This window comes from Leptonychotes weddellii, chromosome 15, assembly GCF_054177405.1.
Source record: "Leptonychotes weddellii isolate Sample4059 chromosome 15, ASM5417740v2, whole genome shotgun sequence".
Classification (NCBI taxonomy): domain Eukaryota; kingdom Metazoa; phylum Chordata; class Mammalia; order Carnivora; family Phocidae; genus Leptonychotes; species Leptonychotes weddellii.
In genome coordinates, this window is record NC_138383.1 from 44505086 (window position 1) to 44577174 (window position 72089).

Consider the following 72089-nt stretch of genomic DNA (forward strand, 5'->3'; position numbering starts at 1 on the left):
CAGCAGTGCCTGGCTGGTTTAGACTGTGGAGCATGCAACTCTTGATCTTAGGGTCATGAGTTCAAGCCCCACATTTGGTGTAGAGATTACTTTAAAAAATAAAATTAAAATTAAAAAAATATATATTGAAGAGGATCAGACCTGATACTGTCCCTATGTCAGGACACTCAGGAATGTCCTCTAAGTAAGCATTGCTTAATTGAACAATAGTTCGGCAATTCAGATGATCAGCCAGTTACCCATATATCATCCAGCTGTGTTTACCTCTTGGCTTGTCTTCCATCTACTTTAGGTCACCAGTAGACTTCTCCAAAATCAGTTCCTAAAATTCAAAATAACATCCAGTTAGCCCTCTGACAGCACAGTAAAATCTTCCTCACAGTCCAGAAAGCAAATCTTCTCAGTGAGTTTAAATTGTGCCAGCTCCTTGAGAAATAAGAAAATTCAACAATCCCCTAGCCAAGGAAAATATACAGGATCCCTACTCCTAAAATACCACCGCTAATGCATACATACCATAGTAACACTTGTCAAACAAGTACCCAGCATCTTCACCCCCCCCCCATGGCAAGTTGGTGTACTTCGGGGACCTTTTAGGGGAACATTTACCACCTTTAGCCCATGTGCTCTGGGGGAAGTTGCTTCCAACCCTATTCTCCAAGGGTAGAATACATTACTTAAACCAAAGCCAGTTGGCAAACTTTTTTCTATAAAAGGCCAGATAGTAAATATTTTAGGCTTTGCAGGCCATAAAGTCTCTGATGTAACTATTTAAATCTGCCATTATAGCTCAAAACAGACATAGACTACACATAAACAAAGAAGCGCAGCTGTGTCCAAAAACACTTTACTTGCAAAAATGGCATCATTTGCCAACCCCAGACCCAGACTAAGCTAGTCAGCACATTTCATACTATTAGGCCACAGTGATTGGTTCAAGTCAGGCCAATTAGGACCAATGAGCCTCCATTCTAGAACTCTGAGACATGGGAGAAGCAGACTCTCCCTTCCCTTGGATTGGACCTTGTGAACATGCTAGGCTCAAGCTGCTGGGGACACAACAAGGCACCTTGGAATGGAGACTTCACAGAGGAAGTTGAGGGGAAGGATAGATTTTAATTGCATCCTTTAAATTATGGATCTAGAAACACAAAAGTTGTCATGTACCACACAAACACACATCTCCCTTTTTTGTTTTCCTTAATCTACTTTGGTTTGTTTTCTAGTCCTTGCAACTAAAAGGGACTTATCAGACACCCCCAATCCAGATTTCCCACATTCTGCTTACTAATCAGGACCCTAGTAGCTTCAGTGTGGGTCCCTATGTCCATCCTTATCAAATCCCACCAACTTTCTCTAACTTTGTTTGGCCAGGTTAAGCCTTACCCATTCTATACAGCTCAGGCGAATACACTGAGATGAAGGGAATCTCCTTTATCACCTATATTTTGTAAGGGTGTCATGGCAAATGTATTTATAAGGCAGGAGATTTTAATGAAAATTATCAAAATGGTGATTTCTCTAGGGTGCTAACCAACAGTTTTGTGCAAAATGGATTTCAGTGGTAGGGCCTTAGTGAAGGTAAGGTAGACAAAAGGTAGAGAAAAGATCACTCCCCATAACAAATGTGGGTCCCATTGTTTTTGGCCCACCAAACTGCCATCTCTATCCTCTTTCCTTAGGATCACACACCTGGTTTTGTTCAGGTTGTGGGGAGAGGGCCCTGCTCTTAGGGAAGGCACCTCCTCTGCCAGGCCTGGGCACATAATAGTCATGGCAATCCCTCTCTTTCTCCAGCTTCTCCTGCAGTAAGGGGTGGGGAATGAGGGCGTTCATGAAACACATTTCTAAGCAATAGGACCTGGGAAGTTCGGAATATGTGTTTCTGGGCAGGACTTCCCACCCAGACTAAGAAGACAAAGCTTTAGGAGAGGAAAACCTTTGCTTCTATCCCTTCCTTCCTACTTGGGATGCCAGTCTAAGGACAAATGACTGGTGCCACTGCAGCCATCTTGTGACCATGAGAAGGAGAACAAGAGCACCACAGAGAGGCCAGCCCAGCATGCTACCATCACTGCTGTGCTCAGTCAACCTTGCTGGTTCTTCTTACATGAGATGAGTCCACATCTTCACCGATGCAGCCACCATATTTGCAGATGTTCTGTCACTGGCAACTGAAAGTAGTACTGACACATCAGAAATTCGGGACTATGCTTGACCCTTCACTGAATAAGACTCTCCAGATTTGAGGGTGGGTCTTGAATAGATACAGAAAGATATTAGGAAATATGATCATTCACTGGAGGCCTTTGAACCTTTACAAAAGGGTCACACCCTGCTTCGAACCTCCTTCCCTACTCCTACCTACTTCTGTCATACCCCACTCTAGTCATGCCTGCAGTTTGGGGGGCCACCCACAAACTTTCCACATTTGCATCCAGCCAGCCCAAGAGATAAATATGCCAGTCAGACAAGGTAAAGAAAAGAGCAGCACAGCTTACCCCTATGGGCCAAGGGCTGCATATTTCAAAGACTATGAAGGCTGTCAGGTAATATACATGTAGTAGGAAAAAGACATTAGGGAATCGTGAGAACCATGAAAAAAACACAGTGTACATGTACTTCCTAACATTCACATTTGTTTATAACCCTAAGCCGACCAAGGAAATGCATGCAGGGCAGATCTGGCCTGCAGGCCCTCTGTTCTAGGTCATCACTAATTAAGGTGTTCATAGAACTTAGGTCCAAACTAGAACACTTTGGGGACAACAGAGGTAAACTGGGAGTGCCCTGGGCAAACCAATATATATAGTAATAACAATATTCCCATGAGGAAGGCAAGGTCGGATTTATTTTTCATGGCGTTCTATTGGGGGCAGAGCGAAGAACTCAGCCAGTTCAGGTCCCTCTTCATATCCAAGGTGAAGAGAGCCCACGGAACCCAGCCTGACAACCACTCAATATAGCAGCAGGCTCAGAGAGATCATTAAGCTGGCATGGTCGAGGAGGCACACCCAGTGATCGCCAACTCAGTGCTTTTCTCACTCCACCACTAAGTCTCTCTGAGGCCTTTAGAGAGGCATTTCCAGGATAGCGGCTGCTTTTCCCTGAGCTCTGGTTGTTTTGAGGTCCTTAAGTGAACATGGCAGCAACATGCTGTGCAAACAAGCAGACTGTGGTCTTGGAAGGTTTTCAAAGCCAGCCAGATGCACAGCAGCCCCCAGTCCCAACTCCCTCTTAAGCACTGGGGCTTTGTTCCACAGCAGATGTCAAAAGGAGCCCTCAATATTGGAGCCATGCAAGCCTACACATGGTGAGCCCTGGCAGAGTCCAAAACATTCCGAGACTGCCTATCAGAACGTGAGGTGTGCATCCCACCTGGAGCCACAGCTCTTGCCCACACATGGGGTCCTTTGATGATTTTGGAGCTGGAAGGGCCAATCTGTTAGGATTATACCCCGTTCTTTCCATTACCATGTCTCATCCCTTGAACTATTTCAGCTGATGCAAGCCTAGAGAATCCCATCCCGTAAAGGGAAATAAATGTGGGCATTGAACATAGGGAACCAAGAGGCTGAGGCTCTTGATTATCGAAGAGAAAACTGAAACCTCTTTACCCCACGATGTTCACAACTGTCAGAGCTTAAAAGTGATTGCATCTTTTGGAATGAAAAAAAATTAAACTCCTTGAGAGCAGAAACTGCATCATATCGTTCCATCATGAAACTCCTATCACTTATCACAGTGGTGGGTACACTGTAGGCTCTCAATAAATGTTTCTTGGATAGTCTAAAGAAAAACATCAGAAGTAAAAACTTTAAAGGGTGGAGCAACATACATTCCCCTCTTCCTCTCCTTTCTGCCTCCACATAAAGGAAGCATTAAGTTTTATACTTACTTAATTTACATCTTTAGCTGTGATCTTTTAAAGTTGACTCAGCCAAACTGCCCTCAATCTGAAGCCAATGGTCAGCCAGGCAAGGGAACAGAAAGGTGGGGGAGAAGGAAGCAAAAACACATCTTTCCAGTTTTATAACAAAGGGGTTTGTGGCGTGCATATTTGCATTTAATAGAGCAGAAAACATCACTTCTCTGTGTTTTCCCAGACTTTCAGGAGCTCCTTCTCCTTGTAGCTTGATTAATCATTTCAAGCTTCACGTCTTTTACAATACTACCTTTCACTGGACAAAAGTGGTGGGAAGGGGTCAGGGTGTAGGAATGGAGGGAGGAACACAGCAAAATAAGGACACAGCAGTACTTCAGAAGAAAGCCCCAGCACAAACACCTGCTGTCAGGTGTCCTGTAGTCTTACTATGGAGTAGGTGCCTGAGTGGGGTGCTGGGCAGCTGGCTGGACACCAAGCCCATAACCAGCAGGGAACAAAGTCATACTTTCCCTGTCCTTCTTCCCTGAGAAGAACGGATATTGGAAGATTGTTTTTTCATAACTTAACATCACAGATGAATTTTGAAATTTACAACAAATTCTATCTTGGGGGAAAATAAGCCATGGAGATGCCAATATTTAACAAATGTCCAAAACATTGTTAATAGCCATAGCCCCTCTCTCCATGACTTTCATGTGAGATGTTGAGAAGAATCCAATGGACATGGAAATGAGGGCAGGTCCCAAATGTCTCCATTGGTAGGCAAGTCATCTGTCCCTCTAACTTCATGCAGCAACAGGCAAGGCTTTTCCCTTTGCTTTTTGTTTATATTGAGGTGAAATTCACATAACCAAAATTAACCATTTTAAGTGAATGATTCAATGGCATTTAGGGCATTCACAATGTTGTGCAATTATCACCTCTATCTAATCCAAGAACATTTTCATCACCCCAAAAGGAAACCCCATACTCATTAAGTATCAGTCCCCATAATCCCTACCCCCAACCCCCAGCCCCTGGCAACCACCAATGTGTTCTCTGCATCTATGGAGAGACCTATTCTAGATATTTCGTATAAACGGAATCATACAACCTTCGACCTTCGTGTTCAGCTTTTTTCATTTAGCATAATGTTGTCGAGATTTATCCCCAGTGTAGCATGGATCAGCACTTCACTCTTTTTATATGACTACTAATAATATTCCATTGGATGGATACACCACATTCTGTTTATCTATTCATTTGTCAATAGACACTGGGTTGTTTCTACTTTTTGGCCATTGTGAATAATGCTGCTATGAATGATCTGTATACAAGTTTCATTTGAACATCTGTTTTCAATTATTTTGGGTATATACGCAGAAGTGGAATTGCTGGGTCATGTTATAATTCTCTGTTTAACTTCTTGAGCAACCAATAGGCAAGGTTTTCACACGTCGGTAAGGGAAATTGCCATGAACTGTCTTATTGAACACTTACTAGTGAAGGGAACTCATGATTCAAAGAGGCCAGAGGTGCTTCCCTGCCCTCTGAAGCCCCTGATGTCACCAGAGAGGGAGGACAAGAAAACAGAATGGGAAATAATACAAGCCTGGATATTTTGAGTATCCATGAAGGAAGTAAATTTCTCCAAAGATCTTCAGGAAGAGAAAGACCCTAGGGCTACACACCCACAAAAGCGTCTCGACTCCTCTAAAGTGAAGGCAACTGCAGGGGAAACAACCTTGGGAACTTTGACCTTAGAAATGCCAGTTTCGTCAGAAGAAAGGGCCTGAGCAGAGCTGTGGAGGCAGGTGGGTATGTGGACCACAAACAGTCCCCTTTTGCTGGGAGGATGTGGGGGTCTCCTGAGTGGTAAGACTGGAGAGATAGGTTGGAGCGTGATAGTGGAGGGCCTAGGAGCTGAGCAATAGTGTCTGTGAAATGGGAAGCCACCGAAGGCAAGGAAGCAAGAAGGAGATGTTTCTACTCGGTGAGGTTTTTGAAGAAGAAAATTAAACAAAAGAGACAAATGAGAGCATTATTGCAATAACCTAGGCATGATGTGATGAGGGCCTCCTAGAAGATGTACCATGAGAATAGAAAGGAAGGAAGAGTCATAACAAAAAGAGAAAGAAGTCTCACAAATCATCTACAAAACATGGTGATGGATCAGAAGAGGTCAGAGGGAGAGGAAAAGGGACAAGTCCAAGGTATCAAGCCTCAAACACTGGGATATGGCAAGACTGTGAGAGAGTTTGAAATCCCAAGATAATTTTACCATCATAGAGGTAGTGATTTTCAATTACCAAGTGACTCTCCTCTTCCATTCAATTATTAAATTACTGGGGCACCTGGATGGCTCAGCTAGTTAAGTGTCTGACTCTTGGTTTTGGTTCTCAAAATCATGAGATCGGGCTCCATGTCCGGTTCCTCACCCAGTGCCGAGTCTGCTTGGGATTCTCTCTCCCTCTCCCTCTGCCCCTCCCACTCATGCTCTCTCTCTCTCTAAATATGAATAAATAAATTTTTAAAAAATATTATTTAATAATATGAAATCATTGTTATCACATTGTTATTAAATTATTAATTAAATGGTTGACTTATTAAATTAGTGATTACTCTCCCAATGCCACCAATGATGTGAGCTGCATCTCAGAGAGCAAACAATATCAAATTTCACCTTCTGAATGAGGATAGGGCTTTGTTTTCTTGTGTCCTATGAGACTACTGGCATTAAAGTCTAGTGCTTTATCTGGATACCATTTAAAGTATCCCATCTCTTCTGAAGCTAAAAAAAAACTCCAAGAAAAACAACTTTGGGAACTTTCATCTTGTAAATACCTGACACCAGCAATTCTAAGTAAAAACAAACAAAAATGAGTACAAACCTGCTAAGGATCCAGTGCAGATCCTAGAGGGACGTGTGTTGCTTCCATTCAGAGCAATGTTTTGTGGAACCAGAGCAATGTGATCCGGTTAAGATCTTGTTCTAAACTCTGACGTTCAACAGCCATGTAAAACCTTGAAAAATGAGAGCCTGCCCCAATATCTGTGCCTAAAACACCTCAGAAGCAAGCCTACAGAAGACAGAGGGCTGATAGCAGACTGATAGATTAGCCTGCATAAAACTTTAAAATATCTCACATCACAAAACAACATTAATCACATCAGAAAGCAGGCACCAAGCTGAGAAGAAGATTTGCAACATACATAACAGGCAAAAAAGTAACAGCATCCTCATAGATCGTAAGAAAAAAGAAGGTACCAGACTTGAAAAAGAAATCAGCAATAATCTGAACAGACAATTCACAGAAGGAAAAATACAAGTGGCCAATGAGTATTAAAAGTGTTCCACCTAGGGGTGCCTGGGTGGCTCAGTCGGTGAAGCATCTGCCTTTGGCTCAGGTCATGATCCCAGGGTCCTGGGATCGAGCCCCACATCAGGCTCCCTGCTCAGCAGGGAGTCTGCTTCTTCCTCTCCCTATCCCTCTGCCTCTCCCCTGACTTGTGCTCTCTCTCTCAAATGAATAAATAAAATCTTTAAAAAAAAAAAAAAAAGAAATTGTTCCACCTATTTGTAACTAAAGTTCAGATAATATGATGCCATTTTTGTCTGTTAAATTGGCTAGATTTTAAAACATTTAAAAAGAAGAATAGGGGCGCCTGGGTGGCTCAGTTGGTTAAGCGACTGCCTTCGGCTCAGGTCATGATCCTGGAGTCCCGGGATTGAGTCCCACATCGGGCTACCTGCTCAGCAGGGAGTCTGCTTCTCCCTCTCCCGCTCCCCCCTCTTGTGCTCTTTCTCTCTCTCACTCTCTCTCTCAAATAAATAAATAAAATCTTTAAAAAAAAAAAAAAAGAAGAAGGATCCCTACTTGGCCAGTGTACTGATAAACAGACATGTTTATATACTGCTAATGGAAATGTGAATCACTACAGCTTTTCTGGATTCACTTTGGTAAGACGTTTCAAATGCCTTGAATAATGTGCCTACCCTTTATTCCTATTCTGCATTGAGAGATTTATGCCAAGGAAAATTATGCCAAGTAGGGACTCTTATTCTTCTTTTTAAATGTTTTAAAATCTAGCCAGTTTATTTATGCCAAGGAAAAATATCAAACACAGTTTGAAAACTGCAAATGGCCTAAATGTTAAAAAAAAAAAAAATGCTGATTCTAAAAACTATGGTGGATCCATATGACAGAACACTATGTAGCCATTAAAAGTGTGATGGTGTTGATGCTTATAAACTGTCATGCTAAGATGCATGTAATATAGTAATAGTTTTATAATGGAAGTTGGAGAAAGGTAAGTGCATTATGACCCCATTTATACTAAAAATATAAATATTTATGGATATATATACACTTTTATTGGGTTAATGGAAAGAAAAAGTGTCTGGAAGGCTCGATGCTAAAAAGTGGATAGTAACCTGTGGATGGAGGAGTTATGAATCATTTTTTTCTAAAACTTCCTCAAGAAATATAGACTTGTCTAAAGAAAATGATAATAGAAGCACACAGAAAAAGTCTAGATGCGACCTTAATTCTGGTTCTGCAACATGTCTACCACCACAGTTTTGGACCCAGCAGGCCATGTCCGGTCTCAGACCAGCCATGCACTGTGCAAGCAGTCCTCGCTCTGGAATACGTCCATTATCATTTCTTTTGCCGACAAAATTTCTCTGGCCCACCATCTGCCTCTCCCTCCCTGCCTTCTCCTCTAAACAAATATTGACACTAAGGGAGGGCGGAGTTCCCTACTAATGAGTTGTGTTCTTGGGAGGGCAGCTGTGGGGCAGACTGCAGCTTCAACATCTGTGCGTCGGAAACCGCTTCCCCAGGAAGTGGGAAAGACCTCACAGTAGCCCTAGCTCCTCAGGACAGAAGAATTCTGACAGAAACTGCAGCGTTTAGCTTTTTGGGTTGGGAAGGTTTAGCACAACAGTCCAATCCGTTTGCACACCTGGGAATTTGATGGGTGACCACAAGAGTTTTGCAAAGCTCTGGGAATCAAGTCAACCCGTGCACTGGGGAAACCCCCGAAGCTGCCAGGTGCCAGGAGGTATGTGTGTCCTGAAACACAGGAAAAGACATGTAAAATGGTTGTAGAAGTTGGGGAAGGTGTTCCTTGATCTTCAACGTGGACCATTTCCACAGCCCGGCTCAGATGTTCCACAGGCCTGTGGTGCCTCTGAGGGGCATCACTCCACCATGAAGGAACTCGCCCCCTTAGGGTGCCAAAGAGTGAGCCAATAAAGCCTTTCTGATCCTGGCAATAAGGACACTGGGGGAAGTAGATGCTGGGATGTGGGCTTCCCCAGCCCATCTCACTAGCCTCTCAGTCATACCCTGTGGTGGGACAAGCCCCTGCTAGCTGTCAGACCAGCCTAGGGAGCCACTTCTTTTGGATTCAGCTGTTTCTTTTTAGCTATCCTAAATCACTGTTCTGTCCCTCGGCTGAGGGGAGCGTTGCCCAAGGATCTCTGAGGACCCCAAGAATCACATGTCCTGAGATTAATTCATAAAATTGGAACTTGACAATACCAGAGCCAGGAAGAATCTGAGGGAAGGTCTGACACCCCCGCCCCCCACCACCACCCTCCTAAGTTTGTAGACCTGGGGGAGGGGGGACCCTGGAGGTGGACAGAGAAGTGACTGCCTGTAGGGTCACACCTTGTAGGGGCAAACCTGGTCCTAGAACTTATATCTCCTAGTTCCAAGCTGCTTCCCCTCACAGCCTGGCTCTTTACTGTGTGGTTTGTGGCCCAGATGCATGAGCATCACCCACCAGCCAGTTAGAGAAGCCGAATCTTTTCTCAGCCTTGCCACAGACTCTCTGACTCAGAATCTGAATTTTAATAAACTTCTGAGTCACGTTGCAGTTTGAAAAGTGTTTCTCTGAGGCAGTGGCTCTTAAACTTCAGGGCACGTCAGAATCCCTTGAGACGCCTATTAAACCACGCTTACTGGGTCCCACCCTCAGAGTTTCTGATTCAGTAGGTGGGGTGGGGTCTGACACTGCATTTTCAACAAGTTCCCAGGTGATGCTGGTACAGCTGACCACACTCTGAAAACCTCTAGGTTCTCCACTGCATGCTATTCGCAGTCAACCCCTCGAGGGAAGAAGAGTGGTCTGCCCACCAAGCAACCCCTGAGTTCTCTCTGAGGTAGGCCATTTGATGGCCTGCTACTGGGGGACCCCATCTCCCTGAGAAGCCAGGAGCTACGAAGGTAAAAACAAACTCAGGTGCATCTTCCAATCACCTGAGGTTTATGCTGGATCTGCTTTTAAAGCCTAGCTCTGTTGCCCTAACACCAGGGGCAAGGGGTGCATCTTCCCACAGAATCTCCACATGCATGATGTGGTCATCTCCAGAAAAATGTCTCAAATTTGAGTCAGGCTCTTGACTTTACATTTATTGCTTCCTTTGATCCTCTCCATGAGTGGGGGAAGTGAGCAGGTCAGATATGATTGATCCCTTTGCAAATGAGAAAAACCACCAGGAGAGGGAGTGAAAAAGGCACTCGCCTAATTGCTCACAAAACTAGAATGAAAAACCATTTCTCAATTATTGCTTCATTAATTTTCCCCTGCAGTAATTCATTGCCCTTTTGGGTTCTATTGGAGTGAGTATAACTAAGGTGTTTCTGATCATATTCCAGGTGGGGCAGGTACATCACTATTCCAGATGAGCAGGAAAGAACCATTCCATCATTTTACACATAAAAAAGACACATACACACACAAATATACATATACACAGAGAAATTAAGTGACTTTCCCAATGCCAAAGTGCTAAAAACATATTGAACTCAGTATCAGTTCCCGAAGAATCAAAGGCTTTCAAGGGAGAGACCATCCCCAACAAGAGAAAATCTGGTACTGATTTAACTCCACATTTTGCCTTTCAAAAAATTATAGGCAGTGCCAAATCTTTAAAAGCACTGTGCTCCAAAAGCACAGCTTTAAGTCAATTTCTTGAAGTATAAAGTGCCTACAAAGCGTTCAGTATACAGTGGGCATTTGAAAATTAATGTGTTTCTTTGAAAATTACAATGATGTAAATGGCAGAGATCATTCCCAGGCCAGTACATAAAATCCAATATCACCCACAAGATACCTGAAATATCACTTAGCTCTCTGACAGTGTCTTTGGAGGGAGATTGCAGTCAAACTTCTACTTCAAAGCATGTGACACTGAGCTTCTCATGATTGCCTCACGCGGTGATGGAGATTTCAGTTGAGACTGAGGTTGCTTCATTACTTGTCTGTCTTCTCCTCTTGAAGGCAAACAAGTAGGGACCGTGCCTCTCTCATTTATCATTGTACCCCTGGTGAGAAGCCTGATACTTAAAGATATTTAATGAATGAAGTAAACGCTATTCCTTGGGCCTGCATGCTCTTTGATAGGCTAAGTCTGACTCACAGTCGTGAAGCCAAGCCTCCTTGGATCTCCATCAAAGACAAATACCCACCCATGTCTTGTGCTTCCTGTGATGCCCTCCACTACCCTAGTCAAGCAGTGACCACATTGTATTTTAAATGCTTCTCATTTCCCTCAAGTATCTTTTTTCAAGACTACGCCCACATGCCCAGACCTTCAAATTAGCTTTTTTAGTCCCTCGTGCTTAACACTGAACAGATACAAGGCAAACATCTAAGACCGAGGCTAAAAAAAACAACCAGAAAAAACAGGCAGGAAATAAACTTCAGGAAGAAGACAGCTTTGGGAATACAGTATAACATCCTCAGAGAAGAATGTTGGAAAAGCATTATTTCTACTAGCTATGTATGAATGGGGAGACAGGATCCTATATTTAAATAAAGGAACATTTAAAGAATAAAAGAGACGTCTTGGTCACTAAAAACATATTAGAAATTAGAAACTCAACAGAAAGTTTGGAAGATAAAGTTGCAGATACTGCCTAGAAAAGAGACAAAGGGAAAACAAGAAAGAAGATAAGAAAATTGGCAGAGTAGTCCATGGGATCCAACATTGAAATAATTGGAGTTTTAGAAAGAGAAAGCAGAGAAAAGACAGAGAATCAACATCATCAACAATAAGATCAATAAACTCTTGCAGAACAGACCTGGAAAATGTAAGTTTCCAAATGTAAAAGGTAAATTTGAAGAAAATCATGGTGAAGTTTCAGAACAGAAATGACAAACCCTACAAACTTCCAGAGAGAAAGAGGTAAATTACTTTCAAAAGGTCGGGGTTGTTAACGGAATTTAACTTCTCAATAGCAACAGTGAAGGAATACAGAAGAGCAATGTGCTCAAAATTCTGAGGGGAGATGAATTCTAGCTCAGAATTCCACATACAGCAAATTGATCATCCAAATTGGGTGTGATATAGAAATTTTTAGGCGTAAAATATTTCAAAAGCTTTATCTCCCATAAATTCCTTCAGAGGATTTTGTCCATGAAAACAAGGATATTTATATTGGAGATCCAGGATACAGAAAGTAGGAAATATAACACAGGAGCATAGTGATGGCAAGTTCCAGAAGGGAAGATTCAGTGTAACAGCTGTCCACCACATCTAGATGATAACTGGTCCAAAAGGAGCAGACTTCAGACAGGTACCTTGAAGGCTAACATTACCATGCATTCTGCTATTATCACCTTGACTTGAACAATTACTGGAGGATATATTTCACTGAAACAAAGGAGCTAAAACATGAGATCTAAAGAACAGAGAATTCAACCTAGAAGAAAAACAAAGGGAATTCCAATAGTTATAGAAGAGAAAAGTCCCAGGATGATGGTTGTGTAGTTGAAATAGAAAAAAAAAAAAGAGAGAGAGAGAGAAATGTATTTTAGAAAAAAAATTTGAAACAGATAAATCCCTGATGTAATCGACCTTGTAAAAATATCTGCTGAGAATTTTTTTTTTTTAAGATTTTATTTATTTATTTGACAGAGAGAGACACAGCGAGAGAGAGAGCACAAGCAGGGGGAGTGGGAGAGGGAGAAGCAGGCTTCCCGCCGAGCAGGGAGCCCAATGCGGGGCTCGATCCCAGGACCCTGGGATCATGACCTGAGCCAAAGGCAGACGCTTAACGACTGAGCCACCCAGGCGCCCCTCTGCTGAGAATCTTTAGGAAGGGCTGAGTGTATGGGAGAGGGAGGTGGTCAGCATTAAATACAAAGAAAACCAAGTAATTAAAAATAAATATGAGTGTGAGTGATCAGGGGTGTAGGGAGGACTGTCTGGCCTGATCTTAAGCACATAATATTCAGAAAGGCATTCTAATGTCACAAGGCCCCAGGTGCAGAAACTTCTGGAGTACAAAAAACTAAATTCAACAAAATAAACATCAAAGATGTTAAGACAAGAAAATTCATGAGTTGAAATTCTTTAATAAACTAGGACAAGGCTACAGTCTCTAATGACCCTTTTTAGAGTTTGTCCCTAACAAACTTTATACCATAACAAAGTCATATCTGGTTTCAGACAGATGGTTCCCTGCAGCAGGGAGGCAGGAACAGTAATCAAAGAAGAGACAAGGAATAAGGACTGAGGTCATCTCAAGGTCCTATGTCCAGGTCCTACCTGTTATGTACAAGGTGCCAGCCCAAAGCATACCAGAGATAAGAGGACATCTTCAGAGTAAGGACAAGAGGATCACTGCTGTTGCCATGGGACTTCTCCACATGGTACTCTGCTGCTGGATGCTACCTCCCCAGTGTGGTGAGTGCTGCCTTGAGCAGCCACTATGACCAGGGGCCTTGGACCAACACTGGCAGAGTAGACTTCTCCTCTGTGCTTCTGGGTTCAGGGGACAACATGCAGTGATGAGGTGTTTCCTAATTAACAGTCACGCGCATGCCACACACACAATTTTTGTGATACCTGGGGACCACCTGTATGAGAATTTACTTAGTATTTTTTATTTAAATCAGACTACCTTTTGGGGAGCCTGGGCAGAGCAGTCAGTTAAGCATCCGACTCTTGATTTCAGCTCAGGTCATGACCTCAGGGTGGTGAGATCAGGCTCCGTGTGGGGCTCCGCGCTCAGCAAGCAGTCTGCTTGAAATTCGCTCCCTCTCCTTCTGTCCCTCTCCCCTTCTCACTCTCTCTTTCTCTAAAATAAATAAATAAATCAGACTACCTCTTTAATACTTGAATATATTAATTTAAAAAGGTAGATTTGTGACATGGCCATAAAGAGAGAACCAATATCCCATTCTGTGGTAGTCAGCCTCCAAAATGGCCTCTAATGATTCTTGACTCCTGGTATCCATGCCCCTATGTGGTCCCTTCCCACCCTGAGGAAGACTGATCTCTGTTAACCAGTAGGATCCTGAAGGAAAGATGAATTGTGACTTCTAAGGTTAGGTCATAAAAATCATTTCAATTTCAATTCTGCTTTGCTCTCCCTTGGATCACTCAGTCTATGAGAAGCCAGCTGATGTGTTGTGAGGCCATTCTAGCTAGCAGCCCTGTCGCAAGGAGCTGAGACCTCCGGCCGACAACCATATGACTGAACCACTGAGGAAGCAGACTCCCTGCCCCCCACCCCGGCCCCAGGCAAACCTTCAGATGACTGTAGCCTTGGCTGACATGGTGGTAACTACAACCTTTCAGGAGGCTTTACCCAGCAAAGACACTCCTAAATTCCTGACTCACAGAAACCACGTGAGACAGTGTTTACTGTTGCTTCAGACCACTGAATTTTGGTATCTCTTATTTCGTGGCTGTAAAGAACTAATACATTTCCTATAAAAAGGGAAAGACAACAAGCCAATGTTATTAAATTCTACTTGTAGAGTGTTTCTTGATGAAGGCTCTGAGCCTAAGATTTGTTGTCTAATAGTTCAAGGGAGAGAGTAGCAAGTATTTGGGTTGAAGACTAGCCCCAAACACAGACTTTTCCCCCTTAAGATCTCCTTTGTTAAGCAAGTAAATCTTAGAAGTTCTCACTGAAAAAAATAAAATGTGCAACTCTGTATCATGATGAATGTTAACTAGACTTACCATGCTGATCATTTCTCAATATATACAAATATCAGATTTTAAAAAGACTGCTTTCTGTGGTGATTAGGAAAAGACACTGGGGGTTTTTGCTTCCCAGAAAATTATCCGCTAGAGCATATTTGCATTGAAAAAAATGCCACAAGAATATTCATAATTAAACTAGACACACAAAATACATGCGGGTATGTATGCATACTCAGGCACACACATGCACACATGTACATGTCGGTTTGATCTGTTAGGAATGGGTTCTTCAGCTGAGAGTGTCTTGAGCGGTGGTTCAGTCAGGTGGTAACTGATTCATCCTTGTGTTCTCATAGTTTGAGTCAGAGTTTTGAAATAACTCTTTTGGTACCATCAGAAAGAGGAAAGATTTGGAAGGGCTGTCAACCTATGTGGTTCAGTTGTTTAATCCAGCATCTTGTGCCATCTAAAATGGTTTCAGGAGCCAGCAGTGGTGCTTCATGCTCGAGGAGAGGCAGGTGGTGGGTGGAAAGGTCAGAGGACGGTGTCAGACACACCGCGGAGTATCTAGTTTTGACAATCCCTAGAGAGTGACTTGGCATGTGACTTCAGCCCATGAGCTTCAGTCTCCTCCTCTGTCAAAGGGAGACTGAACCAGGTGATGCCGGAGGTCCCTTCTAGTTCTTATAATCTTAAATTCAGGTTGGACCCAAGACATAAATACTAGTACCATTCACCAGAACATCAGAGGACAAATATGGCAACCCGCAGAAAGCAATCTACAAAACCATTTTTTATACATAGCTCAAAACATTTTTAATGTGTTTTTGTGTCAGATTCATTCATTCAAGATTTGAAAAATAAATCTAGTCACATGCTCCAATTAAAAAAAATAAACAGCATTCCTGATTCATCAAGAGCAGTTCTGATCATTGCTAAAAATAAAACCTTTAGACTGAGTCACTTCCAAGTCATAATAATTAAATACCAAAGAGCAGAAGCTTGAAAAGAGTGAGGTCTGATTTCATTCCAGATGTGCATTTTTCACTGAGTATCAAAGTCACAGAGTTTCTGCATGAGAGCCAACGAGGCTCTGTGCCAATCGGAGCAATTTCTTTGACCTACAGAATGCTAACCTGCTGGACCTGAAATTCTGAGGAGCTGAGCTCATTTTCCAGAGCAGCCTAATGTTTTAATGACCCTAAATTGACTCAAGCCTACCTCTGAACATATGTGTGATCACAGCGACATCTCAGCCTAGTATTATTTTCATAATATGTCCATCTTATTGCATCTCACATCTAAGATGAAGGCAATGAGGTATTTCCCATGGAGTAGCCTTGTCCACCGTTAGCCAAACATCTCCTGCTTGACATCCATTTCAGAGGTTAACAACACCACAAGGTCATTTCCTCCACGGGCTAGTTTTAGTGCAAGGGGGAGGGAAATCCTCTCTCATGAGGTCCTCTGAGAAAACCATATTTGAGGATTGCATACTAATTTTAAAACAATTTCAAATTTTGGTGTGACTGTTCTTTCTGTGTCAAGATGGATGTGGACAGCATTCAACTTGGCTACACTGAGGGTCAGAGCTCATAAAACCTGATTCAGTAAACATGGATAATGGTCAACATGAAGGGAAAGCAAACAAAGGAGAAAAGAGGGGGGAAACACCAACAAAGATGAGTGGAAGGAGGGAGTGAGAACAAGAGAGTAAAAGAGAGAAACAGAAATAACGGATTAGAACAATGGAGGAACAAGGGGAAAAAATGAGAAGCCACTTCAACTTCTCCCACTCTTCCCTTGAGCACACAATGACTTTCACACAACAACAGCTTTATGATAGCAATGGTAACACATACCTAAGATCACCCAGTTCTAGCCCAACCTGCTCTTCATCGAGGAGTCTGCCCAAGAGCACACAAGTCAATGGCAGAGCCATGTTCTACGTATCCCCTCCCTCTGTCCACTCAACCTGACAAGAACTCAGTTCTTCTTGACTTACTGAAGGAGCCCCATATGGTTCTTCAGATGATCACACAATTGTCCTGATCTGCCTTGAGAAATTAAAATAATAATAATAATAATAACATTAGTAAGTTTGTGAAAGACAGATGAGACTTCACCAAGGACTTGTGTTTTCCTACCCTGCCAAAGTAGCTGTGAACCACTTATAAACGTCCTCCAAAGCCTGAGGAAGGCCAGGGCAACTGAGAAAGCCATGCTCTGCTCACTTGTCTCAAGGGAGCCAAGGTGTCCCTCCATCATTCCTTTAGAAAAATTTAGTGTTTTGGGTAAATTTAGCAGGATGGTGTATTAAATTATTAATTTGAATTTGTTTTCTATTTTTTCTTCCCTTCCATTTCTAAGCAGTAGTCAGTGTTGTATTTTGCACTTTCTAGAAAGCAGAAAATCTAGCACTGCAATTCTTCATGTCTTTTATAAAGCCTAAACCTGTTGACAAGATCATGCTAAGTGTCTGAAACGAGGGAAAGAGAAAGGCCAGCAAGATGGGAGAAAGAAGTGTTTGGGTTTTCCCCTACAGAGGAAAAGGTGTGCAGCTTCTTCAAGGGCCCAGACCTGAGCTGTGTGGCTGTTCACCGAGGAGGCCAGAACTCAGAGGGGACACCTGGATGACACAGAAGGACTCTAGTCATAGGACCCAAAGGGGATGTGGTACAGGGACAGTGGGTTATCTCAGTGGGACTGATGGTCCATGAGTCTAAGAGCCTCCCTATGCTTTCTGCCACCTCAGACCAGGAATCCAGGGCCACTGTGTAAAATCACGGGACTGGTGTCCTACACAAGGATGCCTGGCTACAGAGGCAAGCAGCAACTGAAATCCATCCCGCACTCAGCTTGACAAGCAATACGCCACAAGGCAGGGGTACCTCTGCTGGGATGAGGGGGCGCTTTTTCCCAATATGCATAAAGGTGCCCTATGGCCTGGCAGAGGCCTTGCTGGTACCTTAGCCCTGCCCCAGGAGAAGAACATTTCAAATGACAGTGAAGGAATTTCCCATCACTAGAGTATATAGGGCAGGGGTTGGTGGGGAAGGGGCTGGAGTCCAATGTAGGTGGTCTAAAGAGAACAAAGGAGTGGAATATCTACAGTGGACAGAGATTCATACTCTCCTAAAGCAGTGGTCAGCCTTTCTCACATCCCAAACACGGAATGGTGAGCACCTCCATGGCAGCCTCTCTCTATCTCAAAAGCATGTCTCCCAGAGGCGGTATCCCTGATAGACACACAGCAAAAGGAGATGAAGATGTCTCCTGAGTTCCCACTCCAGAGAAGAGGAGCAATGGATACCTATAAGATGTGACTCTAGCCAGGTAAATTGGGAGTGTGCCTTTCCATGAAAGCTGTCCTTTGTCAGAGAGGTACCACTTGCCACTGTCCCGAGGCACACATGGGCCACTATTCATCCAGGGATCCAGAACGGATGTTATCCTGTCTTAATGGCAGCAAGACCTCTGGTCTTTGACCCATGCAAATCTCAATTAGCCAAAATTATTCGACTGTGTCCAGGCTCTGTCTTCCTTCAAAACACCTAATTGTGTGAAAGCCACATTCCTTTGAGCCATGGCCTCCACCTCCGTGATCTGACCATCCCATCCCCCAGCCTCTCCCAAGGGCATCTCTCCTTTGGTTTCTTCTCTTAATGAACTGTGCCCATCATTAAGGAAATTCCACTGAAACCTTATTACTCTTGGCGATCTTTCACTCATTAGCCAGTGAGCCAAGCAAATGTCCACATTTATAGCTGCTCCAACTCCCAAATCCAGCCAGGCACTTCCAGATCCCATCAGCTTTCCCATCCACCCTGCTGAGAAAACACAGTCGGGCAAACACTCAAGAAACATAAAGGAATGTTAATATTGTACCAAATAACAGTGAGCAAATCTGCAAGCCGATTATTATACATCCGTTTCCTCACTCGGGGTCTCCCTCTCTTAACCTCTGTGGAATAAGTAATTAGAGGTAGAGTAGCTTAATCCAGAGCAAATGTTAGAGATTCATTTGGATTCCCCAATGGCGAACTCTTCAAAACGTGCACATGCTGTTTTTGTTGATGCAATCGAATATCCCTTTTTTAGTTTTGTATCTGTTTGTGTTTTGGCAGGAGGTTGAGCATGCTATAAAACCAAACTGAGACCTCATTACTTGGATTCACTTGTATTAATAAGACATCATTCTGGAAGTTGTTCACGGTGACCCTATTGACGATGTGAAGGCCAAGATCCAGGATGTTGCAGGCGCCTCCCATGCCCCCAGGAAGCAGAAGCTAGATACACCCTAACTAACATCCAGAAAGAGTCTATCCTGAACTGATCCAGGCTAAATGATGTCCAAGTTCTCAAATTTATTTCAGGCTTTTGAGAAAACAAAAATGCATGGAAAAAAAACACCCTAATTACAGTCATCACAAACAAATCAAAATAAGGCATTAAAAATAAACTACTTTTTCCTTTTGCTCCCTGAAACCACTTTTCTTGCTTCTTATAAAACCACATCAGGCAAATGAAATCCCCATTGAATAAGCAAAAGTGAAATTCCATTAGGCAAATGAAAACAGCAAATGTTAATCCCGAAAATTCACATGAGGTCACTTTGGCTTCATTCTTTTTAGGTAAAGCAAACTTTTGTTTTCTCTGTTCTGTGATTAAAGCTGCTAGTTTGCTGTATCAAAAGAAAGTGGTGATAGTCCACTTAAATTTAGGACCTTGGGATTTATGCTACCTTGCCATAGTGAGTCAACCATTCCCTCTATCTATTTGCCCAGTTGAATCCCTACTGGATATGGGGCTGGAGCAAGACCAGCTAGAAAAATGAGAAAGTAATGTGGCAGATGAGAGATGCATCATGGGTGATTACAGACTGTTCTGTAAGCTAAGCATGGTCCTGGGGGTGTCCAGGGAGCAGGAAAGGACCAGAGGTAACAGGTCACTGCTGTGGGACCTGCTGGAGCCAGACCTTAACATCCAGGAAATGATGCTCTGCAGGAGAGCTGGACCCAAGTCAGCCCAAGCCTGCAGAAGGGCAGGGGAAGAGTTAGGGCTGGCACGAGCCTCTGGGGTGGATTACCCATCAGGCTTTGGTTGTTCCAAGTCTACAAACCTCCTTCTAGAACAAAGAACTTTGTGAATCAGCAAGATCAGCATCACCTGGGAGTTTGCTGGAAATGCAGACCTCAGGGCCAGTGGCCTGAAAATCAAGCCTATAAATCAGAATCTACATTTTGAAACTAGGAGTCTTAGGCACATGAAAGCTTAAGAAACACAAGATTTAGAGACAAAGAAACGAACAACAGCAACAAAAAAAAACCTAGCCCTGTGCCTCTAGGAAATACAAGGCATAGAAAGGGAGAAACGATGGGTGAAATATACCAACATAGTACATATTAAAGAACCTGTAATGAGAAACAAGAGAACCAAATACCAAATTCATCTACCTAGTGGGACATTGGTTGCCTTTTCAAATCTGCTGCATTTTCCCCCCGTTTACAGACACAGCACACACCCACCAACAGTCATTCTCCCTTCCCTTGCCACCTCTTGTTGAGATTCTCCGGAAGCCTCCGGGCTGGACTCCCTGCCTGCAGCCACTTCTCACTAATGCCCTAACCAACCACCTGCAAGTCAGTCTTCCCCGCATATTTCTGGCTGTCATCACCCCACAGCTCTCTCCTAAGCCTACAGTGGCCGCCTGTTAAACATGGCAGATTGAACTCACATGTTTATGCCCCCTCTCTCTCTGGAAACCTCATTTCGCGGAATAAAAGGACTTTTAAACAAAAAAAAGTGGAAACCACTGGGAATGAAATGAGCAGAAGAGGACACTTCAGCTTGGGGGGAAAATTCATAAGGTTTTGGAAGAGAGAAGACAGAAACGATGAGTGGAAACTTCATTCTGTTGGCTTCTGAAGGAGACACCGCTGCTGTGAGGGCTGGTAGACTCAGAGGCATCACAGAAAGGTGGAGGAGGCACAGAGTGTCCTGGAAGGCAGGGTGGAGGTGGGCTCTGCATATGTAGTGATTACACCACAGGTCCTGTCCTTTGGTCCATGCAGCTCAGCAAATACACTCACCCACCCCTGCCCCTATGGAGACCTGTGGCCGATTCTCAGAGAAATTGAACCATAAACATTCTTGAAACAAACATTCCAAGCATAATGCAGGGTAGGGATGAGGTGCAGGGCTGAGAAAAGGAGGACTGAGTTAACTTTATATTACCATCAGAAAAGAGAAGAGAGGATTTTTCTTTCTTTCTTTTTAAGATTTTATTTATTTGTTTGAGAAAGAGAGCACAAACAGGGAGAGGGAGAAGCAGGCTCCCTGCTCGGCAAGGAGCCTGACGTGGGACTCAGTCCCAGGACCCTGAGATCATGACCTGAGCCGAAAGCAGACGCTTAACCAACTGAGCCACCCAGGCGTCCCAAGACAGGATTTTTCTCTGGAGAAGCTGAAGAGCCTCAGAGAAAAAAATCTACAGCTGACCAACCATAGGGCTAGGTCACCACCTGGTCACTGTGTGGTAAAGCCCACCAGCAAAAAGCACAAAGTCCCCAGTTCATTTTTTTAGTCCCTCGGGCTTCTGTCAAAAAGGATAGACTTGGACCACTCAGATTTGGGGAGCACTATTAATATCAAAGAGGAAGCCCAAAAAGAGAAATAATTTTTAGGAAAAAAAAAAAACACAACTTAGAGGAAATAGGGACAATACATGAAGTGAAATAAAACTTGTAAAAAAAAAACAACTGTGGAAGGGAGGTGGGGGTTGGGGAATGGGCATAGAAAGCAGTCAGGACATACTTATCAGAAAAGATAACACAAAAAATTTTCCAGAACCAGAACATGGGTCTTCAGATTAAAACAAAAACAAAAACAAAAACAAAAAAGTCCATCCATCACCCAGCAAGGAAAAAGACAAACCAAGAGACCAAAAAACAAGATCTTAAAAGCTTGTGGAGGGTAGTGAGCAAAACCAGAGAAATGCCTTCAAAACTGTAAGGGAAAAGTATTTCCAACCTAAAATTCTACACTCAGCCAAACTATTAGTCAAGTGCGAAAGAGGAATAAAGACATTTTCTAACATGCAGGGAATCCAAAAATATGCCTCCCCTGTGCCATTATTTTCAGGAATCTACTAGAGGATGTCCTCCATCAACATGAGAGCATAAATCAAGAAGGGAATGGTTGAGGGTCCAGGAAAAGGGATCTAGTGCAGGAGAGAAGTAAAGGGAAACCCCAGGATGGTCATGAAGGAAAAGACCGCCCCCCCCCAAGTGGTGGGGCCACAGAACACACTATACAGATTGGGGCAGGACAAAGAACTCCAGGAGAAAAACAAACAGCAACTATAACAACAACAACAAAAACAGAAAGAAACTACTGGATTACCGGATGCATTTAAAGTACAATTTTTAAAGGCCTATTGACTCAAAGGAAAGCACAAAGTAGAAAAAGGAGAAAATATATACTGGTTACACAGGGCAGTAGCAATGTTTACAGGGTCACAGAACTACACATATGAATAATTATTTCACTAAAAGCTATAGTAAAACTTGGTTAGGAAGAAATCAGAAGTGGGTGTAGGTTTGGGACACAGTGTAAGGCAAGATGGGGTGAGTGTAAAAGAGGTGCATCCTCATCTCCCATCATACAATATCAGAAGATAACTTCAGAATTAGTAAATCAGGAAATGTCCATATAAGCATGTATTTAGAAATACAGAGGAGGGAACAATTGAAATAATTGGAAGATTTCATTTCTGGAGGTAAGCCTGTGAGGTAGGAAAAAAGTAAATAAAGGAATTACTATTTTTCTTCATAAGTTTTCAGGTAATACTTGACTTTTTAACATATGAAATGGACACCTTTGATGAAACGAAGATTAATTTGAAGAAGGAAGAAGAAGAGAAAAAGGACGGGGATGAAGAGAAAAATAATCTGTAGAAATATCTCTGTCCTCAAGAATGAGGTCTAGGTCTTCTGGGCAAGGTGACAAAATGATCATGGACTTCCATCTGAGTCCTCTAGACACCCATGGAAATGCCCCCACAAAGCACCCAAACACAGTGCAAACCCACGAGCCAGCCATGGGAAAGATGATTGTCTCCATACATGATACTGAGAGGGATTTCTGCTGACAAAATACAAAGAGAATAACAAAGGTCTTCCCCCTTCTATGGCCTGGCTTCCGGGTCCCTTTCATTGGAAAGAGTAATGCTTGATAAGATATGGGCACCATTCGAGAGCCTCACCCTACCCCAGTCACCCCAATTGCCACCATGGCTTTCTGCTGTTTGCATTGGCTAAACCCTCAGCTGGCTGCACCCCGGGGGACAAGATGGGGTGTGGTCAAGCTTCCGTCCACTTCCCCAGCCCTCCAGTCCTATCAAACTATATGTTGGAGCAGTTCCTCAATGTTTTCAGCATGTTTCCTAGTTTCCAGCATGAATATGGACCTTCCCCCTGTTTGCTATACCTCTTGGGTCATGTCTCTTACAATTTAGAAGGCATGGTAGCAGTCAGGCAGGTGTAACTACCTAGAGCCAGAAGTCCATAGGTAACTTCCTCCTTCTCTTTGGTTAGCTACCTGAGCTTGAGAGTGAGACAGTCATGCTTGGGATCCTGGCATCACCACTTGGTGACCTCGGGAAGTCACCTCGCCTCTCTGCACCTCGGTTCCCTTATCTGCAAAATGGGAAACCTGATACCAGGTTCGCAGGTTGTCTGGACCGAGAGAGCTAATACACATCCCATGCTAATATGCATAAAACACTCGAAATGTAAAAGAAAGTATTATAATTAAAACAAAGCAACTTTTCATAACACCCGCTAGGATCACAAACTGTGCAATGTGCCCGATTTTCTCTCTCGCACAATGATCCCATCTGTGTTCAAGCAGATGTCCCTGCCAGCCTTTATTTCTAAGCTTCTCTGAAAATGTCCCTGTTGGGGTGAGCCCATCCCTTCCTCACTGGTTTAAGTCCTTCCCGGCCTGCAGGATGCACCTTCATGGGTCAGAAAAACAGTGTCTCCGATAGAATTAAGAAATAGCCCAGTCTGGATTGAAATATCAGCTTTGGTAGACTTCTCCCACCCACACTTAAGGAGAAAGAGAGTTTCGCAAGGGCGGAGAGGACACCTGGAAGGTCAGTGAGTGGCCAAGAAGAGAGAAGCAAGAGAGTCCACGTGCCCAAGACCCAACATGGAAACAGAAACACCAGTAGAGAGCCTTGAGTTTTCAACACGTCCTCCTCCTACAGTCACCTTCCCAAAGGACTGTGGTCGCAGTACGATGGGTGCTTTTATGCAGCACATTACGGTTTTCAAAGCACTCTCTACATCTTTGCTCCTTGCAAATGCTCTGAGCAAGCATTTGGGCAGGTGTTATATCTGTTTTCCAGATGAGAAACTGAGGCTGAGAGAGATCAGATGACTTGCTGGAGTTCCTATGGCCAGAGAAGACCAGAGCAGGGACAAAAACAAGAGGTCTTGGCAAACCCCAGGGCCCTTTCACTACACCCCAGTGTCCCTGTAAAGGCAGATGGGTGCAAAATGGGTGCAGAACACTATGGAGCCTGTGGTGGGAAACTCAGCTCGGGATTCTGATCCGTCGCACAGTCCACTAAGAAATGTCCCTTCCCCTTGTGACTAGGGACACTGTGCAGAGGACACCTGCCTGGCTGGAGTAGCTTACTTTGGAACTCCTCGAAGAAAAATGAGGGTGTATGCAATCATTCCATGCCATACAGAACTTGTTATCGCGGGAGCCCATGTGCGTCGAGTATAAAGAGGTTAAAGAAGGCTTTGAATGATAATATGGTCAATTGATCCAAATTGGATTATTAAGAAGGGAGCTGGGACCTCTCTTGCGGTTTGGAAAAATAATCCCCCGGAGAACTATGGAAAATTCTTTGGCTTTGTGACAGGGTTAACGTCAACAAAAGAATCCCAATTATATACCTTCTTTTCTTCCATTCCTGATTTTGAGGCTTATAGCTTTTGGAATTACTTCATTTCTGACAAATTTACAAATACAAAAGTATTGGTTCAACAAGTCACATTTCTAATGAGATGTGCTGACCTCTTAGCATTAGGGTTCAAATCCTATGAAAGGACTTCACCTCTGTTAAGAACAGTTTCATTCTGGGGGGAGATAATCTAGTATAAATTCCCTAGCACTAGGGAGAACTTTTTATATTGATTTTTTTTTTTTATCAAAGGACAGCCAGGAAGCAAAAGGTGAAGAGAAGGTGTAATAAAAGTTACAGACACAGAGCGAATAGGAAAAAAAAAAAAGAAAATATAAGTAGCAACATAAAGGAAACAAAAATAGGGGGTCACAAGAACAGAGCCTCACCCATTACATGCCTCCGTGAAAAAAGGCGAATGCAAAATTTAAATTAATTTAGTGGAAAATTCTGAATGGAAAGAAGGAAGCTGAACAGAGATCTGGGAGAACAGGCAAAAGGGGAGGAAATAGTAAACACCTTGGAGAAGAGAGATTAAAACTTGACATTGAAGGTGAATCATTCAAGTGGGCAGCACTGGGACCCAGACAGAGGGACTCTGAATGCAATTAAGAAAGGAACTAAGGGAGGATGAAGGAGACGGGGGTCCTAGAGACTGAGGTGTGTCGGCGAAGTCTCCAGGAGTTCTGCCCTAGATAAAGTCTCCAGCAATCAAACATGTGAATTAGTCCAGATCCTTTCGCCCACCGTCTCCCCCATGACAATCGTGTACATTCTCATTCCCAAAGTATCTTTCTAGTTAGTCTGTCTGACACACACTGAGCGGGCCCCCTGGATGGCCACAATCTAGAATAAACAATGCCGCAGAAGGCACCATGATAGTGCTCGGTTCTAATCGCCAAAGGCTTTCATGGTCCTTGTTACTTGCTATCAGCAGCCACTGAGCTGAGAGTCATGCCTGGTCCTATAATCCCTCCCTTGATAGGAGGTAGGTTTCCCAAGTAAAAGCTGTAAATCTTTGTCATTCCTCCTCCAGACTTCCAGCTCATTAGAGCAATTAGAGATGCACAGAGCATATAATAACAGATCATCTGCCACCATGTCCCAGTTGCTATCTGACCACACCACTGGGGATGGGGGTGGAGGGGGGGGACAGTTCCAGGGATTCCAAGCCCCGAGACCATCAGTGGGATGTTGGAGTCATGCAGCTCAGGCAACGTGAAGGATGGAGGGAAGTGAATAATGCAGAGAACTTTTTAAGGATTCAGTCCTACGTCCTCCTTCCTGCAGGAAAGGAGCCAAGATGCAAGACGTCTTTCCCCAGGGAGGAGGAGGGAAGAAGCCCAGGAAATTGATTCTGAATCCCCAAAGGGAGAGAAGACTAAATCTCCTGTAATGTGTTGATAGAAGACATAACTGCCCGTTTCACCACTCTGTCTCCCAGGCACCCAGGATGGGGAGCTCGGAGTCCTCTCTTACTTTCCCCCTGTGGCTTTCTCCCTTGTCAGTGCCTATAAACTCTTATATAGTTACATCAGCCACTCTCTCCATCCCCAGAGTCCCAGCCTTGGTTGTCACAATCTCTGACTGGAACTCATGCCATTGCCTTCTGACTGATACCCCTGCTTCATCCCCCTGCCCCCATTCTCCTACCAGCTCATCCTTCATGCCGAGGTCTTCCTAAGACAGAGCGTTCTTCCCTTCCCAAGTAACCTGGAGAGTAGGGCTCCTCTTCTGTTACTGAAATCAAGACCACTTTATTCTGGTATCCGAGGCTCTCCATAATCTGGCCCCACATACATTTCCACTGTGCACTCCTTCGGATACAGTCAACACCAGGCTAAGGATTGTCCTCAGTGTCCTGCACACACACCAGGTTTTCCTGTGTCTCTGCTCTGCTTTGCCTCCTTCTGGGACTGTCTGACCAATACGGTAGCTCCCCGGCTCACCCCATGCTAGTCTGAATTGACATGCACTGTAAGGGAAAAAATACACCAGATCCTAAAGACTTAATTAGGGAAGAAAGCAAGCAAAATATGTATCTCTTATGTGTTGATCTGAGATGTGCCATAAGATTTCAAAGTCTTCGTACAAAAAAAATAATTGTGAAAATACCCCACTAATAATTTTTATAGAGATTACATGTAGAGATGGAAATGTTTTGGATATATCAGGCTAAATACAGCATATTATTGCATTTAATTTTACCTCTTTTCTTTTACTTTTTAATTCAGCTACCAGAAATGTTTCGATTCCTTGTGTGATGCTCTCATGTGACTTGTATCATATTTCCACTCGACAGCGCTGATCTAGAATGACCGTCGTCCCTAACTCCACACGTGCCGTCCAATCCGGTCTTCAAAGCCCAGATTGAACCTATTGTGCATTAAGCTTCGCACACCCACAGAGGCCAGAACTGATCATTTTCTCCTCTGAAATTCTGTGAGTCTCCTCTACTCTCTTATCATCAGTCCCTTGTACATTATAATTATCTCTGTCTATACCTCTCTATAATACACCACCAGCCCTTCAAAGGCAAGAGCTACTTCTGCTTCATGTCCCAGTTTCAGTGTTGCCTGGTGATGGAGAGCATCTGTTTCTACACCAGGCAGACTCAGGTTTGAATATTAATTCCATGGTTTGCCAGCTGTGTGATGTTGGCTCAGTTATTTAACCTCTCTGGACCTTGTTTCCACATTATCAAGCAAGAACAATAGCAATGCCTGTTTTGTAGGGTTGTAGTGAGGGTTAATGAAATGATATAGATAAAGCACTTGGCATGGTGTTTGGCATGGAGCAACTTGAAAGGAAATGGTAACAGTTACGATGATGCGCTTACCCCTGGTGTTTGTAGGGTACTCCAGAGAAAGAGAATCAGAGAATCAATGATACATATCTGTGTGTATGTGTAAATGTATAGTTATATTAATTTATACTTATATAAAGTATACTTATATACTTATATATTGATTAATATTGTAAATATATTTATTACCTATAAAGAGAATTTTACATCAGGAATTGGCTCATACAATTGTGGGGACTGGCAAGTCTGAAATCTGTGGGGCAGCCAGCCAGCTGGAAAGGTAAGAGTTAAAGTTGCAGTCTTTAGAATTATCTTGGGGGGAAACATCAGTTTTTGCTTTTGAGACCTTCAACTGATTGGACGAGGCCCACCTACATTATAAAGAGTAATGTTGTACCAGGGCCCCTGGGTGGCTCAGTCATTGAGCGTCTGCCTTCGGCTCAGGTCATGATCCCAGGGTCCTGGGATCGAGCCCCGCATCGGGCTCCCTGCTCAGGGGGAAGCCTGCTTCTCCCTCTCCCACTCCCCCTGCTTGTGTTCCCTCTCTTGCTGTGTTTCTCTCTGTCAAATAAATAAATAAAATCTTTAGAAAAAAAAAGAGTAATGCTGTACTCAGAGTGTACTGATTTAAATGTTAATGATATCTAAAAGAACAAAAAAACAAAAAACAAAACAAAAAACAAACCCCCCTCTCAATAAAACAACCTTCACGGCATCATCTACATTGGTGTCGGACCAAGCAACTGGCCATCACAGTGGCTTTGCCAAGTTGCCACATAAAATTAACCGTCACACCCATCGGAGAATGTGCTATTTCTTAAACACGTTAATGAGGGTTTGTTTTCCTCGCACCTCAGATCCTTAGATCAGAGAATGAAGTTCATTAACCTGCTGCTTCCCGATCCCCAAACAATCTGTGCAGGGGTTGTGTCGATCAACAAATACTGCATTTATTGAGCGCCTACGATGTACTGCCAACTGCTCAAAGTGATGGGGGGGTGGGGTGAAGAAGGCACTAGGGGCTTATGTTCTAGTGGGTGGAAGCAGACAGAGAACACGAAACACCAGCCAATGAGACACTTCCGGGTACTGAAAAGCGCCAGGAGGGATGTACAGCAGTTAATGTGATAGGGCTGGAGACACTTCAAGAGGTGGTCACTTTGCTAAATGATCACAGTTAGTCCCTGTGAGGTGCATTAAGTTGATGCCTGAATGCAGTCAAAGAGGCCATGCAACATGGGGACACAGAGCTGCATGAAGCACAGGGATTGTCCCAGAGCACTTTGGAGTGTCCTGACCTCCCTGACACCAAGATCACTGGCAACACCCCTACTCGCCCGCAAAGCTTCCCCAGTGCCAACTGCTGAGGCCGCAGAGGTTTCCAGAGCTGTGGGAAAACGCGAGCTCCACCCGCACACATTCCCATACACCCCTCTCCTCTCTGCTTACCCTCTCGTGCTTACCTCTCAGCGGTCTGCAAACATGCCTCCGGTCTGGAGCATGGATACGGCTGGCCTGGTGTGTGCATGAACATGCACGTGTGAATATGCATGTGCATGTGTGTGAGTGTGTGAGTAGATGGGTGTGGGTACATGTGTGTGAGTGAGTTTGGAAATCCATGCATGAGGTATGTGTGCATGGGCATTTGTGGGTATGAGCGTGAGTACATGTGTTTGTGTGCGTGAGCATGCGTGTGTGTGTGAATGTGTGTGTATGAGCATGTGTGTGTCAGCATGCATGTGTGCGTGAATTGTGAGTTCTAATTGAAAACTTGATTCATTTTCCCCTAATCTTTAATCCTCGCTATCAGTAAAACCGGATGGTGCTCATTGATCCAGAAGGGGACCTGTTACTCAAGGCAAAGAAATGCCAGTGTCTCCAACAGGCTGTCTGGCAAACTGGTCCCTGTCCACAGCTGTAAAGGTCCTCTGACTTCCCTAATATGCTAAAGGGAGCCAAGGAGCTTCTACTGAAAACTCTTGAGTTCGCCCACGGCAGGGGGAGGGGGTAGAAAGATATTACTGTTGAGGACAGACAAGCACCGATGTATGGCCAGTGTGCATCACCAAGTAATGGCCTGCATTTCTCTGCAAGCGACTTTTTGCTGCTTTCTTCTGCTGACAACATCTCAGAGGACTGACCGAAAGCCTTACATGCGTGTGGTCCCATGTTCATCTGAAGTGCAGGTGTATGTTCACTATTTGGAGCTAGGATCCCACATTCAACACTCTGAGTGCCCTCAGCTAACTTCTCAGCATCAAGTTTCCATTCCAATGTTGTTTAACATTGACTGTCCTCAGATAGAGCTTACTGCACTTCTGAAATCTTGCTTTGTCTTTAGTTGGTCTCAGTCTGTCATGTTCTAGAACATTCTCTTTGGGGGAAACAATTTCTCTTTGGAATTGGAAATAATTGATGAGTTTTCACAATGTAATAAGAACTTGCACTTGCATTCCCAATTAATCCTAAAAGCCTATGAAGCTAAGGGAGGCAAAGTAACTCTAGTAGGTGGATTCTTTTCATCAGAGATGAAAGAAACCCAATCTAAACTAGCCAAAACCTAAAAATGATGTATTGCCTCAATAGCTGAAAAGTCCCGAGACCGAGCTGATAGATCAGGCAAGGCTGATCTGGAGTTTCCAAGGAGGACTCTGAGAATTTGTGGTCTTCTATCTCTTGATTCTGCTTTCTTTTGTGTTCGTTACATTTTCAGGCAGTGTTTCCAAAAGAGGTGGCAGAAAACACCACTGTCGCCCTAAGTTTGCATTGTCTAAATACCTAGAAATATAGGCAAAAAAATAATGTCTCTTTTCTCAAAAGATCCTGAAAAATTCCCGTAGCTGATTCTCATCAGCTGGAATGGGTCACATGACCATTCTAGACAGAGGACAGGGTCAGCCTCCCCAGGACCATACAGCCTGAGAAAAGGGAAGCCCACTTCCTCCAGAGAGATTTTGACAAACTTATTTTTAAATGTATCCATTCTTCTCCTCGGGATGAAGAGGAAGATTGACTGGGGAATGACTCCCATTCCAAGAACTGCAGAAAGGATTACACCTAGTATTTTAAGATATTTCACTACGCACATTTTTTTAAAACCTAAATTCTTCCACCTGGTCTCCTTTGCTGGACACATACCCTCTTAGCTTGTTATTCCCCTCCTACCCACACACATCTCCATTCTGAAAATCACTACTAACAGCAAGTGGAGGATTTTAAAGCCTGGTTTCTGGGGAGGGATTGGGTGAGGCAGTGGGGCAAGGAGAATTAGCCTCTTTATAGGTTCTAAACTAGGGCGCCCAAGCTCAAACTTCTTTTCCAAATGTTTGTTCTGCAAAGCACTATTTCCTTAAGATTCAAGTAGGAAAAAAGTTTCTGTGATCAAATGAGGTTTGAAAAACATAGCATATTAAATGTTCCTCCTTAGAGACTCACAAATTAAAAACTCTGAGAAGTTCATCAAAAAGAAACCAGATTAACTCTCCTGATATACCATTTATCAAACTGATCTGTCCTCAAAATACTTTTCTTAAGTGACACATATTGACATCTTCAGAACAAAATGATATATGTTGGGACATACTGGTCTGAGGAAGTTTCACAAAAGCCATAGACTTTTATCTTTCCATACCATCAATCAAGTTGGACAGTAGAATAAAGTCCTCTTGGAGATCCAAGTTCTCAAAAAAAGTACCTCCCGTGTACCTTTCATCAGGAAGCTATGGGAAGGTATGTGCCAAGCAAGGGAATAAAATGAGAAGTGGGAAGACATGAATGTGAGAAGCAGGGGATTAAATTCATGAAAGAGAAGGAGACCCCAAGATGCATCAGCACATCAGTAAGAAAGGCAACCAGTCCCGGCTGGGGCAGATCAGATGTTTCCTGGGGAGATTTGTTCAGGAAGATGAAATTGCTAAAATATCCTTGATGCAGCATCTAACTTTAGGAGTAAAGTTAGAATATTGGACAAGTTTGAAATAAGTAAAAAGCAAGAAAAAGTTATAAAGGAATACCATTACTAACTCCAGAGAAAGCAAAATATTGTAGAGAGAAAGAGCATATTGATCTTACCAAAATCAGGATGTAGGTTTTATATTTGTATGTAGAGAGAGGGAACATTCTAATAATGTCTCCAGTCCTGCATCCTTTCCTACACCCATGTCTTTTTACCCGGTAACCTTGCAGTTGTCACATAATCCAACCTGGGCAAAATGACCTAACCTGTGTCTTGATCTTGAGATCAACCATGTGGCTTGCTTTGGCCAATGGGATGTTACCAGAGGCTTCAAAGGGGCTTTCTCTCTTGTGTCCCTACCATTTCCATGAGATCATGCTGAGGGCAGCCTGCTAGGGGATGAGAGTCACATTGTGGAGAGCCTGATTACCCCATTTGCCCAAATTACTCTGGCTGAATCCAGTCTAGATTAGCCAATCCCAGTCAACAACCAGACACAGGAGAGAGCTCAATCTAGACCAACAGAACTGCCTGATTGATCTGCAATTGAGGGAAATATACATGATTTTTGCTTTATGTCACTGGGGTTTTGTGGTCCATTTTTATGTAGCATTTTGTGGCCATAGATAAGTAATACAGGGAAAATGGGGCTGGGAAGTGTACATGATGATGGAGGTGGAAAAAAAAAAGAGAGCTAAAAACTTTATCTTTCATAGGAAATAGTCAATAGTAGTGCCTAAGATTTAAGCAAAACGAAGGAGAAGAAGGAAGAGAAGGAGGAGGAGGAGAAAAAATAAAAGAGGGAGAAAGAAAAGGAAGAAGAAGAGAAGGAATGCAAGCATATATCACTGAAAAACATGTAAAGCTGAAGTAGCAGCCTTGGTGAAGGAGAAATAATGGAAAAGAAGGGTGAGAGACAGTTTTCCTACTTAATTCTTTCATCTATATGGATATATACTGTTAATAAAAATTAACATAAAATAAATTTTTAAAAATAAGGACACAAATAAAAACTCATAAAGAAGATTTGGGCTTAAAGTCAAATAAATTAAAAAAAAAAACATGAAACTGAAAAACCAAGAGATAAAAATATACGAGAATAGACTCGACCTAGTGAAGCCATTGATGAGGTCCGGCATTTGGTTAATGAGATTTTGAAAAAGAGAGCAGAGGGACAGAGATTATCAAAAAAACAATGTAAGTCTATCTTCCAGACCCAAATGGCACAATAATCAAGATTGAAAAGAGTCCTAAGCTTTCATTAAAGATACACCTTGTACTTCATGATTTTAGGAGACAAAGGGTGAAAAGAACATCCAAAACTTTGAAAGAAAGAATAAAACAATTTCCCCACCAAGAATGATCAGACTAATATCCAAATGCTCATCAACATCAGTAGAGGCTAGAAAACAATTATGAGATATCTTCAAATTTCTGAGGAAATGTGGTTTTCAACTAAGCCGAATCAGTGATCAAACATAAAGAGTAGATAAAATAGTGATCCAACATAAAAGGCCCCAAGAAAGGGAAAAGATGGGAAACAGAAACTAGTGGAACCAATCCAAGAGAACAGTGACAGGAAATCCCGGGCCTAGGAAATAAGTAGTTCAGATAGTGAACAAGAACATAAGCCCTCCTTCCCCACGAGATCTGAGGGGCAAATGAAACCAATATAATATGTGATTGGGTGGAGGGAACAGAGAAAAAATGAAGATATAAGAAAGGTAAATGATACAAGAAAAAAATGAGCGGCAATTTGAAATCCAGAAAAAAAAGTATAAAAAAGATAGTATGGTTATAATACCTGGTTTCAGGGCGAATAGTATTTGCATAGTTAAACCATGTAAACATTGTTTTTCAACTTTCCTTTTTGAGAATCGACTTGTAGATAAAGCATGAACAACACAATTACATTTCTGGAATAGAATAGAAGTGGAATGAACCTCAATTTGGTAAAAATTTAAAGTATAGGTGGCAAAAATAAATAAATAAATAAAATACAGGTGGCAGAATCTGCAAGGCAGAGATGGGGAGGAGAGCTAGGGTTTAAGATTAGCAGCACAAATACCTTTATTTTACTCAGGGAAGAGTTGAGAGATATTGTCTATAACTGATGGGACAATAAACAAATTTGTATATATGGTATAAATGTAAAGAATAGGGAAGAAAGGAAAAGAAAAGAAGAAGAAAAGGTAAGAGTGGGGGGATTATGAATGAGTTAACCCTCACCTATATAACCAAAGTCAAAATATAATGTCTAAAATTGAAACTTTTGTATTGCTGTGTAAGCATTTTATTATAGATACCGAAGAAATGGCTTAAGGAGTTCAAATCTACTCTGAGAAAAAAGAATTTAAGTTCAGAAAAGATGGAACAGGATATCATGTTTTTGTCATGTATAAACCCTTCAAACACATTAATTCTTTAACCACATGGAGAAATATATACATGTGTATATATAAGTATATATATAATCATATATATATTACTCCAATAAAGAAATTCAACTCAATTCAAAAAACCATAGTTTCCCTCTGCTTTGTTCTCCTCTTTACTTATGTCTAATCTGAACTCAGCTCACAGTTCAAGAACTGGGGGAATAGGGTGTCCTTCACCCAGACCCTTGACTTCCCCCAACCTCCAGCCCCAACTAAGGTCTGGCTGGCTAGGGCTGAGATTCCAAGAGGGAGCCAGGGAAAACTCTGCAGATAAAGTATTCATACTGAGTTTGAGATAGGCAAGAAGGCCTAAATGAAAAAGGACAGCACAGCAGGTGACCAAATGTTCTGGCAAATGTAACAGCATGAAACATCCTCACACCATGCCATGCAAATTAAAAAAAAATAAAATGCCAGGCAACTCTGAGCAGCTTTAAGACCCACTTTATGTCACCCCCTAACTACCTACTATAGACAGCTTTATCTTTAAAAACATGCCATAAGGTCTGTACTTACATAAAAAGATGTCTGCAATCTAAGTTTTTATTTTTTTATTTATTTAATGTTTTTATTTTTAAAATTCCGTTTTAGTCTGTGAATGTTCCATACGAGCTTAAAATAGATACGTAATCAGCAGTTGTTAGGTGCAATTTTCTATGTATGTCAATTAAGTCCGTTTTATTAATCATGGTTTTTAAATCCTTTATGTCCCGATTGGCCACTGAGATCATTTGAGATAGGTTCTGGGTCACTTCTCATTCGTCTCTACTTCTAGAGCGCAACCACTCAAGGCTACACCCCTGCGCTAGGTGATTCACCAGGGCCCCCATCCTTAGTGTTGAGAAAGCCAGTCTCATGCATGCTGTTTTTCAGCCCCTGCAGAGTCACATAAAAGTGGTCTTGTGCCTGAAAAAAATTGCCTTACAGGGAGATCAGCAGCCTTCAGAGTCTGGGTGGGGCAGAGTGCCTTGTTTGAGAATATCCTTCCCTGTTCCAGGTTCTTTGCTCTGATTGGGTGTGTTTCGTATGGCACCTGGCTATCCCCACTGCTGGATCTATTCCTGGCAGAGAGAGAATACAGTCCTTCACCTGCAGACCATTATCTTTCATCACCTGCAGGACAAGACCTTTTGGCCATGGGGGACCCACACTCACGATCTTGCTCTGTCTCTTGTCTATGTAGACAAAGCACTCTTCAAGCCAGTGCTGGTGTGAGTCATGTCTTTCTTGGTGACCCCGGTATCTGCAGACCATGGGTTGATCTCCGGGGACTGCTGCTCCCAGGGCAGGCAACAGGTATCACATCCTGTTATTTAGCAAGTTCTGGATATTTAGCATGTTCTGGACTCTGATTTGTGTTCCTCACCCAAGCAGAGCTGCCGAAGGTTTTCCTTAGTTCTTATCTATTCCCAGGATCATCAGTGCCTCCAAAGGAAAACAGCCCCACAGAGCAATCTCGCCTCTGGATTTCTGTCTTCTTTCTGTCTTGTTAATTCTCTGATGGCTGCAGGAAGACTTTTTTCTTCATGTTTGTCTGGCCTTTGTAGATGCCCACTAATAGAGAATGGATTCAAATGACCTCATCCACCATTACTGGAAGTAGAAGTCCTTGATTAGAGATGTTACTTACTTTTTTACTGTACTCCATATTGTCCCAATCTTTTACAATGAGAGTGCATTGTTCTTCGATTCCTTTATAATGGGGGGGGGGAGCCTTGTTTCATTTACAAAAGATAACGTTAGTAAAAGAGAATACCAAGAAACCCCAAACTCCAGGACTCTATTCTATACCTATGAGACTGTATTTTTAGTCCATAAATGTCCAGTCAGCCCTCAGTGGGATTAGCTAGTGGGCATGTGAGGGAAGAGTTCTTGCTGTAAAAATACATCCTTCTCTTATTTCTTTCAATAAAAAGGTCCTTTAATTGACAAAGGAAGAAAAAAGTAATTACTTGATTTTAGTACAAATAATTTTCTATTAGAAACACTGTATAGTCCACTTGCTCTCAAAAATTCAGTCTAGTTTCTCTTCCTGCTAAGAAAAGATGTTCATTTTGAGCCAATTAATAAGATAAGGAGTTGGGTGAGCCTTTCTGCTCGTCTGTCTCACCTGAACACACAGCAAATTCCAACCCAAGTCCTGCCTCATCCATAAAGCCTTTCCAATGCCTTGGCCAACACTGATTGCTTTCCCACTTAAATAGGACTCCTAATGTGGTCCCTGCCTGACTTGGTTGTTTAAGGATCAAAAGGAAACCTCCAGGAAAGCAATTTATAGAGCATAAAGCAACATAGAGGCAGAAACTATAAGTCTAATCTTTAAAGAAAATTTTATTTCCTTAACCCTTTGACAGGGATCGTATTTTTTTTTTTTGCTTCTTTTATATTTCCCCCCAAAGATTTAAAACAATGTTGAGCACATAGTAGGAACTCTAAATAATCGGTTGAATGGCTTAAAGAAAGAGCAAAACATCAGTATTTACAGTAAAACTTCCTTACTTCCTACTTCACCAAATCTGCATTGAAAGCAGGTTGTCAGATACCAGCCTGGATCAGTGTTCTTTCAATTATTAGAGTAAAAATGTGGCTAGACCACTCATTCAATATACCAAACTGAGTACATGTCTTTGCTTCTCATCCCTCCCGAAGCCTATTCGTAAGGACGTTTCTGTTTGCTTATTGTTTATTTTTTTATCCCAAGCACAAAACAGAAAAGCATAAAGAATAAGGGACATCAGTAAGTGAAAGATTTGCATCAATAGGAAAAAAATGGAAAAGTCCAAAACATGGACAGTCGATGGGATCTGGCAAAATATTAACATGTGTTAAATCGAGGCAGTAGATGCAGTAGATAACCTGGGTGTCCTGATGTTTGTCATATATTTAAAATATTTCATAATCATAAAAAAGTAAAATAAAATTGAAAGCAGATGAAAGGTACCGATGGGTGAAGCAGAGCAGACAACTCCATGGCCCACGATGAGCAGAGGGGCTGCCTCACAGAAGTTAGCCCGAGTGTGTGGCAGAGCCCAGAAGGCTCGGGAAGACCGACGCGGGCACGAAGTGAGGAATGGGCTGATATAAGGAGAGTAATTAAATGCCTATCACAGGAGCGCCTGGGTGGCTCAGTTGTTAAGCGTCTGCCTTCGGCTCAGGTCATGATCCCAGTGTCCTGGGATCGAGCCCCGCATCAGGCTCCCTGCTCAGCGGGGAGCCTGCTTCTCCCTCTCCCACTCCCCCTGCCTGTGTTCCCTCTCTCGCTGTGTCTCTGTCAAATAAATAAATAAAATCTTAAAAAAAATAAAGTTCTATCACAAACTTCTCCATTTCCCAGAAAGATAGCATCCACTCAAGCATTTACTCCCAGACTTAAATGTTCAAGGTCTTTCTCGGAGCCCCTGGATGGCTCAGTGGGTTGCGTGTGGGACTCTTGATCTCAACTCAGGTCTTGATCTCAGGGTCGTGAGGTCAAGCCCCGGGTTGGGCTCCACGCTGGGCCTGGAACCTACTTAAAAAAATTTTTTTTTCAAGGTCTTTCTCTAAAAATCTAAAAATTAAGCTAGTCCTTGGGGACAATGAGGTCAAACCGAGGATCTGCAATCCAGAACGTAACTTTGGCATCTGCGAAACCCCAGACCTTTCCCCACTTGCACTGAATTGAAGCCTGACCCTACAGGAAGCCCACCCAGCTCACAAAGCTCCCGGAGGTCTTCCTGGACCCTGATTCTTATATACAAACAAGCATAAAGTTCTACCAGGCAATCAGAGGACAGGATATATCCAGTATGACAGAGATATGACAGATACACAAACAGAAAACGGGCCCCTAAAAAAATAAAGATAATTTTTTTAAAAGGGAAGAAAACTTTAAAAATAGACAAACACCTCTTCTGAATCTGCTTAGAGATGCTGAACAGTGTTGTATTCTCATAGCAAGAATGAGAATAAAGGCAAAAATAAGAAAGAGCTTTATTGTTATAAGAAAGAAAAGAAAGAAAGAACGAAAGAAAGAAAGAAAGAAAGAAAGAAAGAAAGAAAGAAAGAAAGAAAGAAAGAAAAGAGAGGAAAGAAGGAGGGAGGGAAGGAAAGAAAAGAAAAGAAGGAGCTCCTGCAAAGAACAACTATGAATGAAAGCAGAAATTTAAAATTCAGTAGTGGGTAGATGCACCTATTTGAGGAAACCTCCAAAAATAAAAAAAAGGAAAGAAGGAAAAGGACAAAGAAAATTAATTCAGGAGGCCCCGCATCCAGAAGAAAGAGGACAGAAAAGTAAAATGAGGAAATTACCAAGGAGACAGGAGCAGCAAGGCCCCCAAAGTTGAGAAGAGAACAGAGCATCTGGGTAGGAGTGGTTCCCAGGGGCTAAGCTGGGCCTGATCCCTTGCCATGCCCTGCACTCAGGAGCCCACCCTGAGTCCGTGTTTCATTCCAGAGGTTTCTACCCCCTGGACTCCGGCACCTGGCCACTTCATTCCCACCTCCTGACCTGGGAGGGTTTGGAGTCCCACTGTCTAGCCTCACACTGGTAGGCAAAGAGCGAAAACAAACCTGCTTATTTTCTTGCAATGAGCGAGGTAAGGCACCATCCTAGGACAAAACCTTGGGGCCAGAAGCTGGTCCACCTGGTGGGGAGGCTGCAGAGGTGGGAGCTGCTTTGGAGGAAGGGAATTCCTCACTCCTGGAGTGAGTGGTACTGACTCCCCTCCCTTTTCCTCACTGGAGAGAGAAAAACCACCATAGATCAGCCTCACTATGCACCTCAAGAACTTTACCCCCAACCTTGCAAAGGTTTATATTTTCACTCAAAGTGTCACTTGCATCTCCATATGCATGAGGTCCCATAATTAAAACCAGACCCCAAACTGTTTTTAGGCTGTGATGACAATATTTTACACCGTACAGGATTCTGAGAATATTTCAGGAAACCAAGTATGTGTGCGAAGAACATACAAGGATATTCATTGCCTCATCAGTCCTAACAAAGGAAAGACGGAGGTGTCCTGAATGTTCAGTTCTATGGAAATGGGTAAATAAGCTGAAGTGTATTTACGCAATATAGTACAGTGATCTGAAATTATTGATCCCGAGAAATGTTTAACGGCATGGGAAAATGCTCATGGAATAATATTAAACGGAAAAAGTAGTATAAAAAATACACAGTATGGGGCACCTGGGCAACTCAGCCAGTTAAGCATCCGACTTTTGATTTTTGGCTCAGGTCATGATCTCAGGGTCCTAGGAAATCTTCAAAAAAATACAATTCCAGCGGGGGGTGGGGGGGTAAAAGCATAAACATGTTTGTATGTATGCATGCATGTGCATACACACACACATACGCTCTTATATGTCTGATAGGAAATAAATACTCTTAAGATGTTAATTGTATTTTTGTCTCTGTAGGGGGGCTATGGATGCATTTTATTTACTTATGTGTATCCTTGTTTGTTTCTTACCCGATCTTCGAAGTTTTCTGCAAAGTGTATATATATCATTTTTATGATTGGAGGGAAAAAAATCATCATGAAAGATAGGAAAAGATGCGCCAGGAATCAGATTCTCTTAACACGCAGGACTGAAAACAGGTCTCACCCTGAGGATCAAGTTCTATGCCGCCAATACTCCCGTCATCCTTCCTTCTGCCCCCCAGTCAGTGGAAAACCTAAGCGAAGAAAATCGGACAGGAACCCATCGGGCTGCTTCCATCAGGTGCTGATTGCTGTTCAGGTGCACCCACACCTGGTGATGCTCAGCTGCAGACTCACCTCGGGGCAAAGGAAGAGTCATATGCCAATTTTTCTTGCATGTTACTCACACTGGGCACCTTCCCACTCGCTTACCTGGACAGCCGAGATGCCGTATTCCTGTTCTTCTCCCGTGGAATCCACCGGGCACTAAACATCTGGCTGATGTTACCCTCGAGTAACAAGTGATCCTGAGAAAAAAATTACAGCAATTACAGCAGGAGCAATTCGGCGTTGCTACCATTTCATTAATCTTCTTGGAAAGAAAGGAATTTGCTCTGCATTCCTCCAGGCCTGTGGTCTTTCAAGGAGTGCTGATTGGATTCTGTTCACTTGAAAGCATTTTGCAGTTCCCCATCCACACCCTAAAAATACATGTCAGCCTCTGGCAAACACTTGTGCCCCAAAGAATGGTCAAGGGAGTGGACACCCCCCATGGACATGGCTTGTCACACTGACTGATCTCAACTGGCTACTTGGAAAGAAAAAAAAAAAAAGGCCATTCCATACCTGAGCTGTGCCCACTACCCGTGATTCATTTTAATTGTCACAAAGAAGATTTGATATCGGGTGACAGGTGCATTCAGGTAGGGGAGAATCCAGGTCCAGGCTCCATTGGCATTGATATGTTATCTGAGGTGGACAAGTAGGCAAGAGCAGCATGATTGGGGCAAACACTCAGAGCATTTACTGCGACGTGAAAAATCCGTTTCACTTCCCTACCGATGCACTCACTTCACTTCATCATGAGAATTTGCTGGCTGCTTCCACCTAGCTCTGAGGTTAACCCGCCACAGCCTTTCCATGCCTTTCCTCATAGGGTTAATGTGAAGATCAAAGTAAGTAATGCACACAGAGAACCCAGCAAGGCTCCTGGCCCTGAATCAAGTGCTAGTAGGAATCACAGCAACAAACAATAACACTACGTTAAACAGGAAAGAATCTAGAAATCATCCTTGAGCAGACAAGGTTAAGGTCATCGAGCTATTTTTAGAGCTGGAGCTAAAACTCAAGTCTCCTGACCCCCAGTTCAAGGTTTTTGGGTTGTCCATAGCACTCATCGGCCACTTAGCAGGTGGGGTACAATGTATGTTTTATGTGCTTCCTGAAGCACAATATTCTCTAAATACCTGGCCCTTGAAAAATGGATGTTAATAACAATAGTCTGTAAAGAAATGAGCTGCTTCCTGATCCACGGTTCAATAATCAAGGTCACGTAACTCTGTTGAGGACACAATTCTTACTTTTTCCCAAAGGGGAGAAGACTTCTTTCCAAGCCCTTTTGTGTAATGTGCTGGGGAATTACTAAGGGCTACGTTTGTTGGATTCTTCCAGTAGCTGCTTGTTTTCTCCCTTACAGACACTCCCCCAGACCTCCGTTCCCCAAGACCAATACTGCTGTCTTGGCATCCTCCACCCATATAATCAACTTCACTGGAAAAATAGAGTAAGTGATGTATCCAAAGTCACATGAGAGCACCTTGCCTGTGACATTGAGCAGAACATTTTCCCAGAAACACCCTAACGGCTCCATTATAGCCACCGAAGACTAAGAGTTAAGAAAATCATTTGGAAGCAGCTTTAAAAATAGAAAATAGAGGGCGCCTGGGTGGCTCAGTTGGTTAAGCGACTGCCTTCGGCTCAGGTCATGATCCTGGAGTCCCGGGATCAAGTCCCGCATCGGGCTCCCTGCTCGGCCGGGAGCCTGCTTCTCCCTCTGACCCTCCCCCCTCTCATGCTCTCTCTATCTCATTCTCTCTCTCAAATAAATAAATAAAATCTTTAAAAAAAAAATAGAAAATAGATGGTCACAGTGCTTTTATACTTACGGCTTTATTTCTTAAAAGATTTGTATTTCTGTTTCCCTGTAACATCACACAGGAGGAGGAAAATCTTACAGTTTTTGAAAAAAGGAAATACATACACAACAACATTTATCTATAGCTTATCTGTATCTACATACTATTGTAGACAGAGTATAGAATCTTAAGGTAATCTTAAGCATATCTTGAGGTTCTAGAGAATGAGAACAGAGAAAAGTCAGAGATTTCAAGATAGCATTAAGAGAAAAGGAATATAAAATTGCATAAACAAAATAAATATTAACACATCCCTGTAGAGAATCCCCCACCGGAAGGGGGAAAGGTGTTAATTTGCTCTCTCTGGTGATAAGATGATGAGGGATATTTATTTTTTCTAATTAGAAAATCTTTATCAGGGGCGCCTGGGTGGCTCAGTCGGTCAAGCGTCTGCCTTCGGCTCAGGTCATGAGTCCAGGGTCCTGGGATCAAGCCCCACATCGGGCTCCCTGCTCAGTGGGAAATCTGCTTCTCCCTTTTCCTCTGCCTATCCCCTGCTCATGCACACACACACACACACACACACACACACACTCACTCTCTCTTTCTCAAATAAATAAATAATAAATACTTAAAAAAATCTTTATCAAATATACATGGAGGCTAAGCCACTTACAAGGAGGAGGGGCTTCTAGGAGATCCTAAAAGAGGAGGAGAGAGTCATGGGGGATGAAGGTCTTCTGCGGGGGGCGGGGGGGCGGGGAAGGGGGCAAGATGAAGGATTCAAGGTTGGGAGCCCCTGTCCTTTAAACATAAATGTCTTTTACAAATGTGAGTGTACCTCCCATCTTGTATCTGGAGAAGGGCGTGAGAGGCATGCCCTTCACCATCACTCTTTGGGGAGGGAAACATTTTAAGGCAAGGTTGAGTCTGTCTGGAGGGCAGGACACTGGCATTATCCAGTTCATTCTGAGCATCAGTCCCGAGGGATGTTCGAGCTGCTACTTTTCCCCAGGTCAGCTCCAGCCTGAAGCGTTCTCCCCCAGACTCAAACACACAGGAAGCCGAGTGTCAGACGAAATTGGCACAGGGAGGTGTGGGCTGCCCTTGCGCTTTCGGGGGTAAAAACTTAACAACCTCAGTGTCACTTAGGAACAAAAGGCAGAGTGCTGGGGACACATCACTAGGTCTCTGGACACATTCCACTTTCAAAAAGAAGTTGGAGCCCAAGAAAATGGGTCTCAATACATGCAGTTAGGACTCACGATGCTAGTGCAAAATTAGCAAGCCCCTTCTGAAAAGAACCAAAAATTGAAGGCCATCAGGCCATCCCACGTACCAGGAATCCTCACAGCGACGTGGATGGAAACATTCTGCTTCTGGAGAGATCTGGTTCAAACAGAACCCCTTGGTTAAACATAGCTTAGAAAGCAGGGCATAGCTCAGGTGATGTCCTATTCTGACCCCCTGTGAAACTCAAATCCCAGCCATTGTTGAGGAGGCCAGTTCACAAACAGTTCCCAGAGAGCAGAACCCAGACCTGGATGTGGAAGAGAGAGAGATTTTAGGAAGAACCCAGCTCAATAATTCAAACTGGTCTCCAGTGGAGCCATGTGAAGAGGAATGAGCTTGGAAATGACCAAAGCAGAAGCAAGAGCTCATCGGTGAAACTCCCGAGCAAGATGGGGGCAAGAAAGAGGAGGCCAGGAATGATTTATAAGGTATCCTCATTCCAGTGTCTCCCCCCATCCTTTTAATTTCTCATCAGAAGCTCAGGGCAGCATAGAGGGAACTTCAGAATCAGGGGAATCTGAACTTGAACACCAATTCTGTCCCTCAGTAAGTGTGTGAACCTGAGCAAGTTATTTAATGTCTTTGCCTCTAAATCTCCTTATCTGTAAAGTGGAGTGATGCTTCTTACACTGCGGGGTGCAGTGATGAACAGATACAGTGTGGGTAGCATGGACCCTCCCTTAAGTACAACGGGAATGGTCACCATCATGCACATGAGGAACCGGTGAGGATTCAGACTAGAATAGACCCTGCACACCATCTAGTCTGTCTTCCTCACTTGATACTGGAAGAAAGCGAAGTCTAGGAGGTGTGAATAACCAAATAACCCAAATCTGACAATAAGTTAGTGGTTGAGCCAGTTCACAGCCAGTTCCATTTTCTACCCACAAATCCCATACTTTCTCCCCACCTCTCAGCTTAGCATACTATCAAGAAATCCCCTTCCAACCAAGACCACCTCTCAAGCTCCAGATGTGACATTTATCAAGCACCACTCTCTGCACAGATCAATGTGCCAGACACAAGAGAGGCAGTGACAAAGCATAAGATGTGTACCCATGGGGAGCCCACAGTCTATTGATGAGGGAGCCGGAGATGGTTATCACAGTCCCTAGAGATGAAATGACATGCAGGAAATGCAGCCTGAACCCCACATTCTCCAAGCCCAAATACTGAAGGGGACAGGTGTCCAGCACCAAAGTGGTGTTTCTTTATCAGAAGCATGAACATTGCTCTTGTTTCTAGACCAGGATTTTGTAGCAAATGCTTGTGATGTCGGCCACAGCCCTGGGACATTCCAATTGGCAGAGGCCTCCTGTGGCCTAGGACATGTCTGGAAAAGGACAGAATCACTTGTAAAATTTGACATGCACGTCATTTTTTTTTTTAAACCAACATCCTTCCTTCCTCTCTCCAGAGCACCGCCTTAGGTATTAAAGCCATATGCCTTCACATCAGCCCCTTGAACTATTTTTAAGATTTTTCCTCGACCCTTAAAAAAACCTTCTTGCCCCCAGAAAGGGACTTGCTTGACCAACAGAATATAGATAGGCATCGTAATCAGAACTTGGGGAAAGTGTACTCGACCATGGAGCCCATATCAAGGGGATCTCTTAAGCCTTAAGGCTATCCAGATGATGGCACTTGACCTGGTCATTTTATGTCTCTGGTCTCAGTTTCCTCATTTGTAAGTGGGAAGAATAAGACTAAGTGAGTGGAGGGTGAGGGAAATGAGGGAAGGTGGCCCAAAAGAGACAAAGTTCCAATTATAATATAAATCCACCCTGGGGATGTACTGTGCAGCATGGTGACTATGGTTAATAATATATTTTTGCATATTTGAAAGTCACGAAGAGAGTAGATCTTAGAAGTTCTCATCACAAGAAAATAACATAAGTACGTGAGGTGATGGGTGTTAATGACCCTCACTGTGGTGATCATTTCACAATCTACGCAAATGTGGAGTCCTGACCTAACATAACCTTCTATGTCAATTACCTCTCAATAAAAAATGCAAGAATTAGCTTGATCGTTAGAAAGCCAACAGAGGAATGAAAACAAAATATTAAAAAATATTTGATTCACACAAGAAAGGTAAAAGAAGAACAAACAAGCAGATGAGACAAAGAAAATAAGCAGCAAAATGGCAGACCTGGAAGTCACTTATTTCAGTAGCTGCACCAAATTTAAATTAATTAAATATTCCAGTCAAGGAAAAAAAAAAGCAAGAACCAATTATATGTTGTTTATAAGAGATAATCTTTAAATACATAGGGAACAAACAGATTAACAACAACAGATTAAAAATAATGTGCCACGCTAACAGTAAGCACAAGAAATGGGAGTGACTGTATTAATAACAGACAAACAGATTTCAAGATAAGGTCTACTACTAGAGATAAAGAGGAAAACTTCCTAAGGGCAAAACATCCCCCAAAAATCTAACAATTCTATTCATGCATCTAGTATTTCCGTATCTAATGACTGAGCTTCAATATAATGAAGTAAAAATTGACAGAGAAATAGAAAAAAAGTTAAAATTTTAAAAAATTTAATGGGACGCCTGGGTGGCTCAGTCAGTTAAGCGTCTGCCTTCGGCTCAGGTCATGATCCCGGGGTCCTGGGATCGAGTCCCACATCGGGCTCCTTGCTCAGCAGGGAGCCTGTTTCTCCCTCTCCCGTTCTCCCTGCTTGTGCTCTCTCTCCCTGACAAGTAAATAAATAAAATCTTTTTTTTAATTTGTTTTTAATTTAAAAGATTCAGTGAGTAATTGTAAAATAACTGGCAGAGGTGCCTCAGACATGGGCTCTGAGCACAAGAAGATAGGGCTCTGTGTCCCCAGTTGCCCCCTCCTCTCTCTGTCAATCTCCCGTCTGCTCTCATCTTTTAAATATTGGTTTTCCAGGTAAGATTGTAATGGAAGGGAGAGTTCCACTGCTTTAAAAAGACCTAGTGTTCCCTAAGGGCTCTAGCAACCTGAAAATCCTCCGACTTTCTGACATCCCACACTTCACAAACATTGGGAACACATGCTGGTTGGCCACTCTGATCCCAGCCCAGAATAAGAAGCCTTTTTATTTGTGAAGTCAAGTTTAAAAGACTGAATTTTTTTCTTTTTTCTTTCTTTTTCTTTTCTTTTCTTTTTTTTTTTTTTTTTGGCAATGTGACTTGAAGTGAATCAAAGCTTTACAAATGGTAGAATTCTCATTTTGAGATTGTAATGGTTACCTTCCCTTTTAAAGACAGTGGAGAGTGTTCTCCAAATCAAAAGCTCTTTCTTACTAAATAGTAACAATGCCAGCCTTTATAGACTTCCCAGCAGAACGCCTTATAGGAAATCATTTTATCTGATTCTACCACCCAACAGCATCTTTTTTGATCTTTCCAAGTCCCCCCAACCTTCTTTTTTAATCTATGTCTGATGCTTCGCTTTCCTCAAGAGTATAAACTTGCAATGCTTCATTGTTTCCATTCAGAGAGACAGATTTCAAATGGAAACTGTTGTTTTGGATTTCAGGTAGCACGCTTTGTTGTTCTTTATTTTCTAAAAAAGCTTAAATTTCCTTGTGACGCTGTGAATCGTTTGTCTTTCTTTTTTTGTTTGTTAATTTGTGATTTGAACAAGTCCTTATGGGATTTTTTTATCCCACCCAACCCTCCCCCCTCCTTAGCTTGAGACCACTGAATACACAGCCATGCACAAAAATGTCAGTGGTGAAGGGGGACATGATGGAGTCACCCGCAGTGGAAAGAAGTGGGAGGGGATATGCAAATGATGCGACAGGAAGACTCCAGTAGATCCTTGAGAACTGGGACAACGTCCTGTTTGTCTTTCTATTTGTGTCCCCCATGGTACTTAGAGCAGGGTCCTCATGCTACTGAAGATCATAATTGTATAGCAACGATATGTTAAACTTTCTCTTTGGTAACCTCCCCTCACCCACTTTATCCCAGGTGCAGACACCTCCTAAGGATGGAAAGTAAGTACAATGTTTCGCTGTGTAAATTTGAAGGAAGCTCTTGACGTTTTTGTGTGGTGCAAACACTTACCTTCGTACCTGTGATTCCCTCACTTTTCTCTCCTGAAAATACAATATCCCCCCTTCCTTTTGAGCTGATCCTATTCAAAGACTCAAAAATTGTCTCTTCGTAGAGTTACACAGACTTGAGTTTGAATCCCACCTATCGCAAATCTTACCTATCCAAATAGAGGTATGCATATAGGCATAAATTGGTTACTTAGGTTATAAATTGGTGGGGGGGGGCAGGGGGAGATTGGGTTTTGCAAGATTTCTATTTTGAAAAGAACACTAGCTACAGTGTGGACAACAGGTGGGAGGGAAGTAAAAGGGATAGAGGATGAAGTCAGGAATTTATTGCTGAAGTCTAGGTAAGACATTATAATAGCTTAGATTAAGGAGGTAGCAGCAAAAATGAGAAAATGGATGGAATTTGGGTATACTGAGGAAGTAAAAATAATATAATTTGATGACAAATTGGATATGAACAATGAAGTAGAGAGAAGTAGCAAGATCAATTCCTAGATTTCAAGTTTATGCAACTGTAGACTTAACAGTACCGTTCTCAAAGATCTTCAGAGGAGATTGCGTTTAGGGAGAAGAAGAGAAGATCAGGGGTTTTTATCAAGGCTGGGAGGTGCTAAGTGGATCCAATGGGGAGAGGCCAAGGATGCTGCTAAACATCCCCTAATGCACAAGACAGCTCCCACAACAGAGAATTATTTGACTCCAAGGGTTCATAGTGCCAACGTTGAGAAAACTTTCTTAAGAAAATGAAAAGCATGGGGCGCCTGGGTGGCTCAGTCATTAAGCGTCTGCCTTCGGCTCAGGTCATGATCCCAGGGTCCTGGGATCGAGCTCCGCATCGGGCTCCCTGCTCCACGGGAAGCCTGCTTCTCCCTCTCCCACTCCCCCTGCTTGTGTTCCTTCTCTCGCTGTGTCTCTCTCTGTCAAATAAATAAATAAAATCTTTAAAAAAAAAAACTCAACTGCTTTAAAAAAAAAAAAAAAAAGAAAATGAAAAGGACCAGAAATTATAACTGTGTGACAAATACATAGATTTTTTTTATTATTTAAATATCTTGTAAAGACCATGGATTTTTAAAGAAATAATATGTAATGCAATATAGGGTTGATAACCTCATGTTACATTACATCTTATGTGAAATGTTACATAGTAAGTGAAATGAATGACAATAGTAGCACAGAGGGGGCCCCCGGCTGGCTCGGTGGGTAGAGCGTGCTACTCTTAATCTCAGGGTCGAGAGTTCAAGCCACATGTTGGGTAGAGCTTACATCAAAAAAAAAGAAAAAAAAAATAGTAACAGCACAGAGGCTGAAAGGAGAAATGAGAGCACTCTGTTTTAGGGTTTTTATACAAACACTCAGTGGTACTATGTTCCCAGGTGACAGACTGAGATAAGATTAAAATTTATACTACAAACCCTACAGCAACCACTGAAAAACAAACAAAAAAAATTGTTGCTCTTAAACCAACAAAGTAGAAAGATGATTGCATATAAAAAAAACAATATAAGTGGAATAAAAACAACACACAATTAACGTAAATAAAGGAAGAAAAAAGAAAAAATACATAATTTAATAGTCCCATTTTTAATTATAAAATACTGAAGGCTTCCCCCACTAAGATCAGAAATGGGGCAAGGATACCCATTCACCATTTTTATTTATGTACTAGAAGTTTGAGCCATTGGAATAAAAGGGGAAAAGTGTTCTATATTGTAATGAAGTCAGTTTGTCTTGGTCCACAGACAACATGATCATCTCTGTAGGAAATCCAAAGAAATCTATAAAAAGCTATTAAAACTAATACATGTGTTTATCAAAGTTGCAGGATACAAGGTCACTATATAAAAATCAATTGTTTCTAAATATTAGCAATGAGCAATCAAAAATGAAAATGAAAACACATCCTTTAAAACATCATCAAAAATATAAAATAGGGATAAATCTGACAAAATATGAGCAAGAAATTTATACTGAAAACTGCTTGCTGAGAGAAATTAAAGACCTAAATAAATGGAGAGATACACTGATTCATGGATGAATATTGTTAGGATGTCAATTCTCCCCATTTGATCTATAGATTCAATACAACTCCAAGCAAAATACAGCAGATGTTTTGGTAGCAATTGACAAACAGATTCTAAATTTCTATGGAAAAGCTGAGGCCCTGGAGGAGCTAGAACTGCTTTGAGAAAGAAGAGCAACCACCTGATTTCAAGATTTACCAGACAAGTACACTTATTAAGACAGTGTGGTGTTGGGCTCCTGGATGGCTCAGTTGGTTAAGAGACTGCCTTCAGCTCAGGTCATGATCCTGGAGTCCTGGGATCGAGTCCCACATCGGGCTCCCAGCTCAGTGGGGAACCTGCTTCTCCCTCTGACCCTCTCCCCTCTCATGCTGTTTCTCTCTCGCTCACTCTCTAATAAATAAATAAAATCTTTAAAAAAAAAAAAAAAGACAGTGTGGTGTTGGCAACCAGATGGACAAATAGATCAATGGAACAGAATACAAAGTCCAGAAGTAAACCCATTCATATACAGACAGTTGACTTCCAACAAAGGTACAAAGTCAATTCAGTGGGAAAAGAGTAGTTCTTACAACCAATGGTGCTGGAACAATTAGATATCCTTATGCAAAACAACATCAATCCAAACTTGACGCCATATGTAAAATTTTACTCAAAATGGGTCACGGGTCTAATTGCAAAATCCAAGCTTCCAGAAGAAATTTCCAGAAGAAACAACATAAGAGAACATTTGTATAAATTCAGGTTAATAATTCTACAGTGAATAACCTTGTACATAAGTATTTTGTATTATTGGGGTTGTGGCTTCAAGGTAAATTTCTAGAAGTAATAACGCCAGGTTGAAGGATAAGTGCATATGCAGTTTTGTTAAACTTTGTTAAATTCAATTCCATAGAGGTTGAAACATTTTGCATTCTTTTTTTTTAAAGATTTTATTTATTTATTTGACAGAGAGAGACACAGTGAAAGAGGGAACACAAGCAGGGGGAGTGGGAGAGAGAGAAGCAGGCTTCCCACTGAGCAGGGAGCCCGATGCGGGGTTCAATCCCAGGACCCTGGGATCATGACCTGAGCAGAAGGCAGACGCTTAACAACCGAGCCACCCAGGCGCCCATCATTTTGCATTCTGACCAGCAATGCATCCAAACACCTTCCCCACTTGAATAATTTTTTTTTTAAATACAGATATCTGGGCTTCAGTCTCAGAGATTCACTTTCAAACAGTCTGGGGTGAGGCCAAGGCATCAATAATTATGAAACACCTCCCCAGATGACTTTGTTGTACAACCAAAATTGAGCACAAAGAACTTAACTCCAAAGTGGAGACAAGGCAGAGAAAGGAAAATGAGATCCTGGAAAAAGAGACAGAGACGATACACAGAGAGAGAGAGAGAGAGAGAATGTAAAGAAGAGAGTAGAGTGTCAGAGAAGCCAACGAAAGAGTAGAGTAGACTAGAGTAGTCAATAGCACCAAGGGTCACTGAGAAGTTAAGTAGCATGACTGTATAAAATTGCCAATGGTATCTAATATCATGGACGTTACTAGAAGTCTTCTAAGAGTTGCCACAGGGGAGGGATGGGAACAGAAGCCAAGTTGAAGTGAGTTGAAGCAAGTGGGAGGTAAGTAAGTCAAGACAGTAAGTCTAGAAATCTCCTAATAGAATCTGGAGGTGAGATAATTTTTTAATAGAATGGAATTTTTTAATGTTTACAAGTTAAGGTAATTAATGATATTGAGAAGAGACTGGATATTGAGGAGAAATAAGACAACCTACAGTATCAAGTTCCAGAGAAGGAGGAAGCGGATGGGGTCCAAAGCACTCTTAAGGAATTGGCTTCCATCAGGAAGAGAAACAGTCCCTTGATGTAACAGGCAAGAAGAAGAGCAGACAGATAAAAATGGGATGATATTGGTGGGTTTGTAGCAGGGTTTCCAAGGAATTTTTATCTAATAGCATCTATTCTCTAGGAAACATGAAATAAGGACATGTGTTGAAAGAAGATAGGGAAGTGGGGAAGTTGACCATTTGAGGAAGCTGGAGAAGGTTTGGAATAGCCGAAGGTTTGGGTTGACCAGAGATATGTTAAGGATTTTCTGGCACTGCCATGCTCATTCAAGATTAACAGTCATGAATTTATGAAGGTACAATCTTCCCTCTTGGGTGTTTCTCCAGTTGCTCAAATACAAGAAGAGAAAAAGCATATAGTGGGTTGCCCTGGGATTGGATTTGACAAAAGCCCCCAAGGGATGAGGGAATTTAGGATATTGGCAATAGTATCCCTGGAAAAATGGCCCCTGAAATCTAAGTGGGATAGGTAGCAAAACGAAGGAAGGAGATGGCAGAAGGGTAGAGAAAACAGAGGATAATGGAGCTGGGGGTCACAGTGAGATCAAAAACAATTTTCGTGCTTTTAATTAAAAAGCCAAGCTGGAAAGGGAAGAAGTTGTGGTCAGAAATGGAGCACTTGCATTAATGATATTGGAGGTGATGCTAAGATCTAGAGGGGATGACGAATCACAGGAGTTCCTGGAGACAAGAAGATTAAAGACCCAATGTCAATGTGCTAGATGAGTATGTTTGATACGTGGAATTTGTTTTCTTGGCCTTTCTCTTTAGTAACTTGGAAAATATGCATCCTGTTTTTATCTCAACTTGTTCTTATTTTGGGGTCTGAAAACTACATCCTGGAACATTATTTCTCTGGCTATCTTTATTAAGAATGAAATAATATCCCCCCGGGGACAATGAGGAAATTGTATTTTCCTCTATTATTGGGTCTCTTCGTTTTTGTTTTTGTATGACAACGCCTTAGACCTAAATTTTATAATTAGATCACGATTTCTTTTTGAGGCTTATTTTTCACACCTCCATTCTGTTATACCACCATTTATAAAACAATCATCTAGAATTAGTTTTTTGTGTGTTTGTTTCAATGGTCACTGTCGTGACTTTCGAATTCTCCAGTTCTGTATTTTGATTCATCCCACTATCAATTAAAGCAAGTCTAATAACTTTGTGTAGGTCATAGGATGGGTTGCACATCTAAGAACATTTTTTTTCATTGCTCTTTCATTTGTACAACACTCCTGAATATGGCTTTTTTCTTTCTGTCCCCCTCCCAAGCCCTGTTTGATGTCACTTCATTTCTCTTGCCCTTAGGTGTTGCAGAGAGTTTCAGAAGCAATTTAAATTTTGTTCCCATGTGGTCAATAGGCTTTTCTGTCCAAATGTCTTTTGGATTTTTTTTTCTTGATTTTCAGAAGTTCACTAGGATATGTCTATGTTTCGGTCATGTCCAATAATTTTGCTTGATACTTTGTGAGTCTTTTTTGATGTCTGGACTCAGGTTCTTTTCTGCCCAGAAAAGAAATTAGAAATCATGTAAAAATTTCCAGACGTCTACAATAAGTAATAATAATAATAATAAATTAATAGTGGTTTTGAAAGTAACATTAACAATAATACTAACACGAATACTGGTTATGTTTGTGTGGCTTTCCCCTGCCCCACACCCATGCTGAAAGCAGAGCACGAGGCATGGGCTTGAGTGTAAATGGTTTATTTGGAATATAATCCCAGAAAGCAGACGTGAAGGAACCGAGAAAGAGACAGACAAAAAGGAAAAAGCCAATCCAGAATGTGACATTGAGCTGGTTACCCTTGGGAGCCACTCCTATCAATCCTGCCAGAGACCATCTAAGGAAGCATCTAAAACACACCTTCAGCTGGAAGACAAGAGGCTGGGCCATTTATATGCAATTCCAGTACTTGATCCATTTCCTAGCTGCACCTAGGCACAAGGTGAACAAGTTCTCGCTGCTTGGGGTAAAGGACATTGCAAGCCCTTGAGGGGGAGGGAGGCCATGGACATGCCCAGGAACTGTCCACTAGAGCTGCACCTAAAGCCAGAGGAGGCCAGGAGATCATATAGGGCACAGGTAGCATCTGCTACCACCAGCAACCTTCCCTGGGCTCTTCCTATGGGCTAGGCAGTAGCCAAACCACTGTGCATGAATTAACTCACTTACAGCTTACAATAACTTTATGAGGCAAGTAGAGAAAAATTGTTTTTTCAAGTTGCCTTTATGCCAACTTTTCTGATTTGTCATCTTTTTTTCAAAAAAAAAAAAAAATCGTAGGATCCACTCAGCCTCCCAGAAGCTTCTTTTGCTTCCCAACCTTGCCTGGATGATCCTAATGACCACCTGAAATATTTTTTGGTCATGACCTATAATTCCTTGCACCCTTGTTCTTCCACCAAACACACAGCAAGACTGCAATCTCACAATCAACCTCCTCAGTTCTGTGATTGACCAAACATTACAAAAGAACATCAACCAATCACGCCTGGCCCAATATGCCATTTCTTTATCCCTGAGCAACTCCGTCTTCTATCTCCATTAACCATCTAAAAACTTAACTCTTCGCTTGAAGAAGAGAACCTTGTCTCCTACTTCATCAAGATAACTGAAGCCATCAACCTCAACTGTCTGTCCCCAACTACAAAGCAAGTCTACACACTCAACCTCTTGGTCAGACAATGACAAGTCCCTCCTCCTCATCAAAGCCACACCCCTCCCCATAGTCTTAATTGTGTCTCCTCCTTCATTCGTTATTTCCTTTCATCTATATCTTCAACTCTCCCATTTTTCTCTTTCCTCTATTGCTATAAATACACATTCAGCTTTCTCTCCTGCTTATAAAATCCCTTTCTTGGGGCGCCTGGGTGGTTCACAGTCAGTTAAGTGACAGACTCTTGATTTCAGCTCCAGTCATGATCTCAGGGTCCTGGGATTGAGCCCCGTGTCGGGCTCCATACTCTGTGGGGAGTCTGCTTGAGAATTCTCTCTCCTTCTCCCTCTGCCCCTCTGCAACCCCCCTAAAATAAATAAATCTTAAAAAAAAATCTAAGTATCTAATATTTCATAGACTATTAGGTACTACATCCTGGTCCCTGCTTACTTCTGGCCTTTATGTCACATAATTTTTTTGCCCCTTTCCCTGTCCTAGCCACACTGGCCTTCTTGTCCCTCATATACCCAACCTCATCCTCATGACCACCTCAGCCTCTGTGCTTGCTGTTCCCTTTGCTGGCAGTCAGTCACACTGGGTCTCAGTTCAAACATCACCTCTTCAAAAAGATCTTCAATGATCTGGACTAGTTTCCTCCACAAGCCGGTTCCTCACTATGACATCTGTCTTCTGAGTCCTTTTCAGTACTTTGTATTATCACATTCAGTTATTGGTGTCCTTTTGATTTTCTATCTTCCCTTCCACCTCAGGGCAGAAGTCCCAATAGAGCTGAAACCTTGCCTATCTCAAGATATTTCAAGTTCCTTAATCTCTTTGCTAAATAGTGGTCCTTCAAATTATAAGAAGAAGAAGAAGAAAAAGACAAAGTACTCACACCCAAAGCATCCAGGCACCAGACATAGTAACAGGATAATTAATTCAGCATTTTTCAAGTGAGGAAGGAAATAACTAAGAGTCTGCAAATGAAAACAAATGAAAGCAATGTTAAGTAGATCCTGTCATAAAAGACCAACAAGTTCTTCAGATATATTGTTGGTTAGGTCATCATTTGAGGTACCCAACTTTGTTCACTCCAGTAAGCAAGGGATACATGAACACATACCAATGAATGTTTGTTATATACACAAAATATAAATGTCACTATCAAAAGGTTGAGTTCCCCAAGACTCTCATTGGATTGGCCATGATTTCTCTCCTTTCCTGCTCCCCATCCCCAAAAAATGATTTCCTTGAGCCTGCCCCCTCCTCTTAAGAGTAGATATTGCTATGGTTACCATAACAACAAAGCTACCAGTGCTCATTCAGTTCACCAGCATTTCTCATTCCCCTTTAAACTGAATGAATCTTTGGCCTCCAGTGAAAGTTTTTTGACTGATTTCATAATTTTATGAATTATTTTAGTTGTCAGCTTGAAAGGACTTTAATAGTCTTTCCCTTTTCTGAATATTTTAAAACATAGTTTGAACAGAATGGACTAGTTGAAACCCCATGTCCCTGTGGTTTCTTCACAATAACTAAGACCTGGACAGCACAGTAGGGTTGTGTGGTTGACTCACCATATATGTGAGTCTCAGGCAGCATGTTCAAAACCCTTGGTGATAATCTAAGAATTATGAGAAATTCAAGTTGGCTGCTGACACACACACTCAACATGGAAAATGGAAAACCTTTTCTATCTCTATTGTGAATAGGCGTTATAACCTGCTGACTGAGAAGTATCTTCTGAATTTCAAGCATAGGTATAATTATGACACTAATACTGATGTTTTATAACAAACACACCACAATTTACTTTTTAAATGTATGTTTTCATAGCTTTATACTACTTGCTAACCTTTCCCCATTGGTGAAGTATTTAAGAATCACCTTCGTAAATACCCACAAAACACGCAAGAAAACCATTCTCTTCTCTAACAGCACATTTTTTAAAAAACAAAATTATATCATCCACTTTTTTCACCAGACGGCTCTAAATGATTTTTCCAGCTTCCAAAGTCAAATCCAAAAAGCCAAATCCATTCTCAAAAGATTCAATCTGCCATTAATGAAGCTATTTCGAAGGACAGACAACAGACTCTGAAATTCATAAAGAAAAGATTCCATACTTTTCAGGGCAGGAAAAATTCGTTTTTTTACGTATGTGAACAATAATTGGAGAATAGCTCTGTCTGATATTTTAACATATTGGCTTTTCAAGTCTCCACATAGAAACATCTTAAAATATAGGTCACACTTTGTGTCATCACATCTTACAGCTTAGCGCCAGAGCCCCGGAAGTGATCAATAAATGTGTGTGAAACAGAGTCATTGTATAAATTGTGGGAAAATAAAACAGGAGGAATATTCCCTCTTAGTGACCCTGAAGAGTTCTGCATGGAATTTGTGGGGGACACTGGGTTGGAGGAACAGATAATTTTTTAAGGCAGAACATTTGGGTGTATCCAGAGAAAAATATCCATTCCTTTATTTCCTATTTAGAAGATTAACCTCATACTCAACATTCTGAAGTTGAAGGTCAGTAAAAATGGCTCAGTAGCCACTCACATCTCGGAGCAAGTTAACATCACCTGGTCTCAATTTCTATATCTGAGGGTAGAGAATAATAACGCCCAGAATGTAGGATTGGTGGAATTTCAAATGAGATCATGGATAAATGTAAGAAATGGTGATCATCTGGGGGCCTCCACAGCAGTGACACAGCCGCTGTGTGGACACCAGCCTTCAAGAATCACCCCCATCATCCACACGTAATTGCCTCCAGCGTTCATGACTCAGACCATTGGCTCCTGGTCTCTCCTGGTTCCTCTCACTTCTCACAACAGACGTGTCTCACCAGCCACAGTGCTCTTCATCACAGACACACCAGCATACTTATCCCTGCTGGAAACTCCTGGCAGCCTCAGCCCCTGCTGACCTAGGAGTGCTATGGACCAATCACCATCCGTTTATAACGCCATGTCACTGACAGAGTGACCCAAGACTGCTGCCCATGTTGGCTCTCATCCAATCTGGAAAAGGTCAAACATCCTCATTCTCCAATAAGCCATCACTGAGCAAAGGGCCCAATGAGACAAGGAAGTCCTCGCTGTGTGCAGAGTGACTTGTCAGGCATGGGGAGAACAAACCTAGGTGATCTAGGATTTACTAAGTCCGATTAATGTCACATCGAGCCCAAACTCAACCCCTGTGGCTCAACAGAGCTGCTTTGCTCCTTGTTATCAAAATGGCAGTCATGAATTCACTGACTTCCCTGCAATGGCCCTTTAAGAGACTTTTCCAAAAATAACCAAAGTAAGCAGGGCATCCAGAAACCTGCGGGCTCTTTGCCCCCTGGCCTTCCCGGGAGACATTCTCGAATGCCTCTACTGTTGTGTTATGCCCCCCATGGGTCGGGTTATTTATTGTGCCCCACACTCAACTAGAGATTCAATTAAAAGTCAGGAGTTGGCAGCAACAACTTGTTTTCTTGTCAGACACGTTGTAAATTGTATAAAAACTATTTCGGTACAATTTACAACTTTGGAAATAAAAACACACTCATGCAGCAATTTGTCTGCTGGAACACTAGGAAGTCGGCGTGCCTGGGCTCCTGGGCAGAGCTGGAAAGTGGCCAATAAAGGGAACGTGTTTGAGGGTGAAATGCACGCAGTAGTGACCACCAACAGCTAGGTGTGGCAAAAGCAGCATATTGCACCTCCTCTGGGTGCCGTGTAAAGACAAAATGGATAATATATCAAAGGTATTTAGTACAGCGCCTGGTGCATTGTATTTTAATAGGAGAGGTGGGGGTTGGGGATGATGACATCAGCAGAAATAATAACAAGTCATCATCATAGTGGTAAATCCTGAACCAGAGTCAGGAAAATCTAGGTTTCAGTCATAGCTCTGCCGACTTGTCCAGTCCCTCTTCCCAGAGCCCAGAAAGGACTGATAACACCAGAAAAGCAGATCACAAAGTAGAGTATTCATTCATTACTAGTAATCCAGTAATTCCTTGAAGCAGCCCGAGGTAGGCAGAAACTAAGAGAAAGATCTTAGATCTCAAGACCTGACAATGGAGCAAAAGATAATCAAACCATCCAGTTATTGGTCCTCTCCAGAGTTCCCCTCAGAGCAGGAACGGGCAGGGAAGTTTTGAGAGAGAAGACACTGGGTTTCCAGATATTAAATACATGTATGTTATAGAACTTGACATTGGAATTATGTGGTAACAGAACAGAAACAGACAGGCACACAAATGAAATCAAATGGAAAAATCTAGAAATAAATTCAAATACATTTGGGAATTTAGTATATGATAAAAGTTGGCACTTTAGATCAATGAGGGAAAAAAGATAAGTCATTCTGGTGAAAAATGGATAGCCCTCTGGAAAAAAAGAAATAAATTGAGGTCTCTAACTCATACCTTACAGTAAAATTGTGAGTTAATATTTGAAATATGTTAAATGAATCCACAAAAATGTTAAAATAAAATATTTTATTTCATACATATTTTACTGTATATTATATATATATGTATTTTTTATATATGAGACTTTTTTCTTAGAATAAGGCCTTCCTAAAAATATTATATAAAATTCAGAAGCCATTAAAAATTATTAATAAACTTAATTACAAAAAAATTGAAAAAGTTTGTGTGACAAAATATCAAAACAAAAAACATAGAAAACCAAAAGACAAATGTCAAATTAGAAAAAACATATTTGCAGGTCATATCACAAAGGGCTAATTTCCCTAATATATAAAAAGCTCTGGCAAATCAATAAAAATCTTGGTAAATACATAAACAGACTGTTCACAGAATTCAAAGTAGAGAAGCTCTAGTAACTTCTTTGACATTGGCTATAGCAACTTCTTTTTTAGATATGTCTCCTAAGGCAAGGGGGAAAAAAAGCAAAAATAAACTATTGGGACTACATCAAAATAAAAAGCTTCTGCAGAATGAAGGAAACAATCAACAAAACTAAAAGGCAACCTATGGGATGGGAGAAGATTGTTTGCAAATGACATCTTGAATAAAGGGATAAAGGGTTAGTATCCAAAATATATAACGAACTTATACAACTCAACACCCAAAAAACAAATAATCCAATTTAAAAATGGGCAGAAGACAACAATTTCTGCAAAGAAGACATCCAGATGGCCAACAGACATATGAAAAGATGCTCATCATCACTTATTATCAGGCAAATGCAAATCAAAACACCTGTCAAGAATGGCTAAACTAAAAAAGACAAGACATAACAAGTGTTGGTGAGGATGTGGAGAAAAAGGAACCCTCATGCACTGGTGCAGCCTCTGTGGAAAACAGTGTGGATGTTCCTCAAAAAGTTAAAAATAGAACTGCCTTATGATCCAGCAATCACACTCCTGAGTATTTACCCAAAGAATACAAGAACACGCATTCAAAAAGTAACATGCACCCCCATGTTTATTGCAGCACTATTTACATTAGCCAATATATGGAAGTAGCCCAAGTGTCCACCAACAGATGAATGGATAAAGATGCGGTATACATCTACAATGGAATATTATTCAACCATAAAAAGAATGAAATCTTGCCATTTGCAATGATACGGATGGACCTAGAGAGTATAATGCGTAGCCAAATAATCAGTCAAAGAAAGACAAATGCCATATGATTTCACTCATATGTGGAATTTAAGAAACAAAACAAATAAGCAATGGGAAAAAAAACAAGAGAGAGAGAGATAAATTAAGAAACAGACTCTTAACTGTAGAGAACAAACTGATGGTCACCTGAGGGGAGAGGATGGGGACATGGGTGAAACAGGTGATGGGGAGTAAGGAGCACACTTGTGATGGGCACAGGGTGATGTATGGAAGCATTGAATCACTATACTGCACACCTGAGATTAATATTACACTGTATGTTAACTAACTGGAATTAAAATAAAAACTTAAAAAAAAACAAAGTAGAGATGCTCTGAAACATACCAAAAGAAGCTTAACCTTGCTTAAAATAAGAGAACTAAAATTCTTTCACCTCTCAGATTGGCCATTAAAAATGAAAGGAAAAACTCTGAAGAAAGGTGGCTAAGTAATAAAATCAAAGATATATAGCTAAGTAATAAAAGTAATAATGTATAAAAAATATTGCCATTTCTAAGGAAACACACATTTATATGCTTGTAAATTTGTAAAATATTTCTGAAAATATTGACAGGAAAATGACGTTCACAACGGTCTCTCAGAAGCAGAAAATGCATGGCTAGGAGGCAAAGAAGAAAGGCATACTTCTCACTTTATGCTTTTTTATACCTTTGGGACATTTTATGTGCATATAATGTCTATTTATAAAATTCAATAAAATAATATGTAAATCAGGCAGAGGGAGCTGAAAACAAAACCTTCCACCAATCCTGCCCCACCTAGTCTCAAGCCAATTTCTTTTAATTCCTCCAACAGGTTATGCCTCTGTGCCTTTGCACATCCTGTTCCTTTCTGCTGGAACACTGTTCTTCCCCACGTCTCACTATTAGTCTTGCCCATAGCTACCTTCCATTCATCCTTCAGCTCTCAGATCCTATGTCAAATTTTTTAGGAATCCTTCTTAATCTCTGGTCAATGAGGTTACAAGTCTCTAGAGTACGCTGCGTTTACCTGCCACGCTGTTTCCTATCATTCCATTCCCTGCTGCCCCCACTAGACCCTAAACTCCCTGAAGACAGGAAGTCTTCCTGACTCTGTACCTGGTCCTGAGTACCTTTATTGTAGACACTCTACTAACTTTATAGATGAGGAAGTAGGCAAAGAGGGGCCCTACACCCAACCTAAGCTCTTATAACTGTCTGGTGGCAGAAGACTTTAATCTCTTGACATAACATTCCCCTTTCCACTGCAGCACTTTGCTTACCTGATGATTCTTGAAATGATCCAAGCACAAGATCTCTATCCGCCTCCCCACCCCACCAACATGGACACCAGGTATACCTTGGGATTGTGCCTGTCTTCCTTGTTTTATTTATCCATGCCTCTCTGTCCCTTCCAGACATAGCTCGAAACTTCCCAGCTCCCCACCTGCCCTTCCTCAGAGGTTTGTGGCCAACAATTACACACCATTATTGTGCTCCGGGTGCTCAAAGTTCAAAGCAAAGCCGTACGAATGGAAAGAGCCCAGAGCTTGAATTAGCAGGTCTACGAATTACATGTGCTGGCTTTCTTTCTGGCTGGCCAGACAACCATATGACCTCGCTAAGCCCCTATTGCTTTACCTGTCTTACAAGACTGTTAAGAGACCAAATATATTAAAATGTTCCATACATTTCAGGACATAATCCTTATTGTGAATGCTTTCGCCCTTCAGGAAAAACCCATTATGACTGAGGGCAAAGACTGGTTAGCCCCTAATCTGAGTGCTTGCATTGATCCTTTTTTTTTTCCTTTTCTAGAATAGTCACTTTCCAAAAGGGAAGGTGCTCTAAAAATGGCCATGGGGATGGGACCTCTTCCCTACACCTTCTGGGAAAGTAGTTTCAAATAAGAAAAACTGCAGAATAATGCTTTTTTCTTTCCTTCTTAAAATCACTTTCTGGGCTCATAACTAAAAGTTTCTTAATGCAATTAAGCCAGAAGACATAACAGGGCCACAGAGCGAGGAGGCCGTTGGCTTAATTATCTTCAAAGCTGTTTCTCAAGTGGTCAAAGCTGACAACTGGGTTCATTAGATTCTCCATCTGGAGAAGGCATGAAGCATTAGTAAAGCCAAAAAAACCAAAAAAAACCAAAACCAAAAACAAAAGGTGGGTTTACCATGTTATAGGGCACCAACAGAACCGGCTTTTCTAATTCCTGCGCCATCACCAACTGGCTGTGTGATTTGGGGAAGTCACACACCCTCTCTGAATCCCAAGATTCTAACTCACAGGGATGCTATGAGGTTAAACAAGATAAGGAATGTGAAAGACTTTGGATGGCTGGCTGCCTGTGAGTAGAAATTATTGTACTCTACACTGGCATGTCCCAGACTGGTGTTCCCCACAGCTCTGCTCTATGAGAGCTGCACAGAAAGTGTCTGTACCACGTGAGTCAGAGAAATTAGAATTTCAAAAAGTCTCCACACTACAGATCTTCCCGGAGTCTTTAATAGGCTAATATGCCCTGTGAGTCTCCAAGACCAAAACGAGGGATAGATGTTGCAATGTTTCTCAGTACGTTCCAAAGAAGGTCATATTAAGGAACATTGCTCTCCACCAAATTCCGTATGGAAGCCAGGATCCTCGTCTCTCCATTTCCTGGGATGGAAGCTCAACAGAGAGCCAAACATTGCAAGTCTTAGGGTCATAGTGTTGGTCAGTGGGCAGCTACCACCACTGCACCTCACCTGTGTTCCTTCCCCACCTTCCCCTCCTGCCACCCCGACCAATCCATTCTCCACCTTCCCAGCCCCGTCTGTGCCACAGGGGTCTGAATCCTATCCCCTGCATCATCCAGACTCCTTTGCCTCCTGGCTTCCGGTTGGGTCCAGCCAATGGAAAATACCACAAGAGATGAGAGAGTAAAAGGAGAGAAAGTTTGGGGTATTTCTTCCCCAGTCCTTACCTCCATGGGTGTCATGGTTCTGGAAAGGGCTGCATCCTTCTAGGACAGCTCCTCAACCTAGGATCCATGGGTCTCCCACCTCAGGAGACATACACAGAATTCCAGGGGTCTGTGATCTCAGAAGGGAAAAAAATTGTACCATTTGTTTCATGAACTTCTAACTGAGATTCGGCATTTCCTTCAGTTATGAGGGTGGGAAAGAAACTTTAGAAATATTAGTGAGTAACGTTGCTCAGGAATATCAGTGCTGTGATTCTGCCTCCCAATCAAAATTAAATATATTCTCGTAGTTTGTTACAGTTGTTGCAATTGTCTTCAAATGTTGTTGATACTCATCACCACCTTCAGTTTAAGGTATTACTGAATCCGCCTCTTAATTTATTTAACACGTTAGTAAGGATAGTCATTTTCGACTATATGGCAAATCTTATATTTTAAAATATTTTGGTAACTTTATTTTACTATAATTGGTTTTCTTTGTAATTCTATGAAATTTATTCCAAGAAGGGACTCCAAAGTATCAACAGGCTGTCTGGGTTGGCACAAAAAAAGGTTCAGAACCCCTGCCTAAAGGATCTGAATAGGCATTTCTGCAAATGTCCAAAAAGGATACACACACACACACACACACACACACACACACCCCTTAACATCATTAGTTAGGGAAATGCAAATTAAAACCACACTGAGAAACCACTTCATGCTCGGTAGGATGACTGTAGTCAGAAAATCAGATAATAAGAAGTGTTAGCACGGATGTGAAGAAATTGGAACCCTTCACGCTCCTCGTGGGAACACAAAATGACGCACCTGTTTGAGGAAACAGTCCAGCAGCTACTCAAAAGGTTAAACATAGAGTTGCCACGTGATCCAGAATTCCGCTCCTCCTTATCCACCCAAGAGAAGTGAAAGCATATAGCCACACAGACCCCTGTACATAAATGTGCCTCACAGCATTATCCGCAATGGCCAATGGAATATGATTTGGCAATAAAAAGGAACGGGGCTCTGACACATGTTACAACATGAATAACACTTGAAAATGTCATGCCAAGTGAAAGAAGCCCGTCGCCATGTACTGCATGATAACTTTCATGGTTAGTCCTCATTAGAGGTTCCCTATTTGCGAATTCACCTACTTGTAACTGCAAAATCCACAGGGTGCATTTGCGGCCATTCAGACATGCGCAGAATGGCGAAACCCCTGAGCTGTCTGATGCGCATGCTCCCAGGCAATGCTCTGCCTTCTTGTTTCAGCACTCATACCGCAAGCAAGCCTCCCTTCCGCGTCAAGTTAGTGCCACGTTTCCACCTTTTTATGCTTCTTTTTGGTGATTCTGCTGCTTAAAATGTCCCCCAAGGATAGTGTTGAAGTGATGTCCAGTTTTCCTAAGTGCAAGAAGGCTGTGATGTGCCTTCTAGCAAAACAACGTGTGTCAGATCAGCTGCGTTGCAGGGCTGTTGACCTCGAGTTCAATTGTAATAAATCAACAATCGGTATTAAATAAGGTGTCTTTAAACAGCAATACGCGTAGAACAAGATTATGTATTTGATCTGCTGATGAAAATGTCATGACCCGAGGCTCCTCTGTTTCCTGCAGGAGAGCAGTGATTGACACGTGTGCACGTATTCAAGGTTTGCTGTACCCTTAGAGAAGGCACCTGCTGTGAACCATGAGAAACGACCTTATATACGTGAATGTCCGGAATAGGCAAACTGAGAGACAGAAAGTAGATGAGTGGTTGACAGGGGTTGGGAGAAGGGGGGAGTTGGAAAGAAGTGGGGACCGACTGTTGATGGGCACAGCATTCCTTTTTGGGGTGATGTGAATGTTTCTAAACGGTTGGTTGTTCTACTCTGTGACTCCATTATGAGCCATTGAATTGTATACTTTAAATTGGGAAATTGTAGAATATGTGAATTATAGCTCAATGAATTTGTAAAAACCAAAAAGAAAAAAAAGGTGGGGGGGGAGATCCCTGCCTTGGAGCGAGCCCCTCCTCCACAACTCCATGGCTCCAGCTCGGACTCAGCTCCAGAGACACCATTTTTCCTCTTCCATTCTGAAAGTGGTAGTGGCTTCCCACTCTTGTTAGTCCCCGTGTGATCAATATTCTTTGCAGGCTTGCTAAACTCTGTCTATACCCGTGAAATTGTCCCCGTGCTTAGATTCTCTTGAACTGAACTCTTGTGCGTAGGATTCTGCTTCCTGCTGGACCTTGAGTGTCCTGTCATAGGCTGCCTCTTGACCACCCTCTGCTCTACCACCTGAGCTTGCTGTGGTGTGAGCACCTGCGAAGCAATACAATTTGGTAGGACCCTTGAAATGACTACATACTGGTTTGCACTGCTCAGGATTTCACTGAGGACTCTGGTTGCAAGCAACAGAGATTGATTCTCATTATCTTAGGCAAAAGGGGAATTGAGTGGAGAAAAGGGGAAGGCAGGGGATCCAAGGGAAGGCTTGGAATGGGCTAACTCAGGCAGCTCCATAAAGGCTTAGAGACAAGCACTACTCAATGGTATTTCCAGGGTGGCACCATGGGAATGAAAGTGCCAACGTCGTTTTTCCCAATCTTGGGACATGCCACTCAACATTCAGGATCGCAGGAGACAAATCGGAATGGCTGGACTCAAGTCCCAGGTCTGCTCCTTTTCTGAAGCAAGAGGCAAAGAGAGAAGAGGGTAGTAGGGGATTCCAAAGGCCCCTTTAGCTTCCATAAAAAAGAAGGCAGGTGCTACTCAGCACGATATCCACAGAGCACCCAGTGGTGGAGAAGTAATTCTCCAAAAGGAAATCTCGTTGTTTTAGGAAAAGAAAATCAATGTCAGTGTCTAGTCCTGACAACAGCCCCCAACAGGCAGAGCAGGAAAAAGGGGTGCTGCTACAGAAGGGGACATTAAAGGAGGTCAAGAGCCAGGGGCGCAGGCCTCGACTTCTTACTAGTGATAGCAGCAGGAGAGAGAAAATAACAAGTCAATTGGACATTTCTGGTTTTGTTTTTTCTAATTTACCATATACAGTGCTTTCCATTGCAAAAAAAAAATTTTCTTTCCTAGAAAAAAGAAAAAGAATCACCAACCCAAACCAAACTGTGAACATTTTAGTGACCTTCCTATCAATCTTTACCCCCTCTGCATCTTTCTTCATGATCACGAACACATCCACCTTCCATTTTGACAGCCCTGCCCACTAGTTGGGGTGTATGCATGACTTGCTCGGACTAAGCAAGCACAGTTGTAACCGCTGGGAGCTTTCTCCAGGCTCCAAAAATCTACCAGCATCACCTCTACCGTAGTTGTGCTCCAAGACACAGGTTTCACCAGCCAGCGAAGGCTGACCTGCCCAGTAGGGCCCCCGTGGAGCTCCAGCCTGCAAATACACTTTGCTAGTTTCTCCAGCCGGCTTCACGTCATGCTTTCTCTCTCTCTCTCCCTCTGCAGTTAAATCAGAATGCCCTTGCTCTACAAAGATGCCCTGAGTGTATTCCGTGCCATGCCCCAAATCTAACCTTCTTTCTGTTTTGCCTGGACAACAGTCCCATTGGTTCAGATGATTTACCTTGCAAAGGGGGTGGGATTGCATTATCTAATGGTAAGTTTATTTTGTAAGAATAACCATGAAATCCAGGGGATCTATCTTCATACCTTTTACTCATGTAAAGACATTAGCTTTTACGGTAGCTCTCCCTTAAACCAAAGCTTAATCCATTCTTTTCATTTGGTCAGTTTCTCCGCGGTTGTGTTTGGTAATTCTCCTATATGTTCCTTGATAAAATCTAAACACCTTGCAAGGTGTTGAGAGGGTAGAAAGGGTTGTCTCTGCCTACGTGCACCCCTCCAACAAAAGCAAGCACCAGAGAGAGAGAGAGAGAGACTGACCAAGAGAGAGAATGACAGAAAGAGACAGAAAAAGAGAGGGAGAGAAAAGAAAAAGAAGACACAATTTATCTATTAAAAACACCTGGGCAGCTACAAAGGCCACTGCCTTAGGCTGCTGGTGCTCAGAAGAAAATATCACGACTCGTTATGAAAATAACTAAAATCAGAGTTCAGAGAGATACGTATACACCAATGTTCGTATTTTCACAATAGGCAAAAGGTGGTCACAATAGGCAACTCAGGTGTTTATCTGCAAATCGATAACTAAACAAAATGTGCCATATCCATGCAATGGAATATTCTTCAGCCTTCAAAAGGAAGGGAATTCTGACACCTGCCCCAACATGGATGAACTTGGAGGACATTATGCTGAGTGAAATAAGGCAGTCACCAAAAGATAAATACTCTATGATTCCACTGATGGGAGGTAGTTAGAATAGTTAAATTCATAGACACAGAGAATAGAATACTGGTGGCCAGGGGCAGCAGGGACGGGGCTGGGGAGAGAGTGTCCAATGGGGACAGAGTTTCAGTTTTGCAGAATGAAGAGTTCTGCAGGTGGATGGTGGTGATGTTTGCTTAAATGTGCTTAATGCCCCTGAACTGGACACTGAAAAATGCTAATACAGTATATTTTGCCCCAATTAAAAATAATTTTTAAAAATAAGTAAAATCAAAAGCAGCTTTCAGTAAAGTAGCCTGACGCCTTCCCTCAGCCTCTGGTTTAGTCCAGCATTTTCTGCCAGCCTTCATTTTTCCCTTGGGGAAATCAGAGGAAATAAAAATAAATAAAAACAACATGACTGCTCCCCTTCCTGCCCCTCTTTATTAAACAAAACGTCCCTGGAGTTCTTGGTTTTAAGAGTCTTTAGAATTTTTCTCCCAGGGGCTCTGAAGGCCATGACTTTCCAACATCATAGCTAAATAGCATTTGAGGAAGCATGGAGGAAGGTTGAAAGTTTTAATTCTAGGACCCAAAGCCAAACTTGTAAAACAGACTTCAAATTCTGTTCACAGTGTAATGAGAATGTAACTATGATGCATAAAAGATGAGTTGCTTGGAGCTCAATTTTCCCCTGGTCTTTTCAACAAAAGGACAAAAAGCTACAGGTAATCTTTTTTTTTTTTTTTTTTAAAGATTTTTATTTATTTAACAGAGAGAGAGATAGCGAGAGCAGGAACACAAGCAGAGGAGTGGGAGAGGGAGAAGCAGGCCTCCCGCGGAGCAGGGAGCCCGATGCGGGGCTCGATCCCAGGACCCTGGGATCATGACCTGAGCCGAAGGCAGATGCTTAACAACTGAGCCACCCAGGCACCCCGCTGCAGGTAATCTTGATGAGGCCCTGCTGAGCCGGTGGGAAGAGAATGACAAATATGCGGTAGAGCCTTTGTAAAATCGCTTTCCTTGCTCTGTATCTCAGGGCATGCTAATTTCTCGACCTGAGATCATCCGCAGAATGAACCATTTTGCATTCCTGGTGATGCTAGTAGTCCTTCATTTATTCATCCAACAAATATTTATGGAGTGCCTGTTATATAACAAATATCTTCTTCACGGAGCTCACGATCCAGCCCTTGTGTTCAACTGAACAAATCCACTGGAACATGCAATAGCCATTTTCCTCCTTCCCCCAGCCCTGCTCACCTTCTTAGAGAGGGAGAGAGAGCAAGAGGGAGAGAGAGAATCCTAAGCAGGTTCTACACCCAGCACAGAGCCTGACCCAGGGCTCAATCCCGTGACCCTGAGGTCACGACCAATGACGAAATCAAGAGTCGGATGCTCAACTGACTGAGCCACCCAGGCGCCCCTTGGGTTATTTCTTAATTGGGATCCTCCTATATTTTCTCAGAAACAGATGAGGGCAGAGATGGCAATTTGGGAAGTCAGCAAATAAAACTCCTTACCAATCACAAAACTCAGCCCCAGACCCAGCTTCTCTTTGCTTTAACTAACCAGCTCACCCAGTCCACAATCATGTCAGACAGACACACCTCTGGCTGCCCCTGCAAGACCACACTGGTTATTCCATTCATATAATTGTTGTTATGCTTTTACTGACGTTATGATTGACACTTGCATAGTGACTACTATGTAATATAGATATATATGCATACACGTATACATATTCATACATGTGATATGCACACATATTTAATAGTAGTAGGCATTGGGGCACCTGGATGGCTCAGTCGGTTAAGCGTCTGCCTTTGGCACAGGTCGTGATCCCAGGGTTATGGGATGGAGCCCTGCATCAGGCTTCACCCTCTCCCTCTTCCCCTCCCCCCTCTTGTGTTCTCTCTCTCTCTGAAATAAATAAGTAAAATCTTTAAAAAAAAAATAGTGTTAGGCATTAATATTATTCTCAATTAATACATGAGGAAACTGAGTCACAAAGAAGTTAGGTAGCCTACCTCAAATCGTCCAGCTGATAAGGGGCAGAGCTAGGACTTAAACCCACACACTTTGGTCCCAGAATTTCTGCTCTAAACCAGAGCTACCCAAAGTAGCTGGACTTCCAACTTTTTCATACTGATCTTGGAGAAAATAAGGAGTTTATACCAGATTATAAAGCAATGCAGCACTTCCTTCATTGAGAAAGTCTTGCTAGAAAAAGGCAGCAGCTGAGCTAAACAGCATGCTTAGTCTCCTCACCGACTTACATTCTGGTGCAACCTCGCAATTTTCTTGAGAACCGACACCAGAAAGCTCTAGACCAATAATAGTTGGCAGATCACACTTTGACTGGGTGATCTGATAAACCACCATGCCATGTTGCCTCTCCAGCTACCCCTCATATAAGACACTCTGCTTCTCATAGAAGATCCAGCATCCACACTTCTGTAAGACTAGGATCGTTAGCCAGAGGTGTTAAAAGAAGTCAGTACAGATCAAACGCTATCAAAGGGTACCCCAATTACAAAGAAAATCTTACAAGGATGAAAGGCTTTCCAAGTCCCAGCCCACCTATCCCAAGCAGCATTTGATATCTATAAGGTATAGAAGCTTCCACGGGAACAAATCCTTTCCAGACGGATGTACAAAAAGGCATCTTCCAGAGTCTCACTCAGCTGGAGACTTTGGTAATTTAGCTTAGCTTTGAACCCACTCTAGTAGGATGCAAAATAAGCCAAATTATGGTTGCTCTCTCAGAAAGAGATAAAACTTCAAGATTTGCCTTTTCTTTATATGCGTGACCTGAAGCTATAGTCCGAGAAGAGTGCTTGCTCAATTACAAAGCACACTTGAAATAGAATCCTGTTTCAATCAGTCAATTAGTGTGGAATTTGCATTGGAAGAGTGCAATTTTGTGTGGCAAACGTGGAACAGGAAAGAACTGCAAACACAAGCAACTCTTTGATACAACTAAAACTTGGGAACTGGACTTCCCAGGGGCTTCTAAAGTCAGGAACTGTAACAATTTCTCTATGGAAGCACCAGAAAATTCCAGGAAGTCATCATGAAATCTTACAAAGAATCAGGCATATCCCGAAGATTCCACTCCCCACTGAACATACGCTGAGAGACAAGTACGGATTAGGGGTCAAATGTGGACCCTGGGTCAATCCCTGGTTTTGCTGCTTATAGATCTGTGAGCGATACAATACTTACCTCCTGTGCTTCTGTTTCTTTGTCTTTGCTAGGCAATGATAGCTGCCTAATAAAGATCCTGTGAGGATTAAGTAAATGATTAACTTATGATCAATACACATATCACCCCCAGTTTAGCTCTGCACTTTAAAGCTAGGAAAGTGTGGGGCGCCTGGGTGGCTCAGTTGGTTAAGCGACTGCCTTCGGCTCAGGTCATGATCCTGGAGTCCCGGGATCGAGTCCCGCATCGGGCTCCCTGCTCAGCGGGGAGTCTGCTTCTCCCTCTGACCCTCCTCCCTCTCGTGCTCTCTGTCTCTCATTCTCTCTCAAATAAATAAATAAAATCTTTAAAAAAATAATAAAAAAAAAATAAAGCTAGGAAAGTGTGAATCTTTCAGAAGACTCCAGTTCTTCATCTGTAAAATGGTGGTTATGGCGCCTTCTATCCTCTACCTCACATTGGGTCATCATGAGGATTAAAGTGAGACCCTATGAGTCTGAGTCTGCTTGTCTCCCTCTGCCCCTCCTTCACACCCCCTTCTCTCAAATAAATAAACAAATAAATCTTTAAAAAAAAAAAAAAGATTATCTACACACCTTCCAGACATGAGGGCATTTTTCCTACCAAATAACTGGCTGGTGCGTGATGTTTCACTTAAATAAATAAATGAGTGGATAAAACAAATGTTAACCTTTTAATACATTGAGATGGGTTATCACTCAACAATATTATGCACCATTACAAAGTAGTATATCTTTAGTAAGAAAGCAAATAACTATGTCAGCCCAGAGTGAGCTACATTATGTATAAAAAAGCATAAAAAGCCCAAATGCATAAATTTTTCCTCTAAAAATACATGAATAGAAGCATGCTATATATATTGTTTTTTCACCTTGATTTTTAAAAATATCATATTATAGGGTGGCAAGGTGGCTCAGTCAGTTAAGCAGCTGCCTTCGGCTCAGGTCATGATCCCAGCGTCCTGGGATCCAGTCCCGCATGGGGCTCCCTGCTCAGCAGGGAGTCTGCTTCTCCCTCTCCCTCTGCCCCTCCCCCTGCTTGTGCTCTCTCTGTCAAATAAATAAAATCCTTTTAAAAATAAAATAAATAAAATAAATAAAAATATCAGATCATATTAGGAGATCATTCCATATCAATGCCTACAAAGCTTCCTTATTTCCCTATGATTCCATTGCATAGATTGGCACTGACATATTTTCCCAGTCACCTGCTGATGGACATGGAGTCTGCTGTTATAGACGAAGATGCAATGACTAACCATGCATTCAGGTTATTCCGTAAATCTGAGGGCATGTGAGTCTGTTGGGCAGATTCTGAGAAGCTGACTCTCTGGACAAAGGGTGTATGTGTTTGTGATTTTGACAGATTGTGCCCAGTTGCTTACTGAAGAAAGCTGTATCAATTTACACACCGCTGCCATTTACGAGAGGGCCCCATCCCCACTCTGGGACCATCTATGTGCCCAGAGAGGTCTGTGAAAAGCACAGAAGACTTGGATCCTTTCTGGACGAAGGTAACCACTGTTCTGGAATAAGACACAAGGACCCAGGCAAGTTGGCTTATGGGGAAAACAGGACTGGTTTCTAGTTCAGAGGGTTGTGAATGTTCTGGAATGCATGCTCACAGCGCCAAGCTCAGGTATGCATGTAGGCGCATGTAGGGAGCTATAATTGACTGAGTAGGTAGGTACCCATTGCCTAAAGTACATCTTGGCAGCATGCGTGCTAACATTTCAGGGGCTGGATCTCTTGCCCTCAGAGCCTCGGGCCAAGGCATTTTTTGGCTACCGGACCAGTTGGTTCTTAGCTGCAATTTTTTTTTCTTTTTTGAAGGAAGGTGGGGGGGGCCCGCATATCAGGGAGTGATTTCTGTACAATTGATGAGCTCAGCAGTGGCTTGGGTCCAATTTCGTCATTAAGGCCGTGTGTACATGATGTGAAAACAGCCTGTGAATTCCATGTGTTCAAGATATTTGGTCTGTTTGCAGCGGGGGGGAGGGTGTGGGTCGGGGGGTAGATCAGTTAAACTGATTGTTAGATTTAATTGACTGGCGGCTTGAATTGATGAGACAGTTCCATTAAAATGGTCGATCCAATTAAGCTTGTAAGATGATTGAAAATACAGGATCAATCGCTTCTGGTGTACTGTTTTCACTCAGCGCAGGCTGAGGGGTGGGAGTTCCTGCCCGGTCTCCGTGCCATGGTCCCCGTTGTAATACCTGGGTGGCCAGCGCGTGGCCTGGGCTGGGGGCGGGGGCGGTTGGGAACTTTCCAAAGAGTGGCATTCAATCTGGGAAAAGCCCAGGCAATGCAAACAATCTGCCTCAGTAATAAGCAAGAAGTGTGCTTTCCCATCATTTTCATTGTATATTTTGAATCACAAAAAGATAGGGCTAGCATAATCTTTTTTTGAGTTTAGACATCTAAAGGACTTAAGCCAGTCCTGTAAAAACAGTGATATAATATATGTTTGTTGTCATTATTTTAGTTAACGTGTATTTTTTAAAAGTATTTATTTACTTACTTATCTTTAGTCATCTCTACACCCAAGGTGGGGCTCGAACTCACGACCTGGATGGACATCAAGAGTCC